The sequence below is a fragment of the Crassostrea angulata genome, chromosome 9 (assembly GCF_025612915.1).
Source record: "Crassostrea angulata isolate pt1a10 chromosome 9, ASM2561291v2, whole genome shotgun sequence".
In the NCBI taxonomy this organism is placed as follows: domain Eukaryota; kingdom Metazoa; phylum Mollusca; class Bivalvia; order Ostreida; family Ostreidae; genus Magallana; species Magallana angulata.
The window spans coordinates 20,189,770-20,250,717 of NC_069119.1; the positions used below are offsets into that span (position 1 = coordinate 20,189,770).

General features: G+C 38.1%; 3 protein-coding genes and 1 long non-coding RNA gene across 21 annotated transcripts; 1 reads left to right on the forward strand and 3 right to left on the reverse strand.

Moving 5' to 3' along the window:
* The first annotated feature begins 12,002 nt into the window (after positions 1 to 12,002).
* Positions 12,003 to 20,006, forward strand: LOC128163743 (reticulophagy regulator 3-like). The gene is made up of 8 exons (XM_052827396.1): positions 12,003 to 12,191; positions 12,980 to 13,086; positions 13,307 to 13,337; positions 14,526 to 14,652; positions 15,268 to 15,352; positions 15,892 to 16,017; positions 16,564 to 16,794; positions 17,282 to 20,006. Exons 1-8 carry the CDS (start codon positions 12,016 to 12,018, stop codon positions 17,749 to 17,751), a joined length of 1,353 nt encoding a protein of 450 aa, XP_052683356.1. The 5' UTR covers positions 12,003 to 12,015; the 3' UTR covers positions 17,752 to 20,006.
* A 2,788-nt stretch (positions 20,007 to 22,794) lies between these two features.
* Positions 22,795 to 46,153, reverse strand: LOC128162984 (transmembrane protein 198-like). 18 transcript variants are annotated; one of them, XM_052826439.1, is made up of 9 exons: positions 46,091 to 46,131; positions 45,010 to 45,096; positions 37,109 to 37,158; positions 34,629 to 34,726; positions 33,384 to 33,513; positions 27,130 to 27,415; positions 26,034 to 26,597; positions 25,492 to 25,622; positions 22,795 to 24,324 (listed from the first exon to the last, which is right to left on the reverse strand). In XM_052826439.1, the coding sequence occupies exons 6-9, from the start codon at positions 27,353 to 27,355 to the stop codon at positions 24,196 to 24,198; spliced, it is 1,050 nt and encodes a 349-aa protein (XP_052682399.1). In that variant the 5' UTR covers positions 27,356 to 27,415; positions 33,384 to 33,513; positions 34,629 to 34,726; positions 37,109 to 37,158; positions 45,010 to 45,096; positions 46,091 to 46,131; the 3' UTR covers positions 22,795 to 24,195. The 18 variants fall into 18 exon arrangements, with proteins under 18 accessions (XP_052682399.1, XP_052682403.1, XP_052682396.1 ...); XM_052826443.1 differs by having other exon boundaries at positions 34,614 to 34,726; XM_052826436.1 differs by lacking the exon at positions 37,109 to 37,158 and having other exon boundaries at positions 46,091 to 46,153.
* A 3,629-nt stretch (positions 46,154 to 49,782) lies between these two features.
* On the reverse strand, positions 49,783 to 56,150 carry LOC128163123 (corepressor interacting with RBPJ 1-like). The gene is made up of 10 exons (XM_052826631.1): positions 55,994 to 56,150; positions 55,500 to 55,594; positions 54,932 to 55,010; positions 54,680 to 54,744; positions 54,242 to 54,393; positions 52,097 to 52,197; positions 51,678 to 51,763; positions 51,138 to 51,241; positions 50,708 to 50,779; positions 49,783 to 50,505 (listed from the first exon to the last, which is right to left on the reverse strand). The coding sequence occupies exons 1-10, from the start codon at positions 56,063 to 56,065 to the stop codon at positions 49,955 to 49,957; spliced, it is 1,377 nt and encodes a 458-aa protein (XP_052682591.1). The 5' UTR covers positions 56,066 to 56,150; the 3' UTR covers positions 49,783 to 49,954.
* A 2,579-nt stretch (positions 56,151 to 58,729) lies between these two features.
* LOC128163868 (uncharacterized) lies at positions 58,730 to 59,869 on the reverse strand. The gene is made up of 2 exons (XR_008240873.1): positions 59,660 to 59,869; positions 58,730 to 59,130 (listed from the first exon to the last, which is right to left on the reverse strand). It is a non-coding gene; the product is annotated as an uncharacterized LOC128163868 (long non-coding RNA).
* Positions 59,870 to 60,948: the final 1,079 nt, after the last annotated feature.

The window sequence follows — 60,948 nt, forward strand, 5'->3', positions numbered from 1 at the left end:
CTAGGCGCCCTGTATAGAGACCCTACAATAATGTATGGAACCTGTATGATAGGGTCAACTCAGCGCCCTGGCGCCGGAAATCGGTGCTTATATCGCCTCTTTTGAGACCGGATTCCGTCAGGGGACACCCGTACCCCCAAGGAACCGGTCTCCGCTAGATGGCACACCTCCTAGTTTGGGCGCTAGGCGCCCTGTATAGAGACCCTACAATAATGTATGGAACCTGTATGATAGGGTCAACTCAGCACCCTGGCGCCGGAAATCGGTGTCAATTGGGCCCCTTTTGAGACCGGATTCCGTCAGGGGACACCCTCACCCCCGGGGATCCGGTCTCGGCCTGATGGCACACCTCCCAGTTTGGGCGCTAGGCGCCCTGTATAGAGACCCTACAATAATATATGGAACCTGTATGATAGGGTCAACTCAGCGCCCTGGCGCCGGAAATCGGTGCTTATATCGCCTCTTTTGGGACCGGATTCCGTCAGGGGACACCCGTACCCCCAAGGAACCGGTCTCCGCTAGATGGCACACCTCCTAGTTTGGGCGCTAGGCGCCCTGTATAGAGACCCTACAATAATGTATGGAACCTGTATGATAGGGTCAACTCAGCACCCTGGCGCCGGAAATTGGTGTCAATTGGGCCCCTTTTGAGACCGGATTCCGTCAGGGGACACCCGTACCCCCGGGGATTCGGTCTCGGCCTGATGGCACATCTCCCAGTTTGGGCGCTAGGCGCCCTGTATAGAGACCCTACAATAATGTATGGAACCTGAATGATAGGGTCAACTCAGCGCCCTGGCGCCGGAAATCGGTGCTTATATCGCCTCTTTTGAGACCGGATTCCGTCAGGGGACACCCGTACCCCCAAGGAACCGGTCTCCGCTAGATGGCACACCTCCTAGTTTGGGCGCTAGGCGCCCTGTATAGAGACCCTACAATAATGTATGGAACCTGTATGATAGGGTCAACTCAGCACCCTGGCGCCGGAAATCGGTGTCAATTGGGCCCCTTTTGAGACCGGATTCCGTCAGGGGACACCCGTACCCCCGGGGATCCGGTCTCGGCCTGATGGCACACCTCCCAGTTTGGGCGCTAGGCGCCCTGTATAGAGACCCTACAATAATGTATGGAACCTGTATGATAGGGTCAACTCAGCGCCCTGGCGCCGGAAATCGGTGCTTATATCGCCTCTTTTGAGACCGGATTCCGTCAGGGGACACCCGTACCCCCAAGGAACCGGTCTCCGCTAGATGGCACACCTCCTAGTTTGGGCGCTAGGCGCCCTGTATAGAGACCCTACAATAATGTATGGAACCTGTATGATAGGGTCAACTCAGCACCCTGGCGCCAGAAATCGGTGTCAATTGGGCCCCTTTTGAGACCGGATTCCGTCAGGGGACACCCGTACCCCCGGGGATCCGGTCTCGGACTGATGGCACACCTCCCAGTTTGGGCGCTAGGCGCCCTGTATAGAGACCCTACAATAATGTATGGAACCTGTATGATAGGGTCAACTCAGCGCCCTGGCGCCGGAAATCGGTGCTTATATCGCCTCTTTTGAGACCGGATTCCGTCAGGGGACACCCGTACCCCCAAGGAACCGGTCTCCGCTAGATGGCACACCTCCTAGTTTGGGCGCTAGGCGCCCTGTATAGAGACCCTACAATAATGTATGGAACCTGTATGATAGGGTCAACTCAGCACCCTGGCGCCGGAAATCGGTGTCAATTGGGCCCCTTTTGAGACCGGATTCCGTCAGGGGACACCCTCACCCCCGGGGATCCGGTCTCGGCCTGATGGCACACCTCCCAGTTTGGGCGCTAGGCGCCCTGTATAGAGACCCTACAATAATGTATGGAACCTGTATGATAGGGTCAACTCAGCGCCCTGGCGCCGGAAATCGGTGCTTATATCGCCTCTTTTGAGACCGGATTCCGTCAGGGGACACCCGTACCCCCAAGGAACTGGTCTCCGCTAGATGGCACACCTCCTAGTTTGGGCGCTAGGCGCCCTGTATAGAGACCCTACAATAATGTATGGAACCTGTATGATAGGGTCAACTCAGCACCCTGGCGCCGGAAATCGGTGTCAATTGGGCCCCTTTTGAGACCGGATTCCGTCAGGGGACACCCTCACCCCCGGGGATCCGGTCTCGGCCTGATGGCACACCTCCCAGTTTGGGCGCTAGGCGCCCTGTATAGAGACCCTACAATAATGTATGGAACCTGTATGATAGGGTCAACTCAGCACCCTGGCGCCGGAAATTGGTGTCAATTGGGCCCCTTTTGAGACCGGATTCCGTCAGGGGACACCCGTACCCCCGGGGATTCGGTCTCGGCCTGATGGCACATCTCCCAGTTTGGGCGCTAGGCGCCCTGTATAGAGACCCTACAATAATGTATGGAACCTGAATGATAGGGTCAACTCAGCGCCCTGGCGCCGGAAATCGGTGCTTATATCGCCTCTTTTGAGACCGGATTCCGTCAGGGGACACCCGTACCCCCAAGGAACCGGTCTCCGCTAGATGGCACACCTCCTAGTTTGGGCGCTAGGCGCCCTGTATAGAGACCCTACAATAATGTATGGAACCTGTATGATAGGGTCAACTCAGCACCCTGGCGCCGGAAATCGGTGTCAATTGGGCCCCTTTTCAGACCGGATTCCGTCAGGGGACACCCGTACCCCCGGGGATCCGGTCTCGGACTGATGGCACACCTCCCAGTTTGGGCGCTAGGCGCCCTGTATAGAGACCCTACAATAATGTATGGAACCTGTATGATAGGGTCAACTCAGCGCCCTGGCCCCGGAAATCGGTGCTTATATCGCCTCTTTTGAGACCGGATTCCGTCAGGGGACACCCGTACCCCCAAGGAACCGGTCTCCGCTAGATGGCACACCTCCTAGTTTGGGCGCTAGGCGCCCTGTATAGAGACCCTACAATAATGTATGGAACCTGTATGATAGGGTCAACTCAGCACCCTGGCGCCGGAAATCGGTGTCAATTGGGCCCCTTTTGAGACCGGATTCCGTCAGGGGACACCCTCACCCCCGGGGATCCGGTCTCGGCCTGATGGCACACCTCCCAGTTTGGGCGCTAGGCGCCCTGTATAGAGACCCTACAATAATGTATGGAACCTGTATGATAGGGTCAACTCAGCGCCCTGGCCCCGGAAATCGGTGCTTATATCGCCTCTTTTGAGACCGGATTCCGTCAGGGGACACCCGTACCCCCAAGGAACCGGTCTCCGCTAGATGGCACACCTCCTAGTTTGGGCGCTAGGCGCCCTGTATAGAGACCCTACAATAATGTATGGAACCTGTATGATAGGGTCAACTCAGCACCCTGGCGCCGGAAATCGGTGTCAATTGGGCCCCTTTTGAGACCGGATTCCGTCAGGGGACACCCTCACCCCAAGGGATCCGGTCTCGGCCTGATGGCACACCTCCCAGTTTGGGCGCTAGGCGCCCTGTATAGAGACCCTACAATAATGTATGGAACCTGTATGATAGGGTCAACTCAGCGCCCTGGCCCCGGAAATCGGTGCTTATATCGCCTCTTTTGAGACCGGATTCCGTCAGGGGACACCCGTACCCCCAAGGAACCGGTCTCCGCTAGATGGCACACCTCCTAGTTTGGGCGCTAGGCGCCCTGTATAGAGACCCTACAATAATGTATGGAACCTGTATGATAGGGTCAACTCAGCACCCTGGCGCCGGAAATCGGTGTCAATTGGGCCCCATTTGAGACCGGATTCCGTCAGGGGACACCCGTACCCCCGGGGATCCGGTCTCGGACTGATGGCACACCTCCCAGTTTGGGCGCTAGGCGCCCTGTATAGAGACCCTACAATAATGTATGGAACCTGTATGATAGGGTCAACTCAGCGCCCTGGCGCCGGAAATCGGTGCTTATATCGCCTCTTTTGAGACCGGATTCCGTCAGGGGACACCCGTACCCCCAAGGAACCGGTCTCCGCTAGATGGCACACCTCCTAGTTTGGGCGCTAGGCGCCCTGTATAGAGACCCTACAATAATGTATGGAACCTGTATGATAGGGTCAACTCAGCACCCTGGCGCCGGAAATCGGTGTCAATTGGGCCCCTTTTGAGACCGGATTCCGTCAGGGGACACCCTCACCCCCGGGGATCCGGTCTCGGCCTGATGGCACACCTCCCAGTTTGGGCGCTAGGCGCCCTGTATAGAGACCCTACAATAATGTATGGAACCTGTATGATAGGGTCAACTCAGCGCCCTGGCGCCGGAAATCGGTGCTTATATCGCCTCTTTTGAGACCGGATTCCGTCAGGGGACACCCGTACCCCCAAGGAACCGGTCTCCGCTAGATGGCACACCTCCTAGTTTGGGCGCTAGGCGCCCTGTATAGAGACCCTACAATAATGTATGGAACCTGTATGATAGGGTCAACTCAGCACCCTGGCGCCGGAAATCGGTGTCAATTGGGCCCCTTTTGAGACCGGATTCCGTCAGGGGACACCCTCACCCCCGGGGATCCGGTCTCGGCCTGATGGCACACCTCCCAGTTTGGGCGCTAGGCGCCCTGTATAGAGACCCTACAATAATATATGGAACCTGTATGATAGGGTCAACTCAGCGCCCTGGCGCCGGAAATCGGTGCTTATATCGCCTCTTTTGGGACCGGATTCCGTCAGGGGACACCCGTACCCCCAAGGAACCGGTCTCCGCTAGATGGCACACCTCCTAGTTTGGGCGCTAGGCGCCCTGTATAGAGACCCTACAATAATGTATGGAACCTGTATGATAGGGTCAACTCAGCACCCTGGCGCCGGAAATTGGTGTCAATTGGGCCCCTTTTGAGACCGGATTCCGTCAGGGGACACCCGTACCCCCGGGGATTCGGTCTCGGCCTGATGGCACATCTCCCAGTTTGGGCGCTAGGCGCCCTGTATAGAGACCCTACAATAATGTATGGAACCTGAATGATAGGGTCAACTCAGCGCCCTGGCGCCGGAAATCGGTGCTTATATCGCCTCTTTTGAGACCGGATTCCGTCAGGGGACACCCGTACCCCCAAGGAACCGGTCTCCGCTAGATGGCACACCTCCTAGTTTGGGCGCTAGGCGCCCTGTATAGAGACCCTACAATAATGTATGGAACCTGTATGATAGGGTCAACTCAGCACCCTGGCGCCGGAAATCGGTGTCAATTGGGCCCCTTTTGAGACCGGATTCCGTCAGGGGACACCCGTACCCCCGGGGATCCGGTCTCGGCCTGATGGCACACCTCCCAGTTTGGGCGCTAGGCGCCCTGTATAGAGACCCTACAATAATGTATGGAACCTGTATGATAGGGTCAACTCAGCGCCCTGGCGCCGGAAATCGGTGCTTATATCGCCTCTTTTGAGACCGGATTCCGTCAGGGGACACCCGTACCCCCAAGGAACCGGTCTCCGCTAGATGGCACACCTCCTAGTTTGGGCGCTAGGCGCCCTGTATAGAGACCCTACAATAATGTATGGAACCTGTATGATAGGGTCAACTCAGCACCCTGGCGCCAGAAATCGGTGTCAATTGGGCCCCTTTTGAGACCGGATTCCGTCAGGGGACACCCGTACCCCCGGGGATCCGGTCTCGGACTGATGGCACACCTCCCAGTTTGGGCGCTAGGCGCCCTGTATAGAGACCCTACAATAATGTATGGAACCTGTATGATAGGGTCAACTCAGCGCCCTGGCGCCGGAAATCGGTGCTTATATCGCCTCTTTTGAGACCGGATTCCGTCAGGGGACACCCGTACCCCCAAGGAACCGGTCTCCGCTAGATGGCACACCTCCTAGTTTGGGCGCTAGGCGCCCTGTATAGAGACCCTACAATAATGTATGGAACCTGTATGATAGGGTCAACTCAGCACCCTGGCGCCGGAAATCGGTGTCAATTGGGCCCCTTTTGAGACCGGATTCCGTCAGGGGACACCCTCACCCCCGGGGATCCGGTCTCGGCCTGATGGCACACCTCCCAGTTTGGGCGCTAGGCGCCCTGTATAGAGACCCTACAATAATGTATGGAACCTGTATGATAGGGTCAACTCAGCGCCCTGGCGCCGGAAATCGGTGCTTATATCGCCTCTTTTGAGACCGGATTCCGTCAGGGGACACCCGTACCCCCAAGGAACTGGTCTCCGCTAGATGGCACACCTCCTAGTTTGGGCGCTAGGCGCCCTGTATAGAGACCCTACAATAATGTATGGAACCTGTATGATAGGGTCAACTCAGCACCCTGGCGCCGGAAATCGGTGTCAATTGGGCCCCTTTTGAGACCGGATTCCGTCAGGGGACACCCTCACCCCCGGGGATCCGGTCTCGGCCTGATGGCACACCTCCCAGTTTGGGCGCTAGGCGCCCTGTATAGAGACCCTACAATAATGTATGGAACCTGTATGATAGGGTCAACTCAGCACCCTGGCGCCGGAAATTGGTGTCAATTGGGCCCCTTTTGAGACCGGATTCCGTCAGGGGACACCCGTACCCCCGGGGATTCGGTCTCGGCCTGATGGCACATCTCCCAGTTTGGGCGCTAGGCGCCCTGTATAGAGACCCTACAATAATGTATGGAACCTGAATGATAGGGTCAACTCAGCGCCCTGGCGCCGGAAATCGGTGCTTATATCGCCTCTTTTGAGACCGGATTCCGTCAGGGGACACCCGTACCCCCAAGGAACCGGTCTCCGCTAGATGGCACACCTCCTAGTTTGGGCGCTAGGCGCCCTGTATAGAGACCCTACAATAATGTATGGAACCTGTATGATAGGGTCAACTCAGCACCCTGGCGCCGGAAATCGGTGTCAATTGGGCCCCTTTTCAGACCGGATTCCGTCAGGGGACACCCGTACCCCCGGGGATCCGGTCTCGGACTGATGGCACACCTCCCAGTTTGGGCGCTAGGCGCCCTGTATAGAGACCCTACAATAATGTATGGAACCTGTATGATAGGGTCAACTCAGCGCCCTGGCCCCGGAAATCGGTGCTTATATCGCCTCTTTTGAGACCGGATTCCGTCAGGGGACACCCGTACCCCCAAGGAACCGGTCTCCGCTAGATGGCACACCTCCTAGTTTGGGCGCTAGGCGCCCTGTATAGAGACCCTACAATAATGTATGGAACCTGTATGATAGGGTCAACTCAGCACCCTGGCGCCGGAAATCGGTGTCAATTGGGCCCCTTTTGAGACCGGATTCCGTCAGGGGACACCCGTACCCCCGGGGATCCGGTCTCGGACTGATGGCACACCTCCCAGTTTGGGCGCTAGGCGCCCTGTATAGAGACCCTACAATAATGTATGGAACCTGTATGATAGGGTCAACTCAGCGCCCTGGCGCCGGAAATCGGTGCTTATATCGTCTCTTTTGAGACCGGATTCCGTCAGGGGACACCCGTACCCCCAAGGAACCGGTCTCCGCTAGATGGCACACCTCCTAGTTTGGGCGCTAGGCGCCCTGTATAGAGACCCTACAATAATGTATGGAACCTGTATGATAGGGTCAACTCAGCACCCTGGCGCCGGAAATCGGTGTCAATTGGGCCCCTTTTGAGACCGGATTCCGTCAGGGGACACCCGTACCCCCGGGGATCCGGTCTCGGCCTGATGGCACACCTCCCAGTTTGGGCGCTAGGCGCCCTGTATAGAGACCCTACAATAATGTATGGAACCTGTATGATAGGGTCAACTCAGCGCCCTGGCGCCGGAAATCGGTGCTTATATCGCCTCTTTTGAGACCGGATTCCGTCAGGGGACACCCGTACCCCCAAGGAACCGGTCTCCGCTAGATGGCACACCTCCTAGTTTGGGCGCTAGGCGCCCTGTATAGAGACCCTACAATAATGTATGGAACCTGTATGATAGGGTCAACTCAGCACCCTGGCGCCGGAAATCGGTGTCAATTGGGCCCCTTTTGAGACCGGATTCCGTCAGGGGACACCCTCACCCCCGGGGATCCGGTCTCGGCCTGATGGCACACCTCCCAGTTTGGGCGCTAGGCGCCCTGTATAGAGACCCTACAATAATGTATGGAACCTGTATGATAGGGTCAACTCAGCGCCCTGGCGCCGGAAATCGGTGCTTATATCGCCTCTTTTGAGACCGGATTCCGTCAGGGGACACCCGTACCCCCAAGGAACCGGTCTCCGCTAGATGGCACACCTCCTTGTTTGGGCGCTAGGCGCCCTGTATAGAGACCCTACAATAATGTATGGAACCTGTATGATAGGGTCAACTCAGCACCCTGGCGCCGGAAATCGGTGTCAATTGGGCCCCTTTTCAGACCGGATTCCGTCAGGGGACACCCGTACCCCCGGGGATTCGGTCTCGGCCTGATGGCACACCTCCAAGTTTGGGCGCTAGGCGCCCTGTATAGAGACCCTACAATAATGTATGGAACCTGAATGATAGGGTCAACTCAGCGCCCTGGCGCCGGAAATCGGTGCTTATATCGCCTCTTTTGAGACCGGATTCCGTCAGGGGACACCCGTACCCCCAAGGAACCGGTCTCCGCTAGATGGCACACCTCCTAGTTTGGGCGCTAGGCGCCCTGTATAGAAACCCTACAATAATGTATGGAACCTGTTTGATAGGGTCAACTCAGCACCCTGGCGCCGGAAATCGGTGTCAATTGGGCCCCTTTTGAGACCGGATTCCGTCAGGGGACACCCGTACCCCCGGGGATCCGGTCTCGGACTGATGGCACACCTCCCAGTTTGGGCGCTAGGCGCCCTGTATAGAGACCCTACAATAATGTATGGAACCTGTATGATAGGGTCAACTCAGCGCCCTGGCGCCGGAAATCGGTGCTTATATCGCCTCTTTTGAGACCGGATTCCGTCAGGGGACACCCGTACCCCCAAGGAACCGGTCTCCGCTAGATGGCACACCTCCTAGTTTGGGCGCTAGGCGCCCTGTATAGAGACCCTACAATAATGTATGGAACCTGTATGATAGGGTCAACTCAGCACCCTGGCGCCGGAAATCGGTGTCAATTGGGCCCCTTTTGAGACCGGATTCCGTCAGGAAACACCCGTACCCCCGGGGATCCGGTCTCGGCCTGACGGCACACCTCCCAGTTTTGGCGCTAGGCGCCCTGTATAGAGACCCTACAATAATGTATGGAACCTGTATGATAGGGTCAACTCAGCGCCCTGGCGCCGGAAATCGGTGCTTATATCGCCTCTTTTGAGACCGGATTCCGTCAGGGGACACCCGTACCCCCAAGGAACCGGTCTCCGCTAGATGGCACACCTCCTAGTTTGGGCGCTAGGCGCCCTGTATAGAGACCCTACAATAATGTATGGAACCTGTATGATAGGGTCAACTCAGCACCCTGGCGCCGGAAATCGGTGTCAATTGGGCCCCTTTTGAGACCGGATTCCGTCAGGGGACACCCGTACCCCCGGGGATCCGGTCTCGGCCTGATGGCACATCTCCCAGTTTGGGTGCTAGGCGCCCTGTATAGAGACCCTACAATAATGTATGGAACCTGTATGATAGGGTCAACTCAGCGCCCTGGCGCCGGAAATCGGTGCTTATATCGCCTCTTTTGAGACCGGATTCCGTCAGGGGACACCCGTACCCCCAAGGAACCGGTCTCCGCTAGATGGCACACCTCCTAGTTTGGGCGCTAGGCGCCCTGTATAGAGACCCTACAATAATGTATGGAACCTGTATGATAGGGTCAACTCAGCACCCTGGCGCCGGAAATCGGTGTCAATTGGGCCCCTTTTGAGACCGGATTCCGTCAGGGGACACCCGTACCCCCGGGGATCCGGTCTCGGACTGATGGCACACCTCCCAGTTTGGGCGCTAGGCGCCCTGTATAGAGACCCTACAATAATGTATGGAACCTGTATGATAGGGTCAACTCAGCGCCCTGGCGCCGGAAATCGGTGCTTATATCGCCTCTTTTGAGACCGGATTCCGTCAGGGGACACCCGTACCCCCAAGGAACCGGTCTCCGCTAGATGGCACACCTCCTAGTTTGGGCGTTAGGCGCCCTGTATAGAGACCCTACAATAATGTATGGAACCTGTATGATAGGGTCAACTCAGCACCCTGGCGCCGGAAATCGGTGTCAATTGGGCCCCTTTTGAGACCGGATTCCGTCAGGGGACACCCTCACCCCCGGGGATCCGGTCTCGGCCTGATGGCACACCTCCCAGTTTGGGCGCTAGGCGCCCTGTATAGAGACCCTACAATAATGTATGGAACCTGTATGATAGGGTCAACTCAGCGCCCTGGCGCCGGAAATCGGTGCTTATATCGCCTCTTTTGAGACCGGATTCCGTCAGGGGACACCCGTACCCCCAAGGAACCGGTCTCCGCTAGATGGCACACCTCCTAGTTTGGGCGCTAGGCGCCCTGTATAGAGACCCTACAATAATGTAAGGAACCTGTATGATAGGGTCAAGTCAGCACCCTGGCGCCGGAAATTGGTGTCAATTGGGCCCCTTTTGAGACCGGATTCCGTCAGGGGACACCCGTACCCCCGGGGATCCGGTCTCGGCCTGATGGCACATCTCCCAGTTTGGGTGCTAGGCGCCCTGTATAGAGACCCTACAATAATGTATGGAACCTGTATGATAGGGTCAACTCAGCGCCCTGGCGCCGGAAATCGGTGCTTATATCGCCTCTTTTGAGACCGGATTCCGTCAGGGGACACCCGTACCCCCAAGGAACCGGTCTCCGCTAGATGGCACACCTCCTAGTTTGGGCGCTAGGCGCCCTGTATAGAGACCCTACAATAATGTATGGAACCTGTATGATAGGGTCAACTCAGCACCCTGGCGCCGGAAATCGGTGTCAATTGGGCCCCTTTTGAGACCGGATTCCGTCAGGGGACACCCGTACCCCCGGGGATCCGGTCTCGGACTGATGGCACACCTCCCAGTTTGGGCGCTAGGCGCCCTGTATAGAGACCCTACAATAATGTATGGAACCTGTATGATAGGGTCAACTCAGCGCCCTGGCGCCGGAAATCGGTGCTTATATCGCCTCTTTTGAGACCGGATTCCGTCAGGGGACACCCGTACCCCCAAGGAACCGGTCTCCGCTAGATGGCACACCTCCTAGTTTGGGCGTTAGGCGCCCTGTATAGAGACCCTACAATAATGTATGGAACCTGTATGATAGGGTCAACTCAGCACCCTGGCGCCGGAAATCGGTGTCAATTGGGCCCCTTTTGAGACCGGATTCCGTCAGGGGACACCCTCACCCCCGGGGATCCGGTCTCGGCCTGATGGCACACCTCCCAGTTTGGGCGCTAGGCGCCCTGTATAGAGACCCTACAATAATGTATGGAACCTGTATGATAGGGTCAACTCAGCGCCCTGGCGCCGGAAATCGGTGCTTATATCGCCTCTTTTGAGACCGGATTCCGTCAGGGGACACCCGTACCCCCAAGGAACCGGTCTCCGCTAGATGGCACACCTCCTAGTTTGGGCGCTAGGCGCCCTGTATAGAGACCCTACAATAATGTATGGAACCTGTATGATAGGGTCAACTCAGCACCCTGGCGCCGGAAATCGGTGTCAATTGGGCCCCTTTTGAGACCGGATTCCGTCAGGGGACACCCGTACCCCCGGGGATCCGGTCTCGGACTGATGGCACACCTCCCAGTTTTGGCGCTAGGCGCCCTTTTATCTTATTATACAATGCAATCGGGATCGGACGTCTCTAAAAATAGTCGATAAAAATACGCTAAGATTTGTTATTGGCAGGTAGCTTATTGGCAGGTAGCTTGACTAAAGCAAATTAGTAAACATTGGATTATCAGTGGTTTATCAATTAATTGTGCATCTTTTAAACACTCTTGAGTGTTCTAAAAGTTTAACCCTTGTATTTACTTCAGTAACATAACACATTACATGGTTATTCACTCTTTGTGTTTGTGGAATCCATCGTGACGTCATAACGTAAACAGTTCAGAACGGAAATGTAGGACAGTCAAGTACTTTTGTGTTGACAGCTGTCTGAGCTGAGTTCTCTACAAAGATGTCCTACGAAGAGTCAGAGATTTACACGGACAGTTATTCCCGGGAAACAGAGAATATGTTCCGGGAATTGTTGAGTCCGATCGAGCCCCTAATTATGAAGATCCAGTCGTTGTTGGTTTGGGAGAAGCCCAGTAGAAGTGCAATTATGTTTCTTATCGTTCATGGAATATTTTGGTAAGATTTTTGCTATAGGCCTTACGGTATAACCAGTATGATTAATTTATTCCTTAAAATATTAAAGTTACCGAGCGATATGATGACATAACTTTTGTACACTTGGGGAACGTGTAGAAGTACACACATCATTAGGGTATAAATCTGATGGCAGCTAGAGTTCTAGGATTTCAAACCATTTGGTTGGTAAAACAGCTAGTCTATGAAATATAAAGGTAGATATTGTAAAGCACATCAGTGTTTTCAAATAATTGGTAAAGTTAATTGCTTTCATTCATAATGGTGTGTCATTCCCATTTACAACATTTAATTTCGATAAATAATGTGTAATGTTTGTTTATGTTTATCGTGTGTGTACTATTTATAGATATGTTGATGAGATTGCATTGTTGTAGTAATAAAAAGAGTGCATTAATCTTTATGCAATCTGTTATTGTAATAGAAAAACAACTGTGACATGATTAGCTTTTTTTGATGGGTGAATCTCTTTTTTTTTAGAGTGTTTTAAATGCATAGGATTTTATTTCAAGTGTTTTTTTTTAAGATTGCGCATACATTGTGTTACCTTTTAATAAAATTGCTCACAGGGATTTTCTATGATATTATAGTTATAAAAAAAGGACAATAATTGTAACTTTATGTGTGTATACTGTTGTTTTACAGTTTATTATTGCCCAACCTAATGTATAATTTGCATTTTAAAAAAAATTTGATTGTCAATATTTCATATTTTAAAAACAATCGCAAAAAATTTACTCATAAGGATGTTCATATTGCCTCTTTTTCAGGTTTATAGCTAAGAATGGATGTCAGTTTTATTTCTGCATAAGTTCCATTGCTGCCCTCATGTTTTTTGTTTACACATGGAGGAAATGGATTTGGCCAGAAATCAGAGGTTCTTGTTATTTATAGGCTCTTTATTGATTTATTCCTACAATTGAATTACCGGTAATTAAATCAGTTGAATTAAATAAGTCACTTTCTCAATGATAATATTGTGACTTCCCAATCAAATAGAATCTGTTTGTAATTTATTGCACAAACAAAAAAACTGAATACTAACTAAACAGGAAGTTGTAAAAGCTATTATTACTTTCATTTTTTTTCTGTTTTAGTTCCTCCTCCAATACCTGAAGATACAGATGGGTAAATATTGATTTTTTTTAATAATCCAGCTCAAATATTGATGTGGTTGTAATGAAAGGACATTGTTGCATTTTACACACATAACAAGCATTTTAATAATACTCCATTGCAATTTTCCCCCTGAAAATCATTGTACTTCATGTCTCATTTGTTGCAAGTAAGGCATATATTTGAAAACATTTTTTTTAAATAAGTACCGTAAATGTAATTCTGTTTTCATCCACTTTTTCCAATGGTTGAGTTCTACATCCACTTGACAATTAGTTTCAACAGTCATTCATCAGAACATACTGAGATCATGTCTGGATCTAAGCTCATACATGTAGGGTACAGCTTATAGAACAACTGTTCCTCCATTGAATCCAGCTGGCATGGCAGTTCTTTGTTACCCAAGTCAATCACTTGTCCACATGTCAGACGTACAACAAGGCACTATCAATACAAAGCCACAATTCTGCCAATACCAATAGCTATGGATGAAATTAGTTTCTTTTGATTTAAAGCTGCCCTACTTACTTAAACATGCAAAATTTAATTACCATTGTTAGAGACTTAGAGTATATTAACAGGAAAATGTACAATTAGAACCATTTTAACAAGTCCTTGGACTTTCAGTAGGATGTAACTATCTATTTCTTGCGTCAAAACAAGTTAAAATGACACTGGTTTCAAGCGAAATATACACCGATTGCGTAGCCTTAGCTCAAAAGCCAGACAAATCTTGTTGATTTCAGAGAGCCATTACTGATGGGCCTACAATGAAATAGACAGGCCTACGTCACAATGCTGTTTGACACAACTACCCAAAGTCCAACCTCCTGTTAAAATGGTTCTATATGTTGATATTATATATTTTTTAAGGACCCCCTGTATGGACTAAAATACACTCCACTTACTGCATACCTCAGGCTTTGACATGTTAACTTTTGATGTGTTTCACTCAGGAATGATGAATGTATAATATTACTTTAAAAGCTACATTTGTAAAAGCGAGACTGAGATCAAATATGAGCACATCTATTAATCAAGTTTTGCAGTCGTACTGGACTGCATTAATCTTTACCTTGAATTCTGACCTATATCAAGCAAGACTATTAACCTTTGGCCTCTAATTTGACCCATGTATATTCTTAGATCATCTACTATTGACTTTCCTATTAGACCCACAAGCTTTGACCTATTCTGTAGATGGACCCCTGTACATGTTCGGCTGCTGAGCGTGCCAGAGATTTGTCAACATTTGGCCAATCTGTGGATATTTATGTCAAACAACATCAGCTGTTGGCTAGCATTCAGACAGGATCACCATTTCTTGGTTTGTATAAATGGAACTTCAGTGTAAGAATACACTAAAACTCTTGAGAAATCAATACAATTTATTTAGGTATACAGAAGTTAAAAATGTATACTACATGTATTACTGACATTAATTGGAACCTCATTAGTATCTACATCTAAAGATAATTAAATTGAATAGTCAAAAACTATGCAGTGCTTTGGATTAGAAAAACATGTATTGCAATGGGTGGTACATATTATGTACTGTACATGCAGAAAAGATCCTGTATCAGTTGGTATTGCATGAATTAGGTAAAAATTTAGACTAATTACTCCTTGCTTTGTATAGTACATGGACAACACGTCAATATTTAGAGCGTGTACAGAATCCAAGACTTGACTGTTCTATATATTTTATCTTAAAAGATACAAGTGGATACACATTTACTTGCTATTTCTGGCAAATAAATGTACAAAAATCTACACACTTAATGAAAAAACTAACCATGCTGCCAAATCTTATTCAATTTCTTCTTTATTGAATAAATTATATGTTGCTAAATGTTTGAATACTACAGTAATAAAGTGCATTTATTTTACGATACATTCACCGATTTGTCCATCGTACATGTACAGTAACTTTTATTTCCAGTTCACCTCTCTGAACTGTTCTTTCTTGCTGTTGTTTGCTGCCTTTGGACGACTGATATCTGGAGTGACCCTGACCTACATTATAGGTAGGTGTGCTGCGTCAACCAATCAAGTGTGTGCATTGCATTTTACAGTCCAGTAAAGGTGTTGGTAGTATTGCTCACGGCAATGTAGAAAAAACTGGTTTTTTTTAATATATATCTGAAATTATAGTTTAAGACTAGGATTAGGAGAACTGTTTCAGTCTCTCTTTCTGATCTCTCTCTCTCTCTCTCTCTCTCTCTCTCTCTCTCTCTCTCTCTCACAGTTTCCATAATGTTCATTTTTACAATTACATGTTTCATGTTTCTCCCCTTCTCTAAGTACATGTAATGTTCAAGCACTTGTTGAAATAATAAAAAAGGTTCTGTTTGAAAATCTGATGCTCTTTCAGATTTTGGTGCTACATTGTACAGTGTATTACCAGTGCAAATGCATGTGTGTACCATTAGTTTCCATTTGTTGGTTCTCAATTACATGTACAATGTATCTAGCTTTCTTTCGGTGGCGTTTTACAACATAACAGTCTATATCTGGCCTGCATCCACCGATGATTTACAATTACATGTATCTGGCCTTGTTTCAGTGATGTCCCTGATGTTGTGGCCCTGTGTCTTGTACAACAACTTGTTCCAGAAGATCTACATGGCGCTGGAGCCGTTACTGATGAGGCTGGACTACACACTCAAAATCAGGCCCTGGATCTGGCGCAGTTAGTATTGATACTGTTATTAAAAGCGTCCCACTCAAATATACTCTCTGGGAGCTCTTATACTCCATAATTTTGTCATATGTTTGTTAATTATGTGTCTTCATACATATTAAGTGTACCCACAGGTACCAAAGCTTGAAAAATGATGTGTTCATGCTTGTTCTTATGTGAATACTGGTATCTCCTGCAATGTGAATGCATGTACCTTATGTCTGTATTTAGTGTATCCCTATGTAGAAATTTTCTTGTCTTCATTATGATTTTTGTCATTGAAATTAAAAAAAAAAAGAAGAAATGCTAAGCAAGTGAATGGGTGCAGTGCAAATGTTAATATATTCATATAAAAAATTTTCTCTTGTAGTTTACCATGTGTCATTTTTCCTATTTATCCTAAATTTCCTCTTTAATGTCATACTTAGTCATTTTAAAGAGAAAAAGAAAGGAGTCAATAAATTGCTTGGAATTTGAAAATTGGTAAAATCTGACTTATTTATTTTTCATTTAGATATTTATGATAACTCCGTCACTCTCTTTTTTTATTTTTAGATCAGCAGGCTCGGAAAACAGCAAATTTTGGCAGTATTGGGACATCAACAACTCGAGACTCGGACAGCGAGTCTGAGGAACTCATGCCAACTCGCGACCCAAAGGTCACGGCAGCACTCGCCCGGGCCATCACAGACTCGGAGGACGAGGGGATGGGGGTGCCAGATATCCCCACCCCCAGGCTGTCAAAGGAATCCTCCATCAACCACAGTGACGAACATGCAGACTTTTGTAAGGAGTTTTAAGAGTTTTGATTTATACATATACACGTAGTTTGAAGTTTAAATAGATAGTTCGTTCCTATAACCTATAAGGTTATATATAAATTTATATACTAAAGTCCTTTTACTTCAATATAACATGCCTGTAAATATCGAGACAGTTAGCTAGCATTGAACTATTCTTAATGACAGTGAGGTAAGTACATGTACGATCTATTCTGGTTCATTTTTGCAATGATCTTCATTTCATGCTGATATAATGTCAATTGAAGTGTGACACAAAAACTTAAAATACAGATCTATCTTCTTTAGCAAAAAACTTCAGACACATATATGCCGTGGTTTTTCTCCATGGATAACTGATTTAATGGTACATGTATCACCAAAGTTAGATCTAGTATGATAGTCTTATTGAAAACATAGACTAAGAATATCTGTTGTACTTGTATTTGAGTCAACTGGTAATTTTTTTGTCAAATTTATTTTTCTTCTTGCAGCGGATAACTCCGACATTGAATCAGAATTTGCCAGGGGTTTGGGCCAGATGCCTTCTTTAGAAGACCAATTGTCAGATGAAGAAGCGACCCCCTCTAAGCCCAGAAAAAAGAAGGAGAAGATTCAGTTTGTGTCCTCTCATTTCGGAGATTCAACAGATGATGAACTAGAGGATACAAGACTAGGCAGGGGCATGAGGTTCCCAGACTTACAAGACTTGTCATTGGTTGAAAATTCAGCTGGAATTCGAGAAACAGCCAATCAGATTGTTTCTTCTGTGATGGGAAACGCTCTGTCAGGAATCAAAAACTTGGCTGGTGGTAACAACAAGGATTCAGATGCCGTTGATGGAACAGAGGTTAAAGTTCAAAGTTCATCACCCCAGCAAGAAGCTTCTGATGCCAGTGACCTTGATAATGATATTGCAGAAGAGTTTGATTTTTTGGAGGAATATGATGTTGAGCAAAGTTAGTGACAGGCAATTATGGAAAAATGATAATTAATCTGTGATGAAACAGTTCTTGCTGCTCTGCATTGGGGAATCTCATTGGTGAATGATAATTTATGTTAAAGTTTTCTTCAACTGCCGTGCTTTTGCCAGCAAGGTCAATTTATTCTACTAAAATATCACCTCGAAACTGTACTGTTTAAAAATCTGCAGCAACAAATGAATTTGTAACTGGTCTTGAACCCTGTGTTTAGTGCACCAGTTTCTTAATACTTTAATTTCTTTATAAATTACCACTGTTGTATAAATGATATGTATGTATTAGATGAGTGGTTCAATATTCCATAATTTTACACAAATTCTGAATGTCTTCCTTTGGGATTATGCATTTTTGGTATTTCTTTTTTAAAAAATGAATTCTAATATATATGCATTTAGTACAAAGTTGTGTATCATTGATGTTATTTTTTTGTTTTTTTTTTTTATCTTTTAATGCACTAATTTGATTTTTTTTAAAAACTACTTTATTGGATACACAAAACAAGTGGGTATTAGCTTGACATGGTAATTAACCGATCATCCATACTGTACTTGACTACTAATACTAATTTATTGAATTTCAATATAGTGCTTTAGGTAATGGTTAATTATTAGATGTTGAAAATGTGTTATTATTTTTTGTTTCTTTTAAATTAGAACATTTTTAAAATTATACATTGTAAATTTTTTTTAAACCCATTTTTTTTTTCTCAAAATGTGATCAAACATGATGTTGAAATGTAAAATAGAATTGTTGTAATTGTGCCAATCGATGTATGATTTTGTGAAGGGAAAAATACTTTACAAACACAGGTGTAATTTAATATACAAAACTCAGAGATACAAGTTCATTCACCAAGTCTATGTGTTATCTGTTATTTTTCTGCTTTTTGTACACGCATTTTTTCAAATAAAAATAGAATAGTTTTTGCAATTTGAAGGTAGGTATACAGTAAGTAAGTAAGTAATTTATTTATTTATAGTGACATGTGTATACATTTCCAAGTGTAATATTAACAACAGTCAGCATAGATTAAACACCCGGCCCGTCGGGCCTATATGCCACTTTGAACACATAATACATGAAAAAAGAAAAGAAAATAACACAGCATCAAGCGGTAAACAGAAATATGATTGAAAATATACATGTATGAGTATAAAAATTTCTTCAGAACCTTGAGTTTGCATAGTTTATACATAATACAGTGTACGTTTATTTTCTGAACAATAAAGATTGTCTACAATTAGAGTAGCTTATACTCACATACAAGTCACTAAGTTATGCCACTGTTAAAAAACCCAACCTGTCCATCTTGATGCATGCGCTATATATACCGGTACATGTCTGACCCTTACATTTCCTTGTACATATATACATATATCCAACCCCAAAATAACATAAATTTTTTTATCGTATATTGATTTTTATCTTCAAGTATTTTTTTTTCATTGAAAATAAAAGCAGTGGTGAACATTACATGTATACATTTGTACATGTACATTACTAATCTTTTTCATTATATATGTGTAACAATGCAAATATTTTTTGCTTGGTCTTTGTTTATTAAGGTAGCACTTTTTGCAAAGCTTATGCACAAAAATACAACTTTGAAGTACAATTGCACATGCAAGCTTGTTTTGATTGGAATCAATTTTTTGTAATTTACAGTTATATGAACAACATTACTGGTGTATGAAAAGATAAGTGATTCTCATCATAAAATCTATGTACCAGTAATTTCAAAAAGAAAAAAAAGATGATTATAATTTAAATAAAAAACAGGATACAAAATAGATCATTCCAAACCATGTCTTGATATTTTAACAATTTTCTAAGTCGATGTACCAGTTACATGTATGATAGTAACAACTTTGAGGGTGAAAGTATATACCAGCAATTATATATCCTGAGTGGTGATAGAAATTGCTATTGTTAGTCTAGCATTTATTTAAAAGTATTAAAGCATTGTTTTATTGAAATTGTCGATTTCATAATTTTATTAGCCCCCCCCCCTCTAAACACCATATCTAGATTATGAACCTATAAGACAGTACATGTATGTACCGTACATATCATATTCAAATATTTAGTATACCGGTATGTACTTACTAACATTTTTAAGTGACTCAATAGTTTGTTGTTTTATTTGATTGTTTTATCTTGATTTACCTGGATAAAACGTTGACTTTGTGATTCCCTGTATTGTGATTGTATAATAAACTCAGAGAATATAACTGTATCAAGTTTTTTGTTTTGTACATACATTATACAGCTCCATTTACCATTGTTAAGGGTATAAATTCTAGAGCTTCTTAGTTTCATTTCTGCTTAATTCCTGTGGGAATCTATGAGATCTACCAATTTAATATGAATATAAATGTGATTTGGACAGTTTATTTAAAGGGATATGGTCACGATTTTGGTCAAATTTTATTTTTCTGTTTTTATTATTTGCAGTATGCTTTAGGAATGCATTTTTAATGACCAAATGAAATTTGGGTGCAAGTCATTGAGTTTTAAGCAAGATACAGGGCTCACAAGTCTGTGTCATGTAAACAAGGCTCGTGCCCTGTTTTTGTTTACATAGGTTCAATATACCAGTAAAAAATCTTTTTAAAGCTGGTTTGTCTATCTTATTATTCATTTTAAGCATAAATAAACAGTTCCTAACGATTAACACATTTTTTTTAGGTCTTAAACTGGAATTTTCACTTCAACATTCGAAATGTAAACAAACGCTTTGTTTACATAGCAAAGAATTGTAAGCTCTGTAACTCGCTTATAACGCATCATAGGACACTCAAATTTTGGTTGCCTATTAAAAATGCCTTACTGAAACATTGTAAACATTAAATAAAAAAAAAATAATTTTTGACCAAAATCGTGACCATGCCCCTTTAAAGAGTGCCAACTGTTCCAACCAAGTTAGCAGTTTATATTTTTTCTGTCAATTTTGATGAATTCTGCTTATTCCTATAATAATGTAAAAGAAAAATATCCCAAAAAGTCATGCAGATTGACACTGCAAGATCCCGATACTTTTCCCAGTGGGAGTCCATAATGTTGTCTACCAGCTGGGAGGTCGGAGGCTCTTTTCAGAAACTTTACTTTGTGAGGGATCTGACCACAATACCCATTACAGTAGTCTTCGCAATGTCATGTACAAACATTAATTCTCTTAGCAAATCAATTAGTGTACATTATGAGCAGAAACAGTTTTATTCATTGAATTCAATTGACATCAAATTCATCCTATCAAATTTTACTGTTTATTTTATCTTCTCTAAATATTTTTTTCTGCATGTCTTTGCTACAAATTTTCTAGTACATGTAAAACCATTTTGAATTAGACAAATTGAGCATCTAAAGATGAAAAGATTTTTTTCAATTAATTTATAATGTACTCTTAGCGGAAATTTCTTTTATTATTCTATTTTTTATATCTCCTAGTTCCTACATAACCAAAAAAATGTGTTCCATTGAGTTTTGAGATAACAAGACTTGACTATTAAATAATACTTCCGATAACCCTGTTTTCTATCCAACATACCCCTGTTTTCTCTCCAACATAACCCTGTTTTCTGTCCAACACAACCCTGTTTTCTATCCAACATAACCCTGTTTTCTATCCAACATAACCCTGTTTTTTATCCAACATAACCCTGTTTTCTATCCACCATAACCCTGTTTTCTATCCAACATAACCCTGTTTTTTATCCAACATAACCCTGTTTTTTATCCAACATAACCCTGTTTTCTATCCACCATAACCCTGTTTTCTGTCCAACATAACCCTGTTTTCTGTCCAACATACCCCTGTTTTCTATCCAACATAACCCTGTTTTCTATCCAACATAACCCTGTTTTCTATCCAACATAACCCTGTTTTCTCTCCAACATACCCCTGTTTTCTATCCAACATAACCCTGTTTTCTATCCAACATAACCCTGTTTTCTATCCAACATAACCCTGTTTTCTCTCCAACATACCCCTGTTTTCTATCCAACATAACCCTGTTTTCTATCCAACATAACCCTGTTTTCTATCCAACATAACCCTGTTTTCTCTCCAACATAACCCTGTTTTCTATCCACCATAACCCTGTTTTCTCTCCAGCATAATATGTGACACTATATAAATAGTGCCTGTTTGGGAGGGTAACAGTTGAAATTGACACCCCGAGGAAACCATTGTCATCCGACGCGAAGTTGAGGTTGACAATGGTTTTCGAGGGGTGTCAATTTCAACTGTTATCCTCCCAAACAGGCACTATTTATTTTATTATACTGAATGTTTTAATTTTAGAGAATTTTTATATTGCTTTTATATAGAAATGACGTGAATTCTACGGCCAACCGTACGCGCATAATTTACGCGCATGTAACAATTTGTTATGTTACCCATTGCTAAGTGTGTTGCTAACGCTGAGGGTAATAGAACGGATTATCAACTGCGTCTAAACCAATCAGATTTCAGTATTTAACATGAAAGTATAATAAAAGACTATGTGACCCGTATGATAAGAGTCACTGGGTTGTCCGGTCTGTGACTGTTAGTGTCTGTGTATTGCATGCACAAGTCTAGAGAAAGGGACAGGAGAACAATTCAAACTTTTCAAAATCACAGCAAAGTGCTAGTAACTGTATACAGCATTATTTTTGCCTTTTTACACTTGCAAACGGTTTTACCCCGTCTTAAATTCGCCTAAACTCGCTTGTGTACTATAGAACGGGATTCGCCCAGTCTTAAATTTGCCCGCTGACAACGAAGGCGAAAGGGGCTAAAATAAAACGGGGGCAAATATTTCCATGTTTACAGTAATTTTAAAAACAGGCTTCAGAATCACCACATCCCAGTTAACAAAGCAAAATTATCAATTCTGACCCCTCCTGCTGTAAAAAAAATTCTGGATCCATGCATTTATTGTATCTCGGTGGCTAGAGCGTTAACTTTGCATTGTACACCAGAGGCCCTGGGTTTGAATCCTGTTCGAGTCTCGACTTTTGACATAAAGAAAACTATCAACATCTTTTATGTTTTGAGTTTATTCTAATCATTAACAGCAACACAAAACTGCCTTCATTAAAAGTTAAACTTACACAATACCATACTGCTGTGCATAGATTTACATGCAAAACAAATCATTTTCCCTGCAGAATTTCTTCTCAACATTTCCCAGTTGTAATGAAATAAGCAATGCTGTCATATCATAACCATATCATTCAGAATTAGCCTATCACTTATAAACTATGACATTAATGTATATTTACATACAACTTACAAAACAAAACATTTGAACATTTAAATTTTCTTCATTGAGGGTTTACAATACATTGTAATATTACCTATATTCCAAAAAAAAAAGAAGAAAACCAAAACAGAAAATAACAAGGAAGTCTGACAACTTGACAGTGAACTTGAATTATTTTACAAGCACAATTAAAACAAAGATGTACCCTGGTAAGAATAATTAACAAAGTTTAAACAGTATAACAGTTAAAAAAGAAAGCAAAATTAATGTTGCAAAATAATGACCCACAAATTGTACAAAAATAACAAAATTGAAGAATAAAAAAAAAATACAACACAAAATCTTATTTGAGTTATTTCCCTTGCTATTAACATGAGATTCACTTGCATTGCATGGCCATTGCAAGATTATGTACAACTACACGTCAAGTGCATTACTCTTTGCTTAACCTCTGAAATAATAAGTTTTATTATCATATAAACAAAATAAATTAATTAATCAATCAATTTATTATATTTCCTATGCTGATAGCTACATGTACATGTATCTACACTAGAAATTGAATGCATTTTAAATGTGTCCATCCAATATGTAGCTCTATACATCAACACATGTTTACACACATCCATGATCATCACTAAATCATCAAGTTTCACAGACAGACACACTATGGTACACCATTATGTATCACCCTGTATGTGTAGCACGGGTATAAGTTTGACTTGGTGAACAAAAAAATTGTTCTGCTATAAACAAAACAAAAACGAAAAAAAAATGTTCGACACTGGAATGAAGTTAAAAAAAGAAAAAAAAAGAAAATCTCGATTCATTGCTCGTCTGAGATCAACACTTTCCAGGACTTGCTGCAGTGTCTGTCTGAGTCTGTGAGAAATTTACACTGTTTATTGTTCATGCTCACTGTATGGCACCACGATTCCAGATCCCGAACTCTTGAGACAGTTTCTCCTTATCAGCATAATACTGTCCTAAAACTGTGTCACTGTCTTGTATTCACAGAAATTCCTGGTCTGCCTCTCAATTCCAAAGAAATCAACTGAATTCAGTTTTCGAGTCCTGTTTTACATTTGTTGTCAGACTTTTTCCACTGTCTGACAGCACATAGACTTGTTAAATTCATCACGACACAAATGTTTTTCCACCTCCACGTTGCAAATATCATGGCACCTGGGTTAATGTCGTATTTGTGCTTTCCAGTTCTGTCAAACTTGGCTCTGTCGGAATTGCAATGTGGTCTTTACGCTTTGTGGCTGGTGACATTTTCTGTTGCATGGTCTGTATGTATGTCTGTGTATAAAAAACAAAGATGAAATTAATTTACCAGTTCTTAAAAGTACAGCGCAACAGATCATGCAGATATTTTATTCTTTTTGTCTTCCAATATCATTAGCACAGTTTCTAAATCCAAAATAACTATCGATAAATAGACTTCTGAAATGCAGAAAAAATTTAAAAAAATAAATCTTGTTTAGGTTGATTTAGATGTTTTTGGGTGACTTTCAATGACATATCGAGGGAACGTCAAATGATAACTATGCAATTTATTGAAAAAGAGATCCCAAATATTTCTACAGCTATATCATACCAAATACTGGTAGCTTTACACATCATACTGAGTATCATAAACAAGTGTTACCAAGATCTTAAAGAGTAATGAAATATTTACAGAGCACCTGAGGTGTTTATAAATTTCTCTGAATTAAGGGTGTTATCTTTTCAGAAGAAAACCCTGTGTTATGTGATGCCAATGTATGATGAGATCTGTTTGTACAATGACTGTGCGAGTCTCTTCACAAATGACTAGCGAGCACTGACTGTGCCCATTACTGAATAGCATTACATTGGTATTCTGGAGGTTTATGATTAAGGCAACCCTACAGAGGTGTAGCTTGTCATAATAACTCACTGTATATAAACAGATAATCACCCAGTTACCAAAGATCTACAAGATGTTGCCAAGGATTAGAGATTTGCTCCTGAGAAATATCATAAATCAACAGAGCCGGTACAGTGTGAGCTAACCCATTTCACACATGTTCTCTCAAGCTTTTACTGTTTTTTGTTGATGAGTATATGTATTTATGTATCAATGGTAGCTGGTCATTACATGTGTCTCAGATACCTAATACAATTCACGAATATATCTATCTTCCACCAGCAGTCTAGCTACCTGAACTAATTGACAGAAATAACATCATATCAACTAACCAAACTAATCATATGGTATGCTAACAATGTCAGCTACTAAACAAGTTCTGATATGTTTAACCACTTCCAAATCAAATGGTCCAATCCAAAATTACATTTGTTATGATAAATATTTTTTCAAACCTCAGATCTTCAATTTCCAGAATAACACACCAACACTAACATACCATTATTACAGGAGTTTCTTAATGGTAATTCACCCTTACAAAATATAGCTTTAGTAACCTGTATCTCGAGATAACTCACCTGAGATAGAACATCACCGGTGGCTCGCCTGGCTTGGTACAGGTGTCGGTATCTCGTGTGCTGGCTGTCTGACCGGTCCTTCTTCCTCGCCTGATGCAAGTTTACTTTCTTTGTTCTTCTGCTCTGAACAGCTACAATTTCATGAAAATGTTTAGATCAGTGTTTTCCTACATTGTTCAGAACATTACACATCAAAAGATTCTTCTCTGATGATTGCACTGTTCAAGGTTTTTCTAGTGCAGTACTTGCATTCAAGAAGAAATATTACTTATTCATTACATATTGTAATTTTCTACAACATCTTCAAAGTGTAAAACAGTAGTAATAGTACATTTTTGAAGTAGTTTTGTATTTTTTATCCCTAATCATATCACCCATTATTCAGAGAAAAAAAAAAAAACCCTGCATATAAAATGATGATTTATAACAATAAGGAAAAAAAACCCTGACTCAATGATTTTTCTGTCTTTGACAATGATCAATGAACAGACCAAATTGTGGTCGAAAGAAAACCATGAAATATCTGGGGGGATTCCCCTCACCTTCATTATGGTCGTATCCCTGTCCAGTAATTCTCCACTGAGTTACAGCCCCTACCAGGAAGCAGAAGAGCCAGCAGCCCAGTAGCACCCAGGAGTACCAGCACACCAGGGTAGAGGCTGTTCCCGTCACCTCCCCCCACACAAACGTCACCATGGCCAGCTGTTCTATGAAGTAGTCCAGGCAAGACACCATCAGGGCGCCCCCAAACACACTGGTCCCCAGGATCATGCCCCCCTTCTGGAATTTCAGAGTCACTATTGCACATATTAATCCGGCACCACAGATCACTCCAATCCGAATCCAGTGGATTGGGATGAAGACGAATAAGTCCACCACTATTAAGCTCACTACTCCTATGGCAGCCCCAAGCTGGAAGCCGGTGAAGAAAAGTCCCACATACTGCACTAGCATAGTCAGAAGTCCAATAAGGAGCCCACTCCCCAGGGCCACGCCTATGTTTCCCTCCACTGGGAGCAGGGAATGCTGGGATAGGACGAGATATACCAGGACGGATGTGAAGATGAAGCCGGTCAGGAACATCACAGCTTTGAAGAACCGGTAACCTGTGAAACACATAATGAAATATATAGAAAGATTTCACCAACCAATATTGTAGATTCGTAATGAAACCCAAAAAAGTAACATTTGTGTAAAATCGCGGGAAGTACTCCTCACAGATTTTATAGATCGCACTTTTCTTTTTCTGTGAATAATATAATACATTATTTAAAATAAAGTTTGGTTCTCAAAATTTTATATTCTCGTGTTTTGATACAAAACTGCAGCATTGTGGAATTAAATACTTGCATAAAATAATGAATCTACAATATTTCTTTTAATGTATTTACAACATGCAGTCAAAACTTCTTATCTTGTACTTGATAGGACAGACTATAAACAGAAATATGCATCAGTATGCAGCAATATGTATTTCTGTAGTAAAATCAAAACTGTTCTAATAATATTATTTTTAGTACGATTTTACAACCTAAACAAAATAAACACATTGCTGTCGTTTTTTACATTTGCATCATTCAAGTGCTTCTATTTTGGCATGTTATCTTAGTTATCAATATATAACAATGGAAAGCTCACCAAAAAATGTGTACACAATTCCGAAAACAAAACACATGGAACAGATCACAGCGAGAGCAATGTCGTACTCTGCAGTGATTTCCTCACAGGTGCGGGGCCGTGAGATCGCATGGTCACCGAGGGTGGTGCCATTAACCCCCTCCGTGGAGGTGGGCAGTGTGTCGTATGGCTGTCCGGGTGTGGCTGGGGGCATGGCCCGGGGCGCCCCTACAGAGTTGGTGCTCATGGTCACTATATGGTTATATTAATAATTCCATCACGTTCTCAGCATTAAAAGTCATTGGATCTACAACAGGAAAGAAAAAAAAATTAAAAACTTGAAACTTTGAACATAATTAATTGTTCATGCAGGATCAAAATGATGAATTTTCAACTACAAAAACTAGACATGAAACAGGATTCAAACCAGGACATTGCAGAGGAGAAAACTATGGAGCCTGCTGTCACTGATCCCAATTTTAAACATTGTCACTGACTAATGTGTCCTGGACCCAAAATAAACATCTACATAGAGGGGTGGATCAGGGGAGCAATGTCAGCAGTTATCCCCCTTTAATACATGATATCTGTACATGCAGGTACTGATACTCACATACTGTCAACAATGTCCAAAATATGTTCATTTATTTTAAAATTAATTCTAAATTTTTTAATAATATTTCAGTCATTTGGTTAATTGGTACACTAATTGGTATACACTTTATTTCGACATAATAATGTTCTTAATTTGAATTGAAAATGAAAGAAATAAAATCCCTGAATCTATTAAAAAAAAAGTCCTTTACACAACAATTAATATACAATGCAAAAAATTGTTTAAGCATGATCTTTTATCCATCATGACACCATTTTACTTCAATTAATTATTTAAATTAACATACAAGCAAAAACATATTCAAAGTCCAATGTGAGTTGTTATTTATACAAAGATGAACAAAAATCCAAGCATACACTATATTTCATCAAATTTTTAATGTTAAAAAATTCAAACAATTGCATCCAGATAAACATGCACACTTACAAACATTTAAAGTTAAAGTCCTTTGAATTTAGATGAACAGCTTTGACCATTAAACAATTCAACACAAATGACAGACTGAGCTCTCACTGCTTCCTTATGCCCTTAATATCAGTGAATACAATGAATGCATGATGACGCATAATCACTACGATATTGAACTTGTAGAAATAAGTCAACAACTCATACTAGTATCAAATAACAGGCGTCAAAAACAAAGCATGTACTACTTATGATGTAGACTTCTTGACACTGGGAAAGCCCACACAAAATCAATCTTAATGTCTGAGCGAGCTGCCCTTACATCTGTGTGACAGTTGCAGTCTGCACTCGGTGATATGTGCTTGGTTACGACGTCTATCATTTTCACTTAGTTCACAAACAACAGTTTATATAATCCACATTTATTGAGGAAAATAAAACTCACGCAATTAAATAGGATAAGTATTGACTGATAAGCCCTGGTAAGCAATAGGAATGTTTGTAATGATGATCCATTTAAAGTACTGAATTAAGCGGGGGAGTACTTGTTAATTGAAAACTTATTAAACTTACAACACAGTACACTGAGGTTCTTTGTCTATTGACTGTCTGAGTCTGTCTCCATGAGAAAATTCAAATATTTACATGTAAAGCAAAATTATCTATGAAACTCTTCATAGACTTATCATATACCGGTACTGGCTCCATTATTTCAGAAACTTATTCTGTCTCGATTCTATCTCGATCTCCAGAAAACTGTCCGTCTCACAATCATTCAATTACAACTGTCTCTTATCTTGATAGCAAGTTAAAAAAGCTTCTGACTTCTAACAAATTCCTTTGAATTAGAATTGTCTTTCTCCCCAAAACAACAGAGGCCCTTCGTTCAATGAGTAAAAAACTAGAAAACAAAATCATCACATCAATTAACTTGATTCCCCTGAATACCTCTTTTGAATGTTAATTTGGTAGATTAGTGACTTTACCTAATTATCTTAAAACTCTTTAGTGCAATTAGCCAAACAAATGCAAATTACTAGGATCTGTCTTACTGAGACCCAGCTACAAAGGAAAATGTCTACACATAATTTGAAAGGATCATATCTAAGTCAAACATGCAATTAAAAGAAACCAACGAACCCATTGAAATTGTCTGCTTGCACTCAAGCAATAAATCAACTTTTAATTAAGTATTAAATTAAGATACAGTAAGTCCAAGCCTTAATCAACTTCTGTAATTAAAATGCCAATGACTTTATTCTTATGTGACCTTCACTCTCTTACAGGAATTCCAATCCACCACTAATTACCAGATAACTATGATACCCTTGAAGCCAAATTGAAAAAAAAAAATAATAAACTCTGCCAAAAAAAAAAAATTAAAAGTTTTGATATTGATACTTATGTTTTAAATGACTTTACCATGATTGCAATCATTAATATCCTGGTAAAACAGCAAACTGTGACTCTTTTCCAATGATGATGTATAATATCCTATCAGATGATGTTGACAACATTGCACAAGTCCAGTAATAGTGTGGCCACACAAAAGAACGGTCACATGAAAGCCATCAGTAATAACAATAATCCTCATGCATCACTGGCAGTCCGCCATATCACAAAGGCTCGTAACATGCAGACATAGGAATGTGCACACTGGCATAACAATAATTTTTTCTTTTTCTTTTTTTATATATATTGATATATCTGCTGTACTTTTTGGAGGAAAAAAACAAACTTTGGCCGTTAGGGGACTCCCCTTCTTACACTAGCTTGAACTACTAGACACCGAATATGTAATACATTCCTGTAGCTGCTAAATGCCTATTGAATAATTCACTCTCAGGCTCCTTCAACTTCACCATTCAAAGGGCACTGACAGCTTTTTTCAATTAACTGAACTAATTCAAACTTTTCAAACCACAATGTACACTTTGATGGTTGCATGATTTCTTGAGAACTATAGATTATATTAATATAGAAACAGTCAGCAGAATTACCCTAACAAACCAGTACATTAAAACTGTGTCATCATCAATGCCTGACAAAGTTCACAACATCTAATAAATTATGGAAAAAGCCTACTTGTTTACTAGATTGAAAATGAAATTCTATAACTTTACAGTTCCCCAGCACCAAATAAGTAGGCAAAGTCTGCATTAAAAAATAATATTGGACTTCCAACTTTCATTACAATGTGGCCAGCAGATGTGATGTAACAACAGCAATTATACCTGTCTTGTATAATTATTTCTAATGCAGTAAAAGTCTCCCTCAAGAACAGTAACTCCTGACAGACTGTCATCTTGTGCGAGTCTCCGACACTGAAGGCCGTGAAATACGTCACTTACATAGTCGGACCCAGCGTTTTGGGCGATAATGAAAAGATGGAGAATAAATAACATGTACGCAGTGTAGGAGGAAAAAAAAACAGTACAAAATATTTAGAACAACCCAGAATATTCATTATTGAAAATATTTAGAATGATTTATACCTACAATTCCCCATTCTCTTGGAATTAATTCAAAATTTTCGAAGCTAAGACCAATGATACACAATTCAAATAGTGCACTTAAATCATCCGACCTTCCACTTTGGGAGAAAAAAAAATACAAAATGTTCCAAAGAGTATCAGGACAACTGAGGGAAGTAATCACAGTGGGACTAACTTACACCAGGAAAATATGTGGAGCTATAAAAATAAAAGCAATGTTAAACTTCCCTCAGGGCAGGCTAATTCCGGACAACAGGCAAGTGGGGGTAGGAAGTTAAGTAAGACAGCCCATCCTTTATGATCAGAGGTCCAAGAAGGTCCATCAGTAAATAATAATCGATTCAAATAAATTGGGAAAAAATAACTTTGACGAACTATCCCCTAACTCTCAAGACTTCCCGCAGGCAAACATAAAACATACACACTCAAACGTAGCCGAACATTCTTCATCATCGTCATGCAGTCAATTAAGACTCCATCCCTTATAGATTTTACGAGGCTGGGGAAATAAAAGTCAGGATAAGACTACTATGTCACACATAAACTGCCTTGTTGTGCACAAAACTGTCAGAAAGTACTCTCAGCACATACATCATAAGTTTTAATTATGCGTAAAGAAGGATGCTTTCCCCTTAATTCAACTCGCGTGCATTAATTACTTCTGGCTTCCTTAAAACTCAATCTGCCTTCACATATTTTTCTAAAAGCTTTTAAAAGCCTGTGACAATTACTTAACTTAATGCATCTTTGTAAACTAATTGTTAAGGTTATAAAGTGCACTGTTGCAGCTGATGTGCATTTTTTTTAACATAGCTAGGGGAAATCCTCTGGCTAATTATAATTACAATATGTAACAGCTGATAAAATATAAATACCAAATCAATATTCATTTGCCCTAAACCTCAAATTATGCATGAAATACATCAACATGATTTTTTCCCCTGAGACATAAGTAACCTACCTTCTAGTAAATCAGAAAAAAAATGAGACCAAAATAGTCAGGAAAAAAGCCAACTAGGGTCACAGAAAGTTAGAAAGGTCTGCTGACTGTCTTGTTCAAATCCGAATAACAAGTACCACCCACCTAACCCCCTGTTTGTGTTAATTAACATGATTAATTATTACCATAACATAGCAATGTCTCCATAACACATTCTGATAATTACTTAATTAATGGATGTCTAATGGTCAATGGCCAATTAACAGATAATTAGTCCTGTACCTAGCTGATCTATACTTGTAATGAATGCACTGTATAGACTTAACATACAAACCCCCTAATGAGAACCTGTAGTTGATTGACATGAACACCATTATGACAGTCAATCTCATAAAACATTTTTTAACCTTCGTTTTTATTACTGTCAACTACATACTGATAAACAAAATCAAATTGAACAATAGGGTCCAAATACCCCCCCCCTCCCCCCCAATTCTCAATCAGTGTCAACATACATGTTACATAATGACAAATCAGTGGGGAAAATTTTTTCCAGGTAACTTGTAATTAAATGTCAACCCACACATAATCTAGACTAATACATTACATGTAGTCAATATATTGTTTATAGTTATTCATGTTGAACAATTACAAAAGGAAACGTTCTACACCCATTTTCTATACAACGTTTTTAAAAAAAACACTGGTGAAGTCAGTAAATATAATATTACACTCGCAAAAAAGACTTATCTAAAGTTGCCATCAAACCTTGAAAATTCCCTTCAAAGAACACAATGGTAAACAAAAAGAGGCAATACAATCGCCATCCAAACTTCTCACAGCCATCGGAACAAAAACCACAACACGGCTAGGTCATCTAACCATGGGCTGTATTCAAAACTGGATGGAATACACAAAACGGCTGACAAATGTTTGTGGATTTGACGCTAATGTTAACATTCAATGACATACATACTCTAAATATATACCTCTTGACCAATTAATCCATAAATCCCTAATTCATAGGTTCATTCAAGACAAGCGATTGGATCGGTAGTCACTGGTTAGCTTGATCAAGCCCTTTAAACAAACAGGAATGTTTAACGTGGATCTGCAACAGGGTGCACTTTATCCTGCACACCTTTGTCGCGTAATGTGCCAGTAAAATAACGCGCCACTTTTATTTACAATCCCAAAAACTTTTTCCTATAGGTGTGTCCAAATCCAAGTCGTCAACGTACTGATTCAATAAAAATATGTATACACAAAGGAAATATGGAGTCAGCTTGAAACCAATCTAGTCAACACCTAACAGAGATGGTCAACGTCTGTACATTAAATAGATCTGGTGGAGGCTTATATAATTCTATACCTGATCAATTTCTACTGAAATAATGATTACGTGTACAGTGAAATAGGAGATACCCGGTATCCAATCAAAAATGTTAACTAGTATGTATATATAGGGTTCTCTAATGAAGGTTTAGACATAAAATCAATGTTTGACAGAAATCAGCTGTTGTAATGAACCACCTGACAACAAATCAATAATCTGGTCAGGAAACTGGTCTGTGTTCACTGACCAGGTTAACACTTCAGTAGCTAGGGTTTGACACCACATCCTGTAGTGACTAGTTGATATTGTAGTGAAATACAGTTACAGGTATTATATAATTATCATTTTGGAGGCCCCATCCACCCCAGATCAAGAAAACAACCCCAGTCAAAAGCAAAGTTTATAAAAGATGTCATCACTGTGAATCAGCTAATGTAAGGACCAAAACAAAATGACATACCGGTAGGTATTGTCTGTACATACCTGCATTGTTCAATCAACCCCTAGTGATTGTTTGTCATTTACTAGGTCGCTAAGTCCTCCTTTGTTCCTTATATCACTTCTCTGCCTCGATCAACCTCTTTTTTTTTTTGGTCACTCGATCACGGCCTAGCTGAAAGACAAATGGCAATATCTTTTCTGAAAATTTCCAGAACTTTTGGTTAAAAAAATTGACACATGGATTGAACACAATCCTCAAGTGAACCTCGCGTATTAAACTCTCACTCTCATAAACCACGGCTATTCCTCCACAGTAAACAGGTAGGCTTTAAAATGAAAGTGGGGATATTTAAATGCGACTCGGCAGTAGTAGGTGTTAATTGCGACTCAGTTGTAAATAATGCTTGGCAGTTTCTTTGGATCGTTGCTCATGAATATTCATTTGTTATGACAGTTCCCCCAGTGGAATTGAACCAATTTATTGCGCAACGCTGTCATAGGATTTGTATGAATGAAAGAAGCTTTCAACACACACTTACATCGGTTTAATGTATTCAGAATTCCAACCCTCTAATTTGTGCCAAGCTCAGTCTGCCTGAAAAGCCTTGACCAAACAAAGGAAAACATACTGTTGCTGTCTCATGAAACAATGAACTATCTATTGAGCTTTAACGGTTTAAACACCCAACCCAGTTACCATAATGTAACCATACACAATCAGTCAGGGCCCTGATTTTCTCCATTATTTATTTCTTTTGTCCTCTATACCAACTTGATGAATACCAAAGAGAACATCAGCTTTTTTTCTTTATCTGTCTGTCTTTAATTTGACCCACTTTAATTTTCAGACATACAGAGATTTATTGATGCTGGGTTTTCAAAAAATCAACTAAGATCTCGACTTTCTGGGGCTACCGTTCCTACTGTGCTAATGAAAACATTTGTCCCAGTTACTTTTTCCTATCAGGTTTGATACAAAATTTGAGGTTCATGTGTACTTCTGTCTGAATAAATGCTCGATTTTGAAGACGGTTTATGTAATTCAGTGAACTTATAACTTATAATAAACATGTGTTTGTGTTCAAACTTCAAATCATATTTGGAAACTTTGATTATATAAACTCTTCTGATACAACTACCCGTAATATGGATAAAGAGATCAGTGCAAAAACTATTGAATCAGATATATTGGTATACAGATGCAATGAGATCAGTTTACAAAGAGCACCAGACACCTTCAAGAACCATTAAATGATTTTACAATTTACACACCAATGTTGAATGTACCTAGAAACTCGTTAGACCAGCACCGGAGGACTGGATGTGTCTCTTTCTCCGTGAGCTATATCCTGTGTGATGGCCGGGCGAAGAGCTCTGTCAATACCCTACAACAAAGAATAAAATAAACAAATAACAAATTGAATGAATGTTCAGAAATTGAGTCAATATTATGTAACACAACATTAAATAATATTGATCATTATGATCGGAATTACAGAGTGATTCATAACCCGCCAGTCTTAGCTGGCGACCATGTTACAAAAGATGTGTGTACTCAAAGGCTTTAAAAATCCCTCAACATTTGAATCTCTCACATTACACAATGGAAAGTCAGAAGATTTATTTCATTTTTGGTGACCTCGCTTTTTCTCGGCAATCATTAACTATAAACAGGATGAAATGAAACAGGCGGAATATATAATTATCTCACACTATTCGACTAAACCTCTCATTGACGTAATAAAGCATCAACTAGCTGTCACTTAAGTTGATTGGGCTTTCAAATTTCAAAATGCAATCTGATTAATATTTGGTCACTTTTTAAAAGTATACAGCAATTGTACTTGTACACATGAATTTTACAAAAAAATTGCTTGTTGGTCAATTTCATGTACATACATGTATATGGTACATGCAACATGATATAATACTGAAATTTTCAGCATCAAAAATCATTTCATATGATTTATTTTAAATGCTCTTTTATAAATGTGAAATTATTGTAACAGGAAATAAATTGCACAGTTATCAGAATTCTTCAGTATTACTCATCTACTTTTTTAAAAATTTCATCATCTATATTAATAACGCAAAATATGAATTCCATTGTCTTTCTATTAGTTATGAACTTGTTCATCAGCTACTAATGCTAAAATAATGCAACCAGTTACACTTTGGTCCACATTGCGCTGATACTGTAATCCTAGATTTATACACTACACACAATGATCATTCATCACTGCTGTCATTTTATTTTATTCACAATGTACACATACCCAATTCTCAAATTTCATCAGTTTTCCACAGAATTACAAGAAAACCATTCGTGTATATGTTCTTTTTCTGGTTTCAAGATCAATTTTTCATCACACAACACAATCTATAATAGAAGCTCCCTCTAAAAATTACTGAAAGCTGCACTTTTCGATGAAGAAAACTCATCCATCTCTCACAACCTCCAGGAATGATAAACATAAACTGACAAATTCTCTGACTCATCACATCTTTACAGATAAAAATCTCTCTGTGTACACTGTTAATAAATATGATTACTTGTGTGTCTTTTTTTTTCTGGGTTCAATTTGGGCCTTATCAACAGATTGGGAAAAGGTTGGGGGGAGGGAGGTAGGGGGTCTTGAACTGTAGCCCCCTGTAGCCCGATAACAAGAAAAGCTAAGCAAACACTCAGCTCCAGCCAGGTACATGATGTATCCCTGTGTATTGTAGATAATCAGCCCTCTGGGTGTCTGGGGGTCAACCATTATCACCCATCTTAAAATGATAAAATGGAAACCAGACAAGATTCTAGATTTTCTAAGATTGATAAGGCTGATGTTACAACTCCCTTGAAAAAATAAATGACTGACAAATTTTCAGCTGGATTTCTATACTTCCCTCTCCCTAAATTGCAGTATGGAAAATATATACATGTATGTGTGTCAATCCTGATAGACTAATTAGTATTTGACAGGAAGAAATAGAGAGAAAAGTGCTAGGGACTGAGTGAGACATTGCAGCTCAATAAATGGCTGACCTCTGCTACTTCCCTTTAAAAACAAATACATCAACACGTTCTAACACCACAGTATGTAATGTCATGCTGTGCAAACAGGTGCAGACTGTTGATTGAGGAAACCAAGGAACTAAAACCCACACAGGGAGCATCAGAACTTATAGAAATACAGATAATGAACAACAGAGGTACATAAATACATGTCAGGGAGGAATTCTTTCAAAAGTTGAAATAATTGTCAAACTTTATCCACATAAATCAAAAGGAACTAATGTCATATCAGTTAAATAATGAAATTCTTAGTCTCAGTCCTTCTGTCACAAATGTTGATCAGTCTGCCTGCCTGGGTATCGTGCTTGAATTGATTTGAAACTTGTAAATTATGATGTAGTGTATGTATAAAGTCTACACATGATGATGGTTAAAATTTATGGGCATCTATTAGTGAGAGAAGTTATTTTAAAGTTGCATGTACACGTCAATGCATTCATCACTCTTATATAAAATAAAAATCTAGCTAAGAATATGACAGGAATATAATTCAACTAAATCTGAAAGCACACATTGAAACCATATATTTAGCACCCTAAAAATTGCCTACTATGATGCCAAAGATATATACTTACAGGGAAAAATAGCCAAGAAGAAATAACTACATTAGTTCCTTATTACAGAAATCTGTGCACCCAGACCACTTCAAAGGTAGATTTTTCTGCTTTAGAAGCAAAGAATTCAAGCACCTGCAACTACATACAACAGACAAGGCTATCCACTTTCATCTCAATTATTGGATTTTTTGGCAACCTGAAACAAGAGACAGACAAAATTCAGTGGCCAGGGATACATAACACTCTCTATTGATTCCATGGCATCGTTTTCAGCTGGTGGGCTTTTTTTTCTGCCTGGATAATGAAATTATCTTACCTAGGGCATGCATCATTATATATATCATAGATTAGTTTAGTGCATTTTATGATGCATCAGGTGCATAATTAGCACAGCTTGCGATGGATATTAAATATATACTTAATTACCGGTATATACCTAAAAGATTTCATAATCAACTTAATATAATGAGAGATTATAGCCTTATTGCCAAATCTGAAACCACTAGTGTCATGGAAGAAAATTGAGTTACATGCATACATAATACCTAATTAACATGAACCAGTATTATATGTTCATGTGAAAATTTATGTCAGGTCAAATACACACATCTAACATATTATACTCTACATTTGACAAATTCATCTCACACACGAAAGGCAAACAGCTGCATGCATGGTAATCTAACATTAATATGTAATAGGTTAAAATACATGTAAAATATACATGTATTTTATTTTACATTTTGAAATTAAAAAAAAAACCCAATTGCATCTGGATCCATTATACTGTTGAATGATGGGAGACAGATGTACATGTACTATAATGAGCTAGCTTATCCTGGCTAAAACTAAAGTATTAATGACGTCACGTCATGTTAATTACGATTCTTGTTGAGAAACAGAATACCGACGTTTATTTACTTCTGCGTGAGTTAATACGCAGCATACAGCCCCCTCACAATGAACAGAAATATCCTAACTAGACATCTGTGTTTTATTTTTCGATTTAAGCTGTCAGAATTATTATTTGTTTGAATTCATCTGAAATGTCTGATTTTACTACAGGCTCAGTGACTCACCTTTTCATAAAAAAAAGGGGGGGGGGGGGGTGTTGAGCGATAAAACATTCTCCCTCAGTTATTCCTATAAGAGAATTTTTTCCCCTTAATATATGTATATCACTGTGCTTAAAACATTGAGCTGCAATGATGGCTTTGATAAAAGAATAAATGATGATTATAGCCATATATACTCTGTATAATGCTGACGTTTCATAAATATAAGATTCTATATCATCGATTTTTGCATTATCAAATCAACTTAATCTGGTGTCTTTTCCGGTGTGCAGTCTTTAATATATAACAGCGGTACGTTAACAGTCAGAATATATCAGGTGACGATAAAAACGCAGCTCCGACATTTTTTTTCACCATGGAATTTCTCTCCTGGAGATAAAATAGAGCTGCCAATGCAGCCATCCTGACCCCTAATGCAGCAAAATGCCATAATTTCCTGATAACAAAATATCTTTTATTGAATAAAAACCCCGGAGAGAAGAAGCCAGGGGATATATATAAATTATCATCTGCATTCTAAAACTTCCTTGCAAATTAAATCTCAATAGTATAAAAAGGAGTATATATAAGAAACAGATGGTGTAATTTTCTGTACACATTGAGAGTCTTCAGAAACTAGAAAAACAATGGATGAGTGCTGCCTCTTGTTTATAAAACAGGGGAGGGAACCCTTTATTGTAGTTTGATGATGTTGTACATTCCATGCCTATCGACAGAGAGAGTGTTGAGGCATACCATGGCAAAATAATTGTATCTGGGGCCCTTGTTAAAATATAATCCACCACATCTGACTCATTATAATACTGACTTCTGAATTCCATAGCATACTTATTCTACAATTTATCAATATAATGGCATTATGATTACACTGTAACTTTGCCAGCCTAGCTGTGTTCCATCATTTTTTGAAGTTTAAGTACACTTGTAATTACTTTAAATCTTTAAATCCAATTTCCTGGTCAGTATGACAAAAGCTATTAATATTTGTAAATTCCAAAGACATATAACACCTTACCCCATGCTTTATACAGATTTCTGTTCTAACAGATGAGTACTTATCTCCAAAAGTTCAACATAGAAAAATGAATGCATTACCGTAAATATCCAAATTAATGAAGTAACACTTTCACACCCCATCATTAATGATTTACAAATTAAACACAGATATCACATCAGCATAATGAAACAGGTGCATTAAATTTTTTTTACATGTAAGCGCATATAACAAAGTAATACTTACATCCTAATTCAATTTTTTATTAATATTCCAAATGAAGTAATCACTTACAGAAACACACAGTTGGTACGTGAGTCAATCGTTTCACAGCTGCAAATGAGCTGGTAAAGTTTGAGGCTCGATCGTAAAATGACTGCCAGATTATGATATATATCAGGAGAGAGCTTCCCTTCAGAGCAGGAGACTGTGACTCAGTCATAGAGAGAGAGAGAGGAGATAAGATACACCTCAGATTATTTACACATTGGGAGGGGGGAGGGCCCAGTCTGGCTTAGTAGTTATAGTAGTAGTGGGAGTAAATTTTTATTTTCAAATGAACAATTTCATTTTTTTTTTTTTAGTTAACTCCCTTGGATGATTGTTATCTCCAGTTCCTTCACTCAAAAATAAAGTATCGTAAATGTAGAAATTTCACTTAAAATGAAGTTTAAACATGTAATGTTATACAACATGAAGGTATTAACCTAATGATCAGACTGGCCTCAATATCATTGAGAAACGCACCTGAATGTATTGAATTTCATATCATGATAATGATAAATATATATGCCCAGAATGTGTTGATAGATATATTAAACTTTCAGAAATGTTGAAAACCATTAACAATATTAAAAGTCAACCAATTCCTGGTAAGTGGCGCAGGTGTTCATGTATTTGTATTATCAAATAAACACCACATGTATACACAGACACAATAAAGTGTTCGCCAACTTAATTAAAAACACAGATAATGGTAAGCCGCTTTATCTACCTGATGTACCCCATTCACAATATCATGTGATCTACAGCACCACAGCATAAATCCCACGGGCTATTGTTTAAAGTCAATGTGCTCTCTCTCTCCAAATCCCTTTGTAATAGGATTAAAAACTGTCCAATGTTTACCTAAAGCTGAAGTATGATGGGTTTATCTCATGAGCTAGCCGCAAGTACACAGCGCATTGAGTGGCAGACTTAACACCAGATCAAGAGCACTTGGGCGACTTTATGGGTCAGATTCTAAATGAATTAGTACTGGTACATGAAATCTACTACTAAAATTGCTTCCAAACCCTTTAAATGGCACTGTTAAAGGTAGCCCTGAGGTAAATTTACAGTCTTTGATTCATTAAAATAAAAATTATACACATTTAAATCCTTAAAAATTCATAATCAACGCATGCCTCTAAAATTAAATCTAGTTTTGAATTTGCACTTTCAATTCTAAATTTAATTTAGTACCCTACCCCAAATTTGAATAAGTTTGCACTGAGAGACTGTGGTGTGTGTTTAAGTTTTGTATAAGTAAGTGTGTGGCTACTATAGAAGCTAGTGACTCATTCACCACACACATGCTTACTATAATGTCTTGTAGGATGCGGGATGAAGATGTGTTGTCAAGTAGGCGACTTATATAATACTAACAGTCATTGACTTATTAAATTGCAGGGAGCTCAAGTGAAGATCTTGAACAACAAATAATTTACCAGTATTAGAAATCCAACAACAGTTTTTGTAGGCATTATATCATATCATACCTTGATACAGCTGTATATAAAAACTGCAGGTCTGAATTTCTTCAAAACACCAATATCAAGTTAACTTGTATACAATGTTTAAGTTTTTGTTCACAAAATATTTGTTTGAAAACTGAAATTTAGTCACTGTCCAAATATTTTAATAGTTCAACAAATTTCAGTATAAAACATTATAATAATATACTTTTTGACACATTTCACATGTTCTTAATAAAAAAAACTTTTTTATTTGTAATATTAGTTTACATCAGATATAAACCTCCAGTCTAACACAACTTCCTTAAACTCTCAACATGTTCAGACTAAATATAAATCATCCGATATGGTATTTTTTCCCCACAAAATCTCTTAAACCAAACAAGCAAAAATAAGCTAGTTATATCAGAGAGCAAACTTGTATAACATGTTAAGTAACATGAAGTCATATAGACCTGACCAATAATTACTCACTGAGACCAATGACTCTCAATGTGAGTCCACTTATGTCCACTAATGTCATCAGAAACAACCCACACAATCTGTCCCCAACACTCCCAGCAGGCTTAATAGAAAGCTTGTCCTGGTCAGCTGTTTACGAGCTATCAAATCTGGATAGGCTCAGACAGGAAACAAGGGCACTTTTCCCAGGCCAATTATCTCCCTTTATCACCTCTTTAGCTCCCGTAAATGCTGCCTAATAGAACCCAAAATAGCGGACATTTCACGAGTTGAAATTTTCTAAATGTACTGATGAGTGATGACACATAATATCCCATGTATCTATCTGTATTAATGGTTCCCTTGACTTTTTAATGTAATTTCTGGTATTTATGGTTGTTCAACAAAAATTTTAATCTTTCGCTGGTAAGTTATTTACATTGACAGTACTGTGCATTTAACTGCCTCATTTCTATCCAATCGCATGCATGTATCCCTTTTTTCATTGACCACAATTCTTGGTGGTTAAATAAATGTCATTTGTAACGAATGTATATCATCTGACTATTGCATAAAATAAATGTAACTCTGATGTAGATATTATGCTAATTGCATCAAAAACTCATTAATTAGTTACCATCCTTGCATTGCTGACTAAGATGCTTACAAAATAAATGGAATATAAATACTCATGTACATTTCTGATATAAACTAATTGTTTATAAATTATGGAATGTTTCCGAGTAAAAAGATTGGGATAATAGTACATCAAGTTTAAATATTGCATGGTTATGTGAACTAAAGTATCAAAACCTTCACTGGAAACAACAATTATATCATATACTGGTACATGTATATCTAAACTAAAAATTAAGAGAAATCTTCATGGTATTTACATGTATAAAATGTTAATTAAAATCTAAAAAGTACATTGGATAGCGTGAAGCTTATCTACGAACAGGCACCATGTACACTTTATATCCGAGTTCAAGTTTGGGGCAAAGAACTTGTTAACATGGAGTAATGATAAAAAAACACTACTGAAGCAGGAAATATCATCTTCAGACATGAAAGTGTTATCTAAAGTATCCATCATCAATATGATGGTGTGTCATATACATATAACCGTACGAGATGGGGGCAGTTTATAGAGAGGATGTGTCCCCTTCAACCCATTAAGACTGTTTAGATAAAATGAATTACATAGAAATTGAAGATTTGATAATTATACATTGAATATCAATGATATTTGTACTATGATTCAATGCTTTCTGACACAGCAGAGCTTCAAGATCTATAATAATAAATGTTGTGGGAGGAAAACATTTACGTCACAGACTTACGGTAATCGGACATATTGATCAAGGGAAGAACTAGTACCAAACTATTCAATATTTGTTTCGCATTCGAAGAAAAAGTAGTAGAAAATCAGATAGGTCCTTTTGATGGTGCTGATACAACAACAGTGAAAAGATAAACGGCCAAAAATTCTAATATTTTTCACCAGCTGACCAAAGAACCACACAAACCCCAAACATTTTAAACCCTTCAGATGTAACGATAAGACCTATAGCTAGTGAACAATTCTAAAATGATATCAAGCCAGGCAATAACAATGTAGATTTTTTTTTTACCACTTGTGGTTTAAATGCCAAATACAAGAAAACATAGCAAATATCTTAATTGCCATAATAAAGCATTGACAATCTGAAATAATTTTTTCATAATTTCTTATCTTTCTAATCATTAGATGACACTGCCAAAGTTATTATACTAAATCCACGAGTGTAATAATTATTTCCCTAAATTAATACGAAGCTGCAATTCAAATTCAAAATCCATGTTCTTTATCATTGCATGTTAATCTACATGCCGACAGTATTAAAAAAAAACCTCGATTCAAAGACAATGCATAAGGATCGACTTATAGAGCAATACAAGGCACCTCTTGCCCCCCAAAATATCATCACAGTCCTCACACAATACAATTATCTTAGCTCTACATCTCTACCTGATATCTGACGGTGACAATAGCATTTCTTAAATCGTCATTCTGACCAAAAAAAATCATTTACTTCTGCATCAACAAGTCCATAAAAATTTGCAATCTCCAATTATTCTCTCCATGCATAGTTGCTATCATTCATGCATATAACTGAATTATGAATAATAGAAACTCAATTCAAAAGATCACAACATTGTTTGGTTGTTAGAACATGCATTTTTATATGCAAATAAATTCTTCATTCACCTGTGCTGATTGGTAATTTTCATTCATTCGTTCTAACATATCAAATTGATCACAAAATTGGTGTATAATTGATTTGCTGTCATAATAATCTTTATCCCTAAGCCCTTTTTTGTCTTTGCACATCATAAATTATTCCCAATTTGTTGATACAAGCAACTACGGTACCTAAAAATCTCCTTTTTGTTGATCGCGAAACTCAAATATTTAGAAATGTTAAATCAATTTTCACCCCAAGATAACAATCTGCACGGAACTGCACATCCGACCCTGTCTAGACGACAGATTGAGTAAATAAGAGAAATAGAATCTGATCTCATACAGGTCATTACAGGGCACCCGCCTAGGGCCCAGATTTCTAAAATGTGGCATTAAAACTAAACTACCTGCTAAATGTGGAAATTCTAACATTAATCAGAGCAGGGATCTTAATTTAAGATATCAGACACCATTAATTTTCTGCAATAATAATGTAATAATAATGTCATGGTTCTGAAATTGTCTTTGTAAATGCTTTATCTCACTATTGAGTTATCCTTTTTCATACCTTTTAGATGACATTTTTAATCATTATCAGTAGTTGAATGTACATGTATCACAGTTATAGGGATATAACAAATTACGGATATAACAAATTACGGATATAACAAATTACGGATATAACAAATTAATTCCATTGGTCCTGAGCATATACATGTATATACATATCTAAAAGATTTGAGATTAAGTTGTTCCTTATTCATACTAATTAAAATTTTTGCAAAATTATGATTTATGTAACAGTAATGACATTTAAACATGTCTAGTAATACCAGTGCTCTATATACATGAATCATATACACATGCATGTACTGTACCTTAAATTCTCTCACAATAATGGCAAGTGAGGTGATATCTCCATTTGAATTAGCATCCCTGAATTGTCATGTTATTATTCAGAGGGAAAAAATTGACATCTCGGCCATAAACTGGCCAGTATCAGTGACCGAAGAGACAAAATAATCCCCTGGACATACACAGTATATAGATTTCTCCCAACTGCTTGGCTGAAGCCTAATGAAAATCAATAGCTTTTCATGTCTACAGAGTGTCCAAGGAAGTGCTGAATCTTCTAATGATATAGTGCGCCAAGACATGAAACTGCACTGTACTTTATTCCATCATGAACTCTGAATAAATCCTAGCAAGTTTCAGCCATCAGTTAATGAATATTTTGATACAGATCAATCCTTCTAACAGTTTGGTACATTTATAATATGAATAATATATTATCTTACCTAAAAGCAGTCAGAAAAAAAAAATGATATTCATACACAGAATTGATCTGTAGATAAAATAGAGAGGACGTTGATAACAGGAGCCTGTCAGGTGTTTAGTGTGTTAATTTTAAAGATTTAGTGGGGTCTAGCCTTAGTTATTATCTTGAATGATCAACATGAGGGGGAAATGAACCAGAAACAAGCAACACAGAGGTCCAAAAAACATTGGAAACACCATTACTTGTCACAAGACATCAATCAAATTATAGAGGGAAAACACAGCAATCCCTTACCTGAGTGGTCACAACAAAACAGGTGTCACACGGATAAATCACATCCAGTGTTCAATAAAGGAAAATATAATTCGTCTCCAGCAAAAACTGAAAAAAAAAAAATCATAAATAAGGTCTGTAATGGTTGAATTGATTAAAGTTATAGTAGCATGCAAACAATGAGTCAAAGAATGCACATTTACTGTTATTTACATGATTGTATACTTTGCTTTTGAAATGAAAGTAGGTCATCATGATAAAAAGTGTCAAAACTAAAATTTGAATCGACTGTCCTAAGGTCATTGTTTGACTTGTATCTTACATGAACCACCTGTTGCTTAGTTTCCTGGAGCATTGAAACAAGACGTGTAGATTATTTATAAACTGTAAATTATTTTTTGGTGAATTGGCATTACGGTACAACTGGTTTTATCCGAGAATATTAATGAAAAGAATTGAAACTCACAGAGCATTATCACTATGCTTAGTTCTCAAAATATTTAAATTCAAACAGTTGATTAATTAAATAAATTTATTTATAAATCAAAGAAGGGGGTATTTTATAACTGTATAAGTTTATATATGTAGGCCTATAGCCATTGTCAACTGATTGAAGTAACAATTAATTCAAAGCGACAACAGAACTATGTACTTAAAACAAAATTAAAATGCCTATCAAGTAATTAACTGGCAAGACGGATAACGGGCTATCACTGACCCCCTGGGGTCCATTGAACGCAATTTGTCTGGAAGACGAAGTGTTACCACCCCCTCCTTTTGTCATGGTGACATCGCCGTAGATATAACAGTTAATGTGTCTCAAATTCTCTGCTATATACATTTTGCACATCACAGTTAACCTCATGAAGATTTTCAGGATGTTCCGCGGTGTCGAGCTGTCGAAAGCATGCAAAATCAAACAGTCAAAATGTGTCTAAAGTTTTCGAGCTTCTTCAACTGTCTGTTGCTTACTTCAGTTCATTGAAATGTTGAAGCAAAACGTTATTCCATTCAAAAAGTTTTAATCGGTGGAGTCGTATTCAAACCCTTCTTGATTTATCTATACCTAACATCATTTTAAAAGTTTTTCTAATGCTCTTACCTTAGATGATCGCATTCGGGACGGCCCGGGTATCAATGTTAAATCGTACAAGGATAATTCGTGCGAATAAGAAAATAGGGAAGTTGTACGCTAAAATTCTTTTGCCTTCTTCAAAAAATAACAGTAAAGAAGAAATATTTACAGACATAACCGATAATAATTGAAATCTTGTGATTTTAAAACATTAAACATCTTAAACTTTGCTTTCAGTGAAAAGTAATAAACTGTATAACAGTAATAGAATGCAAATATTCTATTACATCAATTTCATATCTTTAAATTATTTTGATCAATATTAGTTTCAAATGCATGATTAGTTAAAAATGAGAAACCTTTCCAATTAGATAATTTATCTTATTGACAATCAATGGTCACTCCAATTAAGATATGCATTAAAAAATTGTAAATATATAATGTTATCGCATAGCCCCCTAACTCCGTCACTACCCTAACTCCGTCACTTTCGGGAAACTCATCGCCGTTTGAAATCAAGTATGATTATGACGTCATTTTTTACATGTCAAAAATCTTTAATCAAATGTCAACAATTTACAACGGTTAAATCTAAATATTTACATTCTACTGTGTTTTTCCATTAAATTCCGTGATGTTTAAATGCCTCTAAATGCAACAAGTAGTCAAAGGTCAAATTGACGAGTTTCATTATGACGTCACAAACGTTGAACGCTGTAAACTGCAACGTCACAAGCGAAAATCAAAGTTCACGCTTGTGGCTGTTACTGAGGTTGCTTTCCATTTAACCGGCATCGCCGGATTTGCCGGTGTTCCCTTCGTCGACGATTGCTGGAACGCGTGTCGCCGGCGAGCGATTGTGGCAACGCAATATACCGTTGCCGATTAGGAAACAATATGGCGTCGAGGTTATCATAGGGCGCTTTCCATTTACGCGGGGGTGTTAAGGAAGCATATGGGCAATTTAGCGTCTTATTTTGACTGTTATATTCAAAATCGTGAAATTAAATAACTATTTTAAATACGATCAAAAATTTAGTATTATCCTTTGAAAAAGATGTCAGTGCAATAAAATCGGGTAGTGCATTACTGCCACATTGGAGCATTATCACGTGACAACTATAAATAGCTTACGTATATTCCTTAACATAAAATGAGATAGAACAACACTACCCCGCAGTTTCCAAAATAAAATAAACATACCAAGTGAAGGCAAAACATCTCAGTTTAATCAAAACTGCTGCTAGAATCCTATGTTTTTCTTAATTCAATAGTTATTCATCCGGTTCTCGTAAAACCTTCCCAACTTTAATAAAGTTTGTACGGAAAACGGCAAGTTGCATCAAAACAACACACACCATGGGATTCTAGCAGCACTTTTCAATTTAAGCATTGATCAAACTAACGATACATATAAAATTCCAAGTTCAATATATGCGGGGTAGTGTTGTTCTAGTCGGATTTTTATATCGTAAACAACGACAGAGGAAAGCCTGGCCGAGAAATAAAAGCAAATTTACATACCTTTTAGCGAATGATTGATAAAACTATTATCTCTCCCAGTATTCTTATGTTCCATTCTCAATAAATCACACCACAATATTTTATTAGAGTTCTTAGATTAGTTATATTTTGAATATGTTTACAATGCTTTCCGATCAGATTCACACGACATTCAACTTTTAGTCATGACGTCATCAATGTGTAAATCTACGTAATGCAAACTAATTTCTGAAAAAAATTTGACTTCAGTATTTTTATTTGCTTTTGGTCTACGTTTCGTTGCTTAGATAATTGAATATGTACATAATAACTAAGATTTGTGATTTCACGAAATTACATGTAACTCAGAATCCATATGCTTCCTTAACACCCCCGCGAATTACGTTGCCTCGCCGGCGACGTTATCGGGAAACGGCGACGTTAATGGAACGGTTGGCAACGTCACAATGATCCAACGATGACGATTGCAGCTTAAAACTGATACCTATCTTAAAATTTGATCCACAAATGTTGGCTATTTGCAGTTTTAATGTATTTCAATGTAGTAAGACAAATTGTAGTTTTAGAAATACTAGTTTTGTAGAATATGATAACATCGACGCCATATTGTTTCCTAATCAGCAACGGTATATTGCGTTGCCACAATCGCTCGCCGGCGACGCGCGTTCCAGCAATCGGCGACGAAGGCAACACCGGCAAATCCGGCGATGCCGGTTAAATGGAAAGCACCCATAGTCTACAAAACCAGTATTTCTAAATCTACAATTTGTCTTACTACATTGAAATACATTAAAACTGCAAATAGCCAAAAATATTGGATCAAATTTTAAGATAGGTATCAGTTTTAAGCTGCAATCGTCATCGTTGGAGCATTGTGACGATGGCAACCGTTCCATTAATGTCACCGTTTCCTGATAACGTCGCCGGCGAGGCAACGTAAATGGAAAGCGCCCTGAGGCTCTTCCATTAATATTAACTTACCCTTAGGATAAGATAGGAATTTTAAGGTATGAATCACATTTGAAGACAAGGCAAGAAGTTAAAAAAAATGTAAATATATGCATTAAATCATGATTTTTTGAAGTATACACTCTCATAACTGCAGCGGTGTGTGCATACAAATTTGCATAACGCGCTAACGCGCGTTACTCAATTTGTATGCACACACCGCTGCAGTTATGAGAGTGTATACTTCAAAAAATCATGATTCAATGCTATAGAATGTGTCAAAAAATAACAGAATTAAACCTTGTTCATTGCATGCACCATTAATTGTGTGAAATCAGCTAAAACTTTTTCACGGGTGCACTAAAATATTGATATTTCTTACATGCGGGCCCATTCGACCAAATACGGTGGTCAGCCATTTTTAGAGAGGTCAAGATGGAACATTTCACATGTAATACATTTTTGATTACGGTATCTAATACATTTTTTTCAGTCTGCAATAGCCTTTATGCACTACTCTTGATGATAACGTCAAATCGCTCATGCCGATATTTTTGCCTTATACAGGGTATAGATATCTCCGGTATATCGCTATTTAGAATATGCTACACTTCTAAAAATGTAATAAATAAATAATATAATAATTGATATATTAATTAATGATATAAAATATTTGAAATATGTAAGGACATAAATCAAACGGCATCCATACATTCTGAAAAGGCCATTGTGATTGTTGTTACATGGACCCATTTTTTATTCTGGCGATCATTTCATTTCGATGAAATTAAATACAATTTAAATTGTATGCACCATTTTTACTTATTATAACTTGGCCTAGATACAAATGGAGTTTTAACTAAATTGTTAATGTGTCTTCATTCCCTGCCATATCATAGAGCATGTGGGTGACGGAGTTAGGTTCATAGGATATAATAAGCACGCGTGATAAACGTCGTATTCGGAGAGCTTATTTGAATAAAAATAAAAATATTTTTGTTAATAATTTTATAAATTATATTGTTTCAGATTATATTTAGTGATTTCAGATGAAAAAAATCACAAAAAATAATTTACAGAGAAACGCGGGATGTTTTCTGCTTATGGTGACGGAGTTTGGGTACTCGGGGATATAGTTTTTTCTCCAAAAAGACGCATTGAACAGATTTTCAATAATGTTTTCTTTTGGCTGGACAAAAGAATAAAACATCATTGACTGACTGAGGCAGAAATAAAATTAATGTAACAATTTAACCTCAAACAAAATGCAGTATTTATCAACAATTTATTTCCACTTTATTGACAAACAATTTCACTTAAATAACATATGCATCAGAATGAATCACATTACATAATATTTTTTTTTACCCCAATATGGGGAGTTCAAGGAATCAACAGTCTAGAAGTCCTTCATCTTCTTCCATCACGTGACCTTGACCTTCAGTGTTCATTTCTGGAACTTGACCTCCTTTTCCTGGAGGAGTAGTTGTCTCTCCTGTTCCTCTGTGGTGACACAGACCTCCTACTTGACCTATGACCTCTTTCTAATGACCTTGACCTGTGTCTTCTAGATGAAGCTCCACCTCCATCAGAGGAGGATGAACTAGAACGTCTTGACCTCTTTGGTCTTTCTCTGTCAACCTCATAACCTCCCCTGCCTCTGTGATTAGGTGACCTTGACCTCCTAGCATTATCAATATTTCTTCTTCTGTCCCTTTCATGAATACTATCTTTCTTTCTTTCAACAGAGGAAGATCTGCCTCTCCTGTGACCAGCTCGGAAGTCTGCACTGCGATCTCGAGATTTTGACCTTTGATTGTCTCTTCTCCTTGACCCCTGATCCCTGCTGCCTCGTTGTGGAGACGAGTCTGATAAAGATGGACTCCTCCTTTGTCTGTGTTGAGATCGCCCTCCTCCTCTGTAATCTCTGTCATCCTGGGGCTGTCTCATTCCCTGTTGTCTGAATTTTTGACGTCTTCTTTGTTCATTATCTGAAAAATCCAAATTAAATCCTGTGATCATTGCAGCATATGTAAAATGGAAAATAACTTTTTAGATGAAAAGCATATACAATTTTAAGGTACAAATTATTTGTGGTGTTATTTATCAGAAGTATTTAATCAGCAGCATGTATATTCTTACATAAAAATTCATTTAGAATTAAAATCAAAGATGTTTAGAAAAGATAATTACCAGAGTCGTCTGAGTCTGAATTGGACATTGAATTTCTTTTTTTCCTGTGAAACTTTGTATCTGTATCTGATTCTGGAGAAAAACATACAAATCCACATTTAGATTTTAATTCATGTTCCTCATTATGAAACATCTTTAATATATATCTTCTTAATTATGATAACATCAATATCCTCAATGTTTTCAAAATATTGTAAAAAGTAAAATATAATTAATAATCAAAATGTTTGGAACTTCCAAGATGAATACCATGTAAGGAAAACATACTAAGATAAGTCATTGCTTAACCAAGTCAATTAAAATTTTTGATAAATCAATGTCTTTGTAGCATCCCACTTTATTATACATCTAGAGGTTATCTTTAAAATACCCATATTTCCCCTATGCCTGTATATTTCTATGACAATTGATAATATATACTGATACTGACCTTCCTCTGAACTCCTGGACTTCTTCCTGTGTTTCTTTTTCTTCTTTTTCTTGTCCTTGTTTACTTTTCCATCTTCCTTTCCTGATTGAAGCTTATTCAACTTTCTAGACAAGAAAAATAAAATTCTCTCATAAATAACTTTGCATTCGGATACTCCTTTTGAGCTTATTCTGTTTTTATGCAAGAAAGATAACTCGATTTGGAATTGTTTTATCTTTCCCAAAAGGATTAAACCTTAGCATGTGAAATAGTTAGCTACAAATTGGGTGTTTATTCAAACAATATTTTCCCCAATAAAAATCTGGGTTTTTTTGCTTTGGTTATTGTGTATTTAAATTCTTCATTTGTTAAATTGACATTCAAAGAATGCCAATACATGTAGTACATTTCTATTACAGTAAATAGGAATAAGATCTTTAATAATTGATTCATAACAGTATGAGTAAATATTCTAAAAGACAGAGTCATACAAGAATAACATAAGTTAGTAACAGAGAGGCAGTGTAGTACACTTGATTTTATTTTCCTTATTTTACATACTTCAGCAACTTCTTCCTCTGTTTGGGGTTCAGCGATTTCAGAAACTTGACCTCAGGGTCATCCTCATCTTCACTCTCCAGCAACTTCTATAAAGTCCAGCAACACAACCACATTAGAGAACAACGGAGAGTACTATAAAAGTACTACTGTAGTTTCATCAGTTTTCATTGAATACCAATTTTTGGAATTTGTTTTTAAGTTTAACCATGAATTAAAATGTTCATTGAAGTGCATTTTCTACTAACAATTTGTATTGATAGGGTCATTGGCCACGAATTTACGTATTCTTGAAACTGTGATTTTCACTTTATCCACGAAAATTGATACCCTTGAATATTAATGAAACCACAGTATATATATAGTAATATAATTTTAGTTAACTTAATTTATATTAAACCAAAGGAATCATTTCTCCATACCTCTGTGTCTACATTATCTGCCATTTTACCCAGAATGCTTTTCTTCAGGGTGAAACCATCACTTCGCAAACCCTCAAGTAAAGAGGATGCACTGGTGGATGCTGAAAAGACACACAATGAAAGGTTTTTACATTGTATAAAGGATCATTTGAGATTATCTGATTACACTGTTGTGGTCAGACATGACTTTTCATCCATTTTTACCCTTTTTTCTTTTTCCGTAATGTGAAGATTTCACTACTGTAACGTAATTCCGTTATTGTGTTTCATTTCATATATTTTTTTTTCTTGCCAATAGATATATTGTTTCAATAAAAAATATATACTATGCTATATTATTTTTTATTTTGCATGCTACAGTAAAGAAAATCCAAAATATTTAAACTCTAAATATAGCCTGGTATAGTTACAGTGGTAGCAACGTTATTGTTGACAAACGACACGCACGATTCTGATACACGAACGATCATGCACGATACACGAACGATCACGCACCATACACGGACGAACACTAACTTACTGAATCTTCACGATACACGAACAAAAACGATAAAACACGTAACCGAATGATTCTACACCATTAAACACGCAAAATCAAAATTAATTTTTAAGATTAGAATTAAGGAAACGTATTACTTTAATTTGTATTGCTTTATGTTTGTGTGTTATTGAAAAGCGGCATGTACTTTAGTCATGCACTGTTTTGTATTTTACGAGTTAACACTTAAAATTTACACATCCACACACAAATATAAAGGGATTCACACACAAATTAATTTTTTTGTCTCCATAACGAATATTAACTTCTATCATATGTTAAAGAAAATTACGTGTAATAGAAATGAAGATAATGCATAAACTACACGAAATTATTTACAAATGAGTTGACTTTTTATGTAATATAATTATCTTACGTACAATTTAATTATGCGGGATACAGGTAAATACAAAGAATTAAGATTTTTCACATCCAATATTTTCATAATTTACAGTACATAATTGATTTATTTCTATTTATTCTAAATTTTAAAACATCTAAATGAATTCTATTTCAAACAAATGTGTATACAATCTACTAGATAATAATGCAAATCGTATTCTCATTTGTAAGAAAAACGTTGGGAATAATCGTTTAGTTTAAAACGGGGAATGGGTAAGCTTGGCCGCTTTCATTCAACGTGTCGCTTTTGCTAATATGATTGAAATTATGATTGAAATTATTTGTCAATTAAGACACAATTGATGCTTGATATAGGCTGATTATAAAATTAAGCAAAACTAACTTGACCGAACAAAGGATTGAATGAGCTATGGAAATAAAAAAATGTATTTAACGACAAAAGAGAGAATGAATGTTAACAACTGTCAATGTTCTTATATAAAAAAAGTTTTAAATTCACATTGTTTTACAAAATCTACTTGTCTTTGTTTTAAGAATAAATCCTGGCATTCCGTAAAAAAGTTACAAAACGAAAAAACTGCACGCTCACGCACGAACATGCCGGTAAAAAAATGCAAACCAATTTTCCCGATACATACACGATTTAGCACGTTACACGAACGATCACCCACGTTACACGAACTATTTAACACGATTGGCTTGTCAACAATAGCGTTGTTACCACTGTACCTTAATATATTTGCCAATGGAATAAACAAGTTTAGATGCAAGTGAAGAAGGTATGAATTTTTATGGAAATGTATGTAAAATTCCAGAAATTCCAAAAAATAATCTGGTATTGTTCCTAAATATTTTTGGTATTACCAGGTTTAAGGAATTAATTTTCATGGAAATTCATCTAAAATAGAGAAATGTGTAATGTACGTGTTCTTGGATCCTCATGTGTTTTTTGACAAAATCCTTTTTACATTTAAACAAAACTATACAAATAATATCTTTTTTCATTTCCAGCATCCAGGAAATTATGTGCTATATTCTGTTCTATTTGTAAATTGGAAACATGTAAAAAATAAAACAATCATGTACCACCTAAAAATTTTCCCTATAAATATAATAATTTTATTACACAATTGTACGCCCACTCATACTTTTTTTCTTCAGATGTCCGAGGAACAAGAAATAATTTTGGTATGGCCCTACAAATATATACACATGTATAATATTGTTTGCCATTTAACACCTACGTTGCGGGGGTTCAGCGGTGAGATCCTGGTTAAACAGGGGACAGATACGGTCCGTGTTCACATGGCCCCATTTCCTACACTTGATGCAACGGACATTCCTGACCTCAATTCCAAAAGGCTGGTCCCGAATTGTCTCATCGTCTTTTGCATATCTATTAAGGTGATAGAAATGTTTAAAATCATTCAACTGAGAACAGTACATGTAATGTATATATGTCATAATGTACCACTAGTGTAAGGTTCCAAATATAGCACAATATGAAATTTATAATAAAATGACACCTAAGATAAGTAAAAAGACATCAATGCTTAGTTTAGAGAATTATTGGTATTTCTCACTTTGACAACTGACCTTTGACTGCTACTATATTATTAAATATTTAAAGTTCATTAAATACATGATTAAGGCTGAATGAAACACAAGTATTATTTACTCACTGTTCTCTTGGTGCATTATATTTTCTCTGCCATTCAAATTTCACCTCAGCTTCCTTCTCTTCTACCTATAAGGGAAAAAAAGATCTTTACTACACATGAATTTCGGTTTCAATTGATATAATGCTAACATGTCTGTGTATATAATGTTGTATTTTTTTTACTTTTCATAGATAAAGCCAACTCTTATTTTATTTTTAATAATGTTGTTGAATTCTCAGCATAACCCTGAATTATTTAGGTATATGAGCTGACCTCTTTTTTCTTTAGACCTGGAGGTGCGTCATACATAAAACTCAGTCCCAGCTTTGCCTTCTCATCTCCAAGTAAAGCTCTGATAAAAAAATGAAATAATAGTGTCAACTCATAATATGCTAACAACAATTTAAATAACTGCAGCACAAAATATGTCAAAAATTGAAATCACAATGAAATAATGCTAAAAATTAAACATAATTCAACTTAATTTTAATTTATGGACCACATGTAAAGATGTGTATATTTCATTTGTACAATGTATACATGTATATCACCTTACTAAAGATACATACATGACAGTTACTTAGAGGTTTTACTTTTCTTAGGCCAGCACTATGTCTCAATTTTATCTCCTTTGCTTTCTTTGCCATAATTTGATATTTCTATAGTGAAAATATCTCCATTTTCATTTGTTTTTCCCTTGTAATTAAGTGATGTCTGTTTTAATCCATCGAATAGTGATGGAAAAGAAACCATTTGGACAGCAACAGTGAAGTCAATTCTTTAACACGTTTAAGAGAATCATTCTCTATCAACAACCAAGAAGTATTTAACATATGTTTACCTGTTTTTGTACATTTCCTGTTCTTTTTGGTACTGAGAGAGTAAATCATCTTGTTTCTGTTTTTCATAGTTTGTCTTTTGTTGAGCCATCCATACCTATAAGAGCGTAATACATGTTTTAAATGATATTAAGAAGATACTTGGATTATTAATGACCATCAAATCTAGTGTTAGGATTAACTGGAAAATGGTTAATATTCATACACCCAAATCATCCACTGAGTTTTCCTTTTAAATTACCTGATAAGTATTTTCATTGTAACGTCACAGGAGTTCTTTAAGCATAGCTAATGGGTCAGTCAATTAAGTAATTTTTTTTTTGGCTTTATTGATAAAAATTCGAACTCCTGTGGTAACGTTAACCTTTATTCTCTTTTGAGAAGTCGACAGGCAAAGCCTACATCCATGGATGTAGGCTATGCTTGTCCACTTCTCAAAAGAGAATACGTTAACCTTGTTAACTTAACGTGTTTGACTACAGTAAACACCATTTACCCTTTTAATGTTGTCTTTACTTCCAGGATGGAAGAACTTCTTGGTCATATAATTATTAAATCCCTTCCCCATATTTGATTATTCGTCTGTCCTATATATATAAATAAAAAAATATCTCCGTCGATGACTCGATCTTGTTTTCGTTTGTGAATCGTCTAAAGAGTTGTCGTTCGTTATTAAAAAATTAAACAATTTGTACGTAAACTGCGTTAATATTTTCTTTATTAAATCGTTCTTAATATTAGTCGCAAAAATGGTGAATCTGATTTTGTTTACAGTTTAGAATTACAATCATGAATGCAGTGTTAACATCCATCTGCATTTCATGTGGATCTGGTAAACAACTTGTCTTTAAGAGAGAGAGAGAGAGAGAGAGAGAGAGAGCTAATTAATTCGACTGGTCACAGTGATGTCCATTCAATTATCTACCTAGACCTATACGTAGTAATTAAAGTTTGTTTTACAGTTTGCATCAGATGTAGATTTGTTAGATGTGATGCCTCATTATCAGTCTGGGCGGACTCCGAAAAAGGAGTAAACTCCGAAAACGGAGTATTTGGCACCGTCATGCATTGCGATTTCCTCAACTTCCGTTTTGTAGCTAATGTAAATAATGGAGAGTTGCCTCCCTTTCCCGTAAATACGCGATTGAAAAATGGATTAAAATCCTTCAGAAGCGTGAAAAAAAAATGGAAACGACTCTGAAATGGTTAATTTTAAAATTATACCTCAAAAGTAATGTGGAAATGTTTCGGTAAACAACAGGAAAAATACATACAAATATTAAAACTCACACGTGTTCGACCAGGACTTATAAGATAAGAAAATCAGACTTCAAATTAAAACTTGGAAGTATGGAAATTGAAATTTAAATGCTGTATTCATGTAAGTATTCAAGCATTTAATATACGTGGTGATTTTAAAAAAATACGACTAATTACGATGTATACAAGGTTTTAAGAAGTGCCGACTGGGCGAGTCAACGCGTGATCAAAAGAACGGTGTAATGGCTACAAACGGGATAAAAAAACTCACAGTAATAGTTTATTTCACACCCTAGCACATAAATAATCTTTAATAATAGTGAAATCATGGAAAAAAACATTAATTTATTCACTTTTATTGACTTCGTCATCGGAAACAGAATTGACAAACTTTGACAGCAAATAAAATTTGATTTGCCCAACGAACGTATATTTTTGCCAAATACATTCTGTTGAAACATGTCTTATAAAGCATTTAAACGTATTTTCAGACCTGCATATGAATAATCCGCTTTGCACGATCAATTTTCCTGAGTGCCCTGTTTTCACGTAAAAATGTGATATTTTGATTAACTGCGCATGCGCCGAACTCCTTTTTCGGAGTATTTTTACTTTTGAGAAATAACTTCCGTTTACTCCGTTTTCGGAGTCCGCCCAGACTGATTATATATATAGTTAATTAAATTTGACAATCAGGTTGGTGTAAATTATGCAAATGAAAATATACAAGTTTTCATGTAGTAAATTGTTATCCCCAGTTTATTTACTTCCACCAGTAAATTAAAATTTTACATTCTGACCATTTTATAATATATAAGCATGCATAGATTCACTCCTTTTCCCACACAGCATGTAGACTGACTGTGTCTGTCTATTTAGTTATGCAGTATACTGCAGAAGTGTACATTTTCAATCTCCCTGCAGTGAACACCCAAATTATATATGATTGTCAAAACTTAGATGCATAGCGATTGTGACAAGCTGATATTATTGTAGCTGCTTGAATTGTTAATTTTCATTTTCATTATAAGAGTATATATTTGAATTCGTTTAATTTTTAATAGTAAAGATATCTAATTATTTATTATTTATTCCTAAAGGCCTATTATGGCTGTTAACATTCGCGGTATTCAATCTTTGTGGATTTTGTGATATTCGCGAGATGAAATCTTTGGGAATTTTGTGAATATATGACCCTTTCAAGGATACGTATGAATTCGTGGTCAATGATTTTATTAATAAATTACAATGTACATGTATTATAACAGATATTGCACTTCAGTCATATCTATTTTCGTAGTTCAACTCATTAACGAGGTCAACGAAAATTGGTTTTCAACAAGTATTGATGAATTCATAGTAACCCAAATCCAAATTCTTCTTTGTTCATTTAGTGATATCATTATCATTTTGTTTTTTGGAGAGCTGGAGTTGATCTGCCTCCAAAATAATGAAACCTAACGGATGAATCATTTGTCACTGTGTTGAACACGTAGCTTTAGTAGACAGATGCTCTTACACCACAGAGGTACATTTATCCAGCAACCTCTGATGAGCATAAATCCCAAGAGATGCGAAATTCAAATTATTTTTCTATCTTTGTAAAAATTACCTGTTCGACTTTTTCACTTCCTTTAAAAAGATGTTAATAAAGAGGATGAATTGTTTTGTGTAGGTTGGTTGATATGGAAACAATAGTTGCAATATTATTTCAGAATAATACTAGTATTAATTTACTTAACCTGATAATGCATGGTAATTTAAAAATGAGAGATATGATAATGCCTTTGCTTAATTGTTACAATTTTTCTATATCATTAAATCAATACATTTACTTTAGTTTCTTCTATGGGTCTATAAAGGCACGGCGACTTCAAAGTCAATAAAATGAAAAAGCTGTACGCGATGGTGCCAACAGTTGACAGAAAAACAAAAACAATCTTAATTCTTAAAATAATCACAAGACAACAAATATTTGTAGTTGTACAGACTTTAATCAATTATTACAGAATTTTCAAAAATCAGTTTTCAAACAGAATTCCAATATTTGTTTTTTTGGCATTTCCACATGATGGATTCTGCAGAAATTCTTTGAGAGTGTAGCTTGTTTACGATGCGACTTTCCTGGACCCGCAGGTTTCCATGCACTCGTCCACCCACTGAGAACAGTACAATCCACATCTGATCTTATCATTCTTGAGTATCTTGGTGCAATAGAACGCCTGCGTGCATGGCAGGAGTACCTTACTGGAACACTCGCTTTCGCATTCCAATAGAGCCTTGTCTTCGATGACCGACGCATGCACGTGCGAGAGTTGATGTACTATTCCCAATAACGTGGCCATCAGAAGCATCATTCTATAGTCCGCCATTCTGAAAAATGTTATATTATAAACATGTAAATACTAATCAATACTTATCAGTATTCTCTATCAACAGTCATTAAGGTTTATAAATTAAGATAAGAATATCAGCTAATATAAATATAGATCAAATTCGAGTGTCAACTTAAAATATTGAAATTCAAATACTGCAGATACAATTCATCTAATGTATCTAACCAACACTTGATAGATCAAGTGATCGGACTATATAATCTATAATAATGTTATAATCCATTTTTTTTTTTAAAAAGAAGTGTTTTTAAGCATTTGGTAAAATACTTATATGTTTTTTTTTTTTCATTGAACGTATCACACCCCCCCCCCCCCAAAAAAATTAAAAATAAATATTTTTTTCATTCCAATACCCGCTATATGACCGTCAAATAACCCGGGGCCCCTATATGCTTACAGGGATTTCATTTTGCCTACATGTATATGAAACGAACAACAATGAATGTCATCGTTAAAGAGTACTTAACACTATCATACACTCCCTTTTTTGAGAAAAATAAACTTACTTTTTTTTCAACTAATCCAGGAATCTTCCAACTCTGCGTAAGAAAAGTTTCAACTCGGCTTTATAAACTTTAGCGTGTATAAAATATATCAAATTTATAGTAATTTGAGTATGATATAATTGCCCACAAACATTTGACGGACACATGCATGGGCAATCGTTATGGTCATCAAAGTTGTAAATTATGAAAGGTCAGTTTGGGGGTAACTGTTCAAGGACATTTAAATTATTTACGTTGCATATTACCTGACATATACATGTGCATCGAAATTTCATGTACGCGGTTGTTGGTTTTTTTTTCATTCAAATAATATTTTATTCAGTATAATATATTGAGTGGGATTGGGCAGCAGGCACACCTAACTTTAGCCTTCTCCCTACAAGGTCAAAGTGAACACATTGAAATATTAAAAAGTTCAATATTCATAACACAACACAGATTAAAGAAAAGATACAAATCAAGAGAGAGAGAGAGAGAGAGTGTGTGTGTGTGTGTATTTTTATGGCTTGAATAACAGTAATTCTACATGATTCATACTTGGGACATTTGATAAAATAATGATAAGCATCTTCAACAGAATTTACACAATTACCACACATTGCAGTTTCTGTTGAAACCATGATTTTACATACAATGTATCTGCCATTAACATACTTGCATTGTTCCTTAATTGACAATGTATCATATATAATATTTTATGTGTATTAATGTATATATGATTAACAAGATCGTCACAAATATCATTGATATACAACAAAAACAGGAATTGTTTTCTTATTGACGGTGCAGTCTCTTGATACCCCCCCCCCCCCAACAAAGTATGATCAAATCCTGAGCATTTTGATTGCAATTTGGTATAATTTAGAGAATTACCATCACAAATCTAATTTGATATTCTTGTCTAAGTGCATTAAAAATATTCGGTTTTTTTTTTTTTTTTACGAGACAGCTGTTGGCAATATATAAAATATGACAGGTGAAAAAAAAGAATATAGTGATAAAACTAATTGATTGTACTTGCGCCGCCAACCTCCTCAATAAGCCTCGTTTTGCATTTCATAATAAATCAGCTTATCAAGGTCAGGAATTTCTAAACGCATCTAAAGATATAATTTTTCATCCCTTTAAAGTCATGAATTGATTTATACTGCAACACCGATTTGCTTTATTCTTTTAAATATCTTCGTTCTGTATGATTAAAGAAACTTTAACATTCTTAATTAAAGACATTTGATTAAAAAAAACCGCTACCACACAAGAATAATTTTCATTTGAGTGCTTTTCCCCTA

What these genes read in the sequence shown, in the direction of transcription:
- LOC128163743 (XM_052827396.1), top strand. Translation starts at nt 12,016, where the DNA reads ATGTCCTACGAAGAGTCAGAGATTTACACGGACAGTTATTCCCGGGAA. An exon ending in ATCGTTCATGGAATATTTTG is followed by an intron (nt 12,192 to 12,979) that starts GTAAGATTTTTG and finishes CCTCTTTTTCAG; the next exon opens with GTTTATAGCTAAGAATGGAT. An exon ending in TGACGAACATGCAGACTTTT is followed by an intron (nt 16,795 to 17,281) that starts GTAAGGAGTTTT and finishes TTCTTCTTGCAG; the next exon opens with CGGATAACTCCGACATTGAA.
- LOC128162984 (XM_052826436.1), bottom strand. Translation starts at nt 27,355, where the DNA reads ATGAGCACCAACTCTGTAGGGGCGCCCCGGGCCATGCCCCCAGCCACA. An exon ending in GGGATACGACCATAATGAAG is followed by an intron (nt 25,623 to 26,033) that starts GTGAGGGGAATC and finishes ATGAAATTGTAG; the next exon opens with CTGTTCAGAGCAGAAGAACA. An exon ending in CCGGTGATGTTCTATCTCAG is followed by an intron (nt 24,325 to 25,491) that starts GTGAGTTATCTC and finishes TTTTATACACAG; the next exon opens with ACATACATACAGACCATGCA.
- LOC128163123 (XM_052826631.1), bottom strand. Translation starts at nt 56,065, where the DNA reads ATGGGGAAGGGATTTAATAATTATATGACCAAGAAGTTCTTCCATCCT. An exon ending in CAGGTCTAAAGAAAAAAGAG is followed by an intron (nt 54,745 to 54,931) that starts GTCAGCTCATAT and finishes TTTCCCTTATAG; the next exon opens with GTAGAAGAGAAGGAAGCTGA. An exon ending in GTCCAGGAGTTCAGAGGAAG is followed by an intron (nt 50,780 to 51,137) that starts GTCAGTATCAGT and finishes GTTTTTCTCCAG; the next exon opens with AATCAGATACAGATACAAAG.